At 49.7% G+C, this 53,466-nt stretch overlaps 1 protein-coding gene across 1 annotated transcript; it reads left to right on the forward strand.

Moving 5' to 3' along the window:
* Positions 1-11,746: 11,746 nt before the first annotated feature.
* OPRD1 (opioid receptor delta 1) lies at positions 11,747-43,323 on the forward strand. Its single transcript, XM_042952247.1, has 3 exons — positions 11,747-11,973; positions 39,965-40,314; positions 42,670-43,323. The coding sequence occupies exons 1-3, from the start codon at positions 11,747-11,749 to the stop codon at positions 43,209-43,211; spliced, it is 1,119 nt and encodes a 372-aa protein (XP_042808181.1). The 3' UTR covers positions 43,212-43,323.
* Positions 43,324-53,466: the final 10,143 nt, after the last annotated feature.

The raw sequence follows: 53,466 nt of genomic DNA on the forward strand, positions 1-53,466 counted from the left end.
TGCCAAGGTGTAGGGCAGAGCAGGCTTGATTTGTTAGAAGAACAGAGGAAAAAACTCCAAACAAACTGTACTGCATACATCTCCTGCATACATGTCAGACATGTGCTAGGTTTTGTGCACGTAAAGATGCATAGGGCACGGTCCTTTGTCCTAAAAAGTTCATTATTTTGGCGGGGAGGCAGAAATTATAGCTGACACCTTTTGCTGTATGTACCTGAACCATGAATCAGTGACCCTCCCCTCTACTTTCCCCGGGGACTCTTTTACCTTCCAGGGCTGCTGACCCCTGGCAGCCATGTTTGTGGTGTGTGAGCCCATCCTGCCGCCATGGCTGATTGGACCAAGGGGATCACTTGGCTTCAACAGGACCAATCAGGTTTCCCTCTCTCAGGACCGCTGAATGGGTCCTGGCACTAGAACATTCATTAACTCTGTAGAACTGCCCCCTGGCAGCTGTTGTTAGGCTGACCAACCGTGCCGATTTTTACACGACTGAGAGGTTTCTATGGTAAAACTAGGAGAGTCGCAGGCAAGCCCGGAAAGTTGGTCACCCTGTCTGCTCTGTACCAGGCTGAGTGTTAAACCTGAGAATTTAGGAGCTGGGGGAGGTGGTCAGAACTGTCACTGTGGCTGCAGCAGCAGAGGAGGGCCATGTGCAGACAGAGAATGGAGAAGCACAGAGTGCTGGATCACAGGGTCTTCCCAGAAGTAATCTACATCCCAGACACCCCTGTTGCCTTAAAATGAATCTCCTTTGGGGCGTCTGGGTGGCTCAGTCGGTTAAGCCCCGACTTCAGCTCAGGTCGTGATCTCATGGTGTGTGGGTTCCAACCCCCATAGGACTCTGTGCTGACAGTGCAGAACCTGCTTGGGATTCCTTCTCTCTCCTCTCTCTGACCCTCCCCTGCTCACGTGCACGCTCCCTGTCTCTCTCAAAAGAAATAAACATTAAAAGAATAAAGATTTAAAAAAACGAATCTCTGTTGGATTAAGTTACCTGCAGTGGGTTTCTGATGGTCTCTGTCAACTCCCAGCAACTTCCTCTGACCCTCTCTCGTAGCACTTACACCCCTCCCCTCTATCTCACATGCCACCTTCTAGGCTGTAAAAATTCAAGTATGATTCATCTTTGTACTTCTCCCCAAACATAGTATGTACCCTGTCTTTTGTATAGAAAGTGCTTGGTTCAATTATTATGTGCAAGTAAGGGGTTCTACACAGCCAGGGGAGTGCGGATATTCTTATTGGGTAATGATAATCTCTTGCATTTGTGTGGTGCTGCAGTTTACAGAGCATTTTCAAGTTCATTATCTGATGGGCATCCAACTCTTCAAAATTTGGATATTAGTAATAATGATAGCAGCTTCTATTGATTTTAAGTACATTCTATGTGCTAGGTGACCAAAAAAATACCTTGAGGCTCAGAGAGAGTAAGTGATTTGTCCAGGATCCCCAAATTTATATGTCACATATCTGACCACAGAGCCTTGTTTTCAGGCTGCAAACCCATGTTCTGTCTGCCCAGCCAGGATACCAGGGGCAGAGTGCAGACTGTTCATCCCTCTCCCAGACCCTCTGGGGTCTGATTCATGCCCTCTGGGCTGGTCCTGCTGACCCCCTTGGGCACCACAGGCTTCAGGTCACTCGGTTTACCAGTCTGGCCGAGTCAGGCAAATTTGGCTCTTAGGAGCCTCTGTGGTTGCCATGGCACCTTCCCCAGGCTCCTCTCAGTGTAAACCTGGGGGCGAGCTGTTTTGAAGCAAATGGGGAAAACAGAGAAATTTTCTCACTAATGTGGGCAACTGGCAGTCTGCCTCTCCTCAAAATTTCTTTCAGTGCCTCACAGGTGGGTCTTGGGCCCATCGAGTCCAATTGCTCCATTTCACAGGTGAGGAAACCAAGGCCAGTGTGCTTAGAGTTCCACAGAGAGATTTTGTACCTGGACCAGGAAGCTCTATGGACTGAGACCTGGGTTCCAATCCAGCCCCTGTATGACATTGAGTAAGCTCTTTAAAAAAAAAAAAAAAAAGTTTATTTTTGAGAGAAAGAGAGAGAGAATGGGGGAGGGGCAGAGAGAGAGGGAGACAGAATCTGAAGCAGACTCCTGGCTCTGAGCTGTAAGCACAGAGCCTGATGTGGGGCTCGAACTTGCAAACTTTGAGATCATGACCTGAGCCGAAGTCGGATGCCTAACTGAGCCATCCAGGCGCTCCCACGACGTTAAGCTTTTGAACTGCTCTGATCCCTGGATTCCTCATCTGTAAACTAGGGATCATGGCCATCTTCTCTTGAAAGAGTTATATGAATGATTAAGTCAAACCATGTACATAAAATTACAAAGTGCCTGGCATGTGAATGATGCAGTTGCCCAAGGTCACCTTGCCCAGTGTAGGAGAAGGGGCATTGTTACCAGATTCAGGAGACATACGTTCTGATCTTGACTCTGACTTGCTGTGTGTAAATCCCTTTACTGCTTTGGACCTCAGCATCTTTATCTATAAACCAAAGGAGGGTTGGACTAAACGATGCCTAAGCTTTTTTTCCAGTTCTACAATTCTGTGCATCTGGTGACAGAATGCTAATCCCAGGAACCCTAAGCTGTCGTCGCTTTACCACACCACCCTGTCTTGCTACCAGAATGGCCCTGGGGCCCAGCCAGAAGGCCAGCTCCCTGAGCCTGAGGGCCATTTTAGGAGAGAGAGATGCCTCTGAGGGTAAGAACTTACCGTGAGGACTGGGGCTGTGGGCACTCGTCTGGCTGCCCGGCACCCCTTTCTGGTTCAGGGTGTTGCCTAGGCTTTGTGGGGAGAGGCTGGGGAGGATGGGGATACTTTGGAAGAAAGAGACTGGGACTTCCCAGTAGTGAGTACCCATCTGACAAGGTCAGGTGAAAGCAGTTATTAATACCCTCAGCATCAGAACGTGCAGATGAGAGATGGGCAGCTTCCGTGCTCCAGAGGGCAATTATTGAGGATAAAGGAGGAGGAGGGAAGGCAGGGGGTGATTCCAGTGGAGGGAGTGAGAACTCCAAATGGAGGTAGGAGGGGGTTTGGGATAGGGAGAGAAGCTGAAGGGAAGGAGCAGAGAAGAAAAAGTAGAGAAAGGCAAGGTGAGAACTGATTTTTTGTCTAAGGAAAATGACAGCTTGATAGAAAAAATGGGAGACAGAGCATGTTCATTCTGCCATCATGCGCTTCCCTCAGGCAGCTCCCCCCCACTCCCCCCAGGAGGCAGGCAGCCGAGGCACTGTGCATGTTCTCCAAGCAGAAGTCTCCAGAAGGCCCTTCTCCCCACCGCGTCACACTCCATTGCCTGGGTTGCTGGAGCCCCATGCCTCAGAGGCCCATTGCCTCCCCTCTGTAACACCGAGGCCTCTCTTCATGCAGCTCTAGTTGGCACTGGCCTGGGGAATTCAGCCTGTCTCATACTCTCCTCCCAGCCAGGGTCCCTTCCCTGCTGCTCACTCAAGTCCCTTCTACCCCTCGCCTCAGCACCCCCCATTCTAAAGAAACAAATCCTGCAATTTGACGCTTGCAAGTTAAGTCCAGGCAGGACCCAGCACACGATTCAGTACGTGCACCCGACAATGGCCATATCCCAGGGAGGGATCCATCTCAGTGTGGGATCACTTTGCCTCACATTGAGAAAGGAAGGTTGATATAAACATGGTTATTGTAACACTACTACTAGCCAAGATAGGAAATTATCAAATGTTGCCAGTGTGTCAGGCATGGTAACCAGCTCCATATTTGCATTCCCCCGTTTATCTCCTTTATAATCCTATAAAATATGTGTTATGATCATTTCCTCTTTTTTTTATTTATTTATTTTGAGAGAGAGAGAATGAGTGGGGGAGGAACATAGAGAGAGGGAGAGAGAGAAAATCCCAAGCAGGTTCTGTCCACGCTGTCAGTGCAGAGCCCAAAGGAGGGCTCAAACCCATGAACTGTGAGATCATGATGTAAGCCAAAACCAAAAGTTCGATGCTTAACCCACAGAGCCACCCAGACACCTCTATCATTTCCTCTTAATAGAGGAGAAAATGGAGGCTTGGTAAAGTTGGTAACTTTACCCAAAGTCACATAACTAGCATGTGGCAGACCCAGTGTTCAAACCCAGAGTTCATACTCTTTTTTTTTTTTTTTTTTCAAGTAGGCTCCCCACTCAGCATGGAGCCCAACACAGGGCTTGAACTCATGACGCTGAGATCAAGACCTGAGCTGAGATCAAGAGTTGGACACTCAACTGACTGAGCCACCCCAACTGACTGAGCCACCCCAAAATCCATACTATTTTTTTTAATGTTTATTTATTTTTGAGAGACAGACAGACACAGCGTGAGTGTGGGACGAGCAGAGAGAGAGGGAGACACAGAATCTGAAGCAGACTCCAGGCTCTGAGCTGTCAGCACAGAGCCCGACGCAGGGCTCAAACTCACCGTGAGATCTCATGACCTGAGTTGAAGTTGGACGCCTAACTGACTGAGCCACCCAGGTGCCCCTACACAAGATTTCTTGATGCAGGCAGTCCAGAGCTGGTGTACTTAGAGCTCAACAACATCACAGAAAACCCAGGCTTGTCCTGTCTTCCCACTGCCAACCTTGCCATATTGGCTTTTCATTGTCATGTTTATTGCTTCATGATTGCAGGATGGCTGCTATAGCTCCAGGCATCATATCAGCATCCCAAGGGTTTGGACAAACAGTTTTCTTCTGACAGGACTTTGCTTTTTATCCTAGATACGGAAAGCCCATCAGCAGATTTGTTTTTACATTTCGTTGGTTACATATCCACCCCTAGGATGCAGGATGATACAGGAAAGTATGTATTATGGTGGCTCCTGCTTCACAAACCATCCCCAAATATAGTGGCTTGAAACCACAACCATTTATTACCCATCAGCTGTCTGCCAATAGCTAGCTAAGTAGTTCTGTGATCGGGGTCAGACCTGGCCGATCTTCGTTGGTCTTCCTTGTGTGCCTGTGGTCAGCTGTTGGGTGGGTTAGGGTTTGCCTGGTCTAGGATGGCCTTACGTACTCATATGCCTAGTGTTGGCTGGTTGTCAAATGGGGTGATGGATGGTGAGTCTCTCATCCAGCAAGCCGGCCCAAGCTTGTTTTCATGGTGGGGGTAGAGTTCCAGGAGGTTGGCTGGAAGACATACAAAGCCTCTGGACTTCAGATCCCAGACTCTGAACTGGTGTGCTGTCATTTGGGCATCTTTTGGGCAAAGCAAGTCACAAAGCTGGCCCAAGTACAGCGGTAGGAAATAGACTTCACTGCTTGACGGGAAGAATTGTAAAGTCACATTGCAAAGGGCCTAGACATGGAGAGGAATGAAGAATCACGACCATTTTGCAATCGACTACAGATTACTGCGATGTATTTGGACCGGTTCACCCCCTGAGGCAGGGAAGGAGCTCCCTTCCCCAAAATCAAGGGAACACACACCTACCCCTGGTCAGAGTTCAGTTGCACAGAATAAGGGGAAGACATGGTTGTTGGGCAGGTGGCTGATAGTGTCTAGACAGGGGGTTAATCCCAGGTGCGAGGAGGGGATGGGACATTTTGCAGCTTGGATGTCTCCCTATCACCTTCTTTCTTCTGAAGACAGTGATTTTCGTCTGTCTTTTTGTCCATGCGTGGTCAGGGCCTCATGATGGTTCCTCTAACAGGTATATACTTTTCCTCCTTGACATTCAGTGCTACAAAAACAATTTTTAAAATAAATAAATAGGGGTGTCGGGTGGCTCAGTCAGTTAAGTGTCCAACTCTTGGTTTTGGCTCAGGTCATGATTCATGTTTTGTGGGTTCGAGCCCCCCATCGGGCTCCACACTGACAGTGCAGAGCCTGCTTGAGATTCTCTCTCTCCCTCTCACTCTGCTCCTCCCCTGCTCCTGCTCTCTCGCTCTCTCTCTCAAAATAAATAAATAATCTTTAAACAAACAAACAAAACAAACTCCGCCCCTGTTCCCATCTAGCAGGGTTGTGGGAAAATCTTGTGTCAGACATTAGAGGGCGTGGCAGGGGTATGGATTAGGCATTCTCCTTCGTTGAGGTTTGCATGATCCAGGAAACATGAGGCCTTTGGCATTCTGTCCATCAAGGTCACCTCTAAGGTGCTTTTGTCTATGACCTAGGGGTCCACTTGAGAGCAGGAGCCTTTATCTCTCCTCCCCTGACCCTGAACTTGTTGCAGACATTTTCCAGGCTCTTACTTACTACCCATCAAAGCCCTCACTCAAGAAACCTACAACCTCCTCCATCGTCTCCTCAGGAAGTCACCCTCCCTCATCCACTCCACTCCCACTTCCTCTGGACAGACCTACACCTCCCTGGCAACATCTGGGTGGGATGGTCTTCTAGAAAACCAGGACCTGACTATGCTTCCAGGAGGGAGATGTGCCTCAAGGGAACAGACAGTGTGTGCCATAAACTAATCTGGGGGAGCAGGGACAGGAACGACATCTCAGCTGAGACGTGAAGGGGGTGTAGGAGTGGGTTAGGTGACAAGAGGCTGGGAGCCTGCAGTAGAGTGCTCCAGGTGGAGGAACCGTCACCACGGCAGTAGCTCACACACATTCAACACTGCCTGCATGCTGGGTGCTGTAAAGCAGGTGCTTCTGTTGTCCCCCTTTTATGAAGCTTATGGAAGAAGTCAAATGACTCACCCAAGGTCATACAACTTGTAAGTGGCTGAGCTGGGATTTCAACCAGTCTGACTCCAAACCACCCGCCGTCCCCTTAACTATTTGGATGAAACTGGAGGTGGGAGAAGCACGTTATTTGGAAAACCGCAAGCAGCTTATTTTGGCCGGAGCACAGCATGTGAAGGGGAAGGTGGGATAAGGGGCTAGCGAGGTAGGGAGAGTGAAGGGACGGAGCACCTGCAGCCATAGTTCTGCTCAAATGCAGCAAAGCCTGGGTACAGTGAGGCTGCTTCAGGGGCGATTTCAGTAGCTTCGGTGAGACGTGGTGGTACGTCCAACTGGGAAGGTGCTAGTAAGAATTAAGAACAGTGGCAGCATGGTTGCATGGGTTATCTAGGAAGAATGGTCAGGACTTGGTGATTGCTTAGAAGTGGGGGTTGGTGAGGGGGAAGAGAGAGAGGAGTCAAGAATGATTCACAGATTTCTGGCTTGGGCAGCCAGATGGATGGTGCCAACCCTATTTCCTTCACCAATCTGCTGTGTATCTTTGGGCATCTCACCCAGGCTCTCTAGATGTCTGTCTTCCTAGCTAGAAACCGAAGATAATGAAACCTGACCTCCCCATGTGAATGGATGGTGTCAAGATAAGATGAAGTAATCAATCTGGAAGTGCTTTGGAAAGTCAAAAGTGCTTTGCAAATGCAAGTGGTTATTATTTTATGGTGATGGTTAAGGTCATCGCCCTCCTGGGGCTTGCAGATAAAGCCAGACTGAAAGGCAGCCCAGGGGAGCTGCCCGCTCACTCACAGTATTTTCCATCAGGCAGATCTGTCTCTTTGGCAGGTGGGAGCCACATTCCCACACACTAAATTGTTAATAGCTTCCCCAGGGAGTTCCTTTCTGCTCTGACTCCTTCAATGATTTCTGTTTCTCTACTGCTGACGCCTGCCTGCTGATGCCTAGATTGGCCCCAGGATTTCCCATCCATTTTTGTTTTTGTTTTTGTTTTCCCTCGAAATCAAGAATGGGGAGGAGCCCCATGCAGAGCCAAACCCTTTGGTAACCTAGGGGTGGAGGGCTGTGTCTAATCTGCTCCAAGAGCAGAGTCAGACTCAAGAATCTCCTGAGCTCCAAGTGACTCATCATCCTCCATAGTGGGGAAATTCTGCTGAGCAGAGACAGAAGTGATGGGTTCTTATATTTTGGTGGGGGGACTTTCTAGTTTTCGCTCTGAGAGGCAGTGTTGAGTGGTAGTCAGGAGATTGGCTTTCGGAGTCACACAGACCTGGCTTGGCATCCCAGATCCGGCTTGGGCAGCTAACCTAGTCTCTGTAAAATGGAATAGTAATAGTAGTAACCTCACACCTATAGGGCTGTTAAGATTAAATGAGATAATCCACAAAGCACTTGGCCCAGTGCCTGGCACATAGCAAGCTCTCTATAAGTGGTAGACAATGGGATTATCTATGAGTTGTGACCACAGAAATGAGACTGCCTTTTAAAGATAAATAGACTAGAATGCTCACATTCAAGTAAGAGTTGATCTCTTCAAAGTACCCACTTGGGGAGGCCATGGGGGAAGCCCCTTTAGATGTCTTTCAAGTTTCCATGTGTTCTTCTGGTGTCCTCAATGGGGGCAATTCATACTCACTTGGCATATGTCTTAGTCCGTTTGGGCCGCTACAACAAAGTCCCATGGACAGAATGGCTTATAAACAACAGGAATTTATCTCTTACAGTTCTGGAGGCTGGCAGTCAGAGATCAGGGCGTCAGCATGGTTGGGTGCTGGTTAGAAATTTCTCCTGGGTTGCACACTGCTGACTTGTATTCTCACGCAAGACAGCAGAGACAGCAAGCAAACTCTTAAAAGGCGCAGTCCATAACAGCATGTATGTTTCCCTACAAATTATTTTGTTCATGTACTTGGCCAGTTACATATCTTTCCTGGCTTCTTGATTGTGAGCTCCTTTAAGACAGCAATGGTCTTATGCTCACATAGCCTTTCTTGGTTGGCAGAGCATCTGCTGTTTCACCAAATCCTCATCCCAATTCTGCACCTCTTTGCTTTATAGATGAGAAAACTAAGGCTCAGAGAAGTTAAGGGGATTATTTTTCTGTCTTGCCTCCACCATAGCCGTGGCACCATAGCATTTCTGTACCCAGGAGGAACTCAAAAAACATTGTGGAATGCAGTTTTTAAAAATTCCCTCCAGCCCAGTATAGGGAAGGAGTCAGAAGAGGGCAGCGATAAACCCTGGCTGGGATCAGATTTGGGAGGGCCCCAAACGCAATGCTAAGGAGTTAGATAGACTTGCTTGGTGCTAGCCAGCCCATGAGAGGAGGGATGGAACTGGAAACTAGTATTTCAGTTCCAAATAAGATGTAGTTGCAGAATTTATGCATCGGGTTTTAGTTGCTTAAAAGGATTCCTAAGTCCTATGTTATGCTATATCTTTCTTCCTCATCAAAATGGGAGTTCACCAAAGTTGGAATTGAATTTCCTATTTTAATTACTCATTGAGCACCAGGGACTGTACTAAGGCAGGGGTACAGAAGTTCACAAGACCTGTTGTAAAGGTGATGCACAAAAATCCAATGATTACACAAATAAATATGTGGGAAATTCTGTAAAGAAGAGGCACATGATGCCATGGGAACAAATAACAAGGGCACCTGCTCTAGTTGGGTGTAACAGTCAGTGAAGGTTTCATGGAAGAAGTAATATTTAAGGCGGCTCAGTCGGTTAAGCGTCCAACTTCGGCTCAGGTCATGATCTCACAGTCTGTGAGTCTGAGCCCCTCATCAGGCTCTGTGCTGACAGCTTAGAACCTAGAGTCTGCTTTGGATTCTGTGTCTCCCTCTCTCTCTCTGCTCCTCCCCCACTTACACCCTCTCTCTCTCTCTCTCAAAAATAAACATTATTAGAGTTCTGCCCCAGTCCCTATTTCTCCAACAAGCCACATTTTTTCCTACCTCAGGACCTTTACACACTCTATTTCTTCTACTTGGAAGGCTCAGCCAATTCTCCAGGCTAAATGCTATTCATCCTTCAAGTTTCAGTTTAAATATTACATTTTTTTTTTAAAGTAGCCCTCCTCCTTCTATCCCAGTTTCTCTCCCTTGCCACCAGAGTACCAGGCCCTTTGGGACAAGGGAGAGTTTTGGCAGCCCTTGTGACTACAGAGCAAAAATTGCCTATCTAGGGGTGCTTGCCTGGCTCACTTGGTAGAGTATGTGACTCTTGATCTTGGGGTCATAAGTTTAAGCCCCACGTTGGGTGTAGAGTTTACTTAAAAAAAAAATAAAGTAACCTTAAAATTTTTGCTTAGTTGATGAGTCCTTAGATAGTTGAGTGGGAAAACCTTGGATAGGAGTCTGCTGTAGCTGGTAGAGGGGGTTGGACAGCAGCTGGGAGAGGCAAAGAGAATGAAGAGGAGGGTGAACTTGGGAATTTCGGCTTTGTTCTTTCTGGGAAAAGGTAAGAGCCTTGCACATAAATGGATGACTCAGGTTGGAGAGTGGTATGAGTGAGGGGTCCTTGCCCAGCCACGTACAAAGCCAAGAGCATCTCCCTAGAGCCTAGAGCTTAGGAACCTCAAATTAGCCCATTCCATTCCCCCTTCAGACTCTTATTCATCCAACCAGCATTTCCTGAGCACCCACTGTGACCGCAGCCTTCTACTGGGTGTGGGAATTGATCAGGCCTGGTCTTCCCAAGGAGGAAACAAGCTCAGATAGAAATAATTGCCCTATGGGATAATTTAGTACCAAGCCTAGACTTCTCATCTGTAAAATGGGCACCCTAGTAATAGAATCTACTCCAAAGTGTTGATGCATAGATAAAGTGCTTATCACAGTGCCTGGAACACAGTAATGGTTGGTAGGGAGAATGTTCTGGGAAGGACAGGAGCCCCAATAAGGAGGATGCTCTGGGTCTGGGCTGGTCAGGTTAGGGCAAGGGTATAGGAAGTGCTCCCCCTTCCCTGTGCTCCTACAGCAGCCAGAGTGATCCTTAAGGTAGTCTTTGAGACCCTGCCTACTGCATCATCCCATTCTCCACACACTTGCTCTGTGCCTTCTCTTCTTCCTGGCCCCCTTTTAGTTCCTCTGACCACAGGGCCTTTGTACATGTGGTCCCTTTGTCTGGAATTCCCTTTACTTGTTTCTTCCCTAAGTTAGTTTCTTCCCAAACTTCACATCTCACTTGAGTTGTCATTTCCTCGGGGAAACTGTGCTTATCTGTGGGTTTTGCTGGTCCTGCCACAGGAATGTCTTGCTTTGCTTCACTTTGTCTTCAGTAGTATAATCTTAGGATTGATTCGCCAATGAGCTGTAAACCCTAGGAGGTAGGCTTCACGTCTATTTTTGTGCTCTAATGGATAGATCCCCAATAGCACCCGGTTCTTATATTCGGAACCCCCAAAATAACTGTTGAACAAATGAATGGGGTGCAAGAATATCATGGCTAATAATGTTTATGAAACACTTACTCTGTGCCTGGCACTCATTACTCCAGTCCTCTCAATCTCCACAACAACCCTCTGAGAGAGGTGGTCCGATGATCCTCATTTTACAGACGAGGAAAATGAGGTTGAGAGAGCTTAAGTGACTAGCTCAAGGTCACTTTTCGCTAGTGTACGGAGGTGGGATTCACATCCAGGTCCTTCTGACTCCAAAGCGGCAAAGGGTGAGGAGGTGACCCCGTCCAGGGTAGGGGTGCACCCGAACCCGCGGAGCATCCCTAGGGAGCAGTGGGAAGCTTCCCCGGCCCAGCTCTAAACCGGTGGTGCAGCGCCCGCCCCCGGTCGCGGGCGCAGTCTGGCGGCCGCCTCCGGGCCACGTGGTGCGCGCGGCGGGCGCGTCCAAGGAGCCCGCAGTGGCTCCCGCTCAGAGCGCTCCGGGCGAGGAGAGCGGGCGGGCGCCGGGGGCAGGCGGGCGGGAAGCCAGGTGCACGGGGGGAGGCGCGGGGCCAGCCCGGCGGCCCGGGCGCTGCAGCCCGCGGCGTCGGGGCCCCGGCCTTGGCCCTCGGCGCGTCCCTCGCACCGGGGTTCTGCGCCCAGGGCGCACGGCGGGGAGGGACGCGGCACCTGCCGCCATGGAGCCGTCCCCCTCTGCGGACGCCGAGCTGCAGCCCCCGCTCCTAGCCAACTCTTCAGACGCCTTCCCCAGCGCCTTCCCCAGCGCCGGCGCCAATGCGTCGGGGCCGCCGGGCGCCCGGAGCGCCTCGTCCCTCGCCCTGGCTATCGCCATCACCGCGCTCTACTCGGCCGTGTGTGCCGTGGGGCTGCTGGGCAACGTTCTTGTCATGTTTGGCATCGTCCGGTGAGTCCACTGCGGGCTGGCACCGCGGGGTGACGGTGGGGACCGGGGACCGGCCCCCTGACCTCGGGCCCGGGGCTCCCCGGCGCCCCCCCCCCCCCCGCACTTCCTGCAGGGGGAGCCCGGGGGCCAGTTAGGAGACTGCTTCCATTGAGAGACGGACACCGAGAGTGAGTGTGTGTGTGTGTGTGTGTGTGTGTGTGTGTGTGTGTGTGTGTGACTAAATAACATTTGATCATTTGTTCGCGCCCCCGCCCCCCTTGCTTCTGCATTAGGCTATGTGGGATAGTTTGGCGACAGTTAGTGGTCTGTCAGTATATGAGTGGGTGATTCTGTGTTTGTGACGGTACAAATGTATTGAATGTTTGGACCTCTAAAAACGTCCTGGGGGCGGGCTTCTGGGGAGACAGCTGTCTGTGCTGGTCGGGGGACAGGGGAGTGCTTGTGTATCTGCACCATTCAGTGGGGGCACTTACCAAATCCCATTGATGCCCGTCTCTTGGGGTTCCTGTGTTGGTGTGTGTTTGTCCCACACTGTCAGTTGGTGATTCTCTCTATATGAGCCTGTGACTGTGTTGTTTCTTGTCAAATCTTTGAAACCCAAGGGGGAGGAGAGCATCCGGAGTGGCTTCGGATCTTTGTGTTTGTCCCCCTGTGTGTGCATTTGCTGATGGAGGGCCTGTGGCTCCTGGGTGCAGGGGGCAGCAGCTGTGGGCCAGCCAGGCAGTAATCTGCTTCCCTCCTCAGTGGCCATCTGGTCTCCAGGTCTGGATGCGATTCAGCGAGGCTTCAGCTCCTCACAAATGCCCTGTTTCATTCTCTCCTCTTCTCTAACAGGCTTTTCTTTCTGCTAGAGGCAACGGTGTTTTATTTGGGTGGGAGTGGAGCTGAGCTTTTGCCTCCAGAAGAGAAGTTCTCTTCTTGGTGTCTATGTAGCGTGCTGGGACTTTCTCAGAGAATCTAAAACATCATCGGCTTGCCTGGAAGCAGCAGCCTCCTGACCCAGTTCTGCTAGTTCAGACGTGGGCAAAAAAGGATAGAAAGGAACCTCCTATCCTTATAACAACAAAGATGCCCTTGTATTTACTGTTAGGTGGAAATGGGTCATCCATCCCTGCTGGTTGACCAAGGGCACAGCCCTAAACCTCTCTGGGCTGTGGTGCCACCAAGCAGGGCAGAGGGCAGATTGTGGACTCAGAGGTTGGGAACGTGAACTGTGGTCTCAGTCCAGTCACTGATGCCCATCACAGAGGGCACCCCAGTCCCCTTGTCCCACACCATCTGCCCCATCTGTCTCATTTTCCCTGTCTGAAGAATGGAGACCCGATCTCTGGAGTCTGAATTGCAGAGTATGGGGTCTCTGCAGGGGAGGGACGCGTGCGTTGGAGCATCGGATGGGTGTGTGGGTGTTGAAGGAGCTTTGGCATCAATTATCTCTGGGGGAGTCTTTGCTCCCCCAGGAAGAGTGGAGGGCACAAGAATCTCCTGTGCTTTCAATGACTCATTACCAGCTACTCTGGGAAAATTCCCCCAAGCACAGCAGGATTGATCTTTGCTGTGCATTTTTGTTCATCATTCTCCTCACCTTGTCTTTGGAGGTAGTACAGGCTTTAGAGTGGGGCCAACCTGAGTATTAATCCCAGCTCTGCCACGAAATGGCTCTGTGACTTGGGGAAATTACTTAACCGCTCTGAGCCTCAGTTTCTTCATTTTTGAATGGGGTAATAATAGAACCTTCTTCAACAGAGTTTTTGTGAAGTGTCAGTGAGCAAACATATAAAATGCAGCTGGCCTGGTGCCTGGATCCGATAAATGGAAGCTGTCTGTGTGATGAAGAGTAGGAATTTTCCAGATGCCTCGGAATCTAGTGCCTTTTAAAGAAGGAGGTACTTGTCCTAAGTGGGCCTGAGGGCAGCTAAAATTCTGAGTTCCAGGTTCCTGGCACGTATGCTCTCTGGGGAACTCTAGGTGCTGGAGTCTGGGAAGAGCCCTGTCAATGTGCTCAGTGCCATTCCCGGCCTCTTCTCCAGGGGCTCTGGATGTTGGGCCGATGAGCACATCTCCCCCACTACCTGTGAGCCAGGGGAAGTCCTCTCACTTCTGAGGGTCCCCTCAGCGTATGCTCTGGGCTCAGCTTGCTAGGGCTGCTCCAACCAACCTTCCCCAAATCCCATCATCGAATGCCTCTTGCAAGCCATATAGCTGGCCCCCATAGGTCCCCATGTTGCTAAGACATTTCCTGGGCCAATCATCTATGTGATAGCTATCTCTGGGTCTGAATGATTTAATCCTCACCTATAAGCCTGTGGGATAAGCATCAGATCCTCAATATGATGCCTCCATTTTACAGATGTGGAATCTGTGGTTCAGGGAGACACAGGATGACTTAAGGTCCTACAGCTAGCTCCAGACCTGGAGCGAAAACCCTGGTCTTGTGACTCCAAGTCTAGAACTTTTTCCAGAGATGTCTGGGGTAGAGGACAGTCAAAGAATTTCATGGAAGAAGGGGGCAGAATTCTGTTCCTCCTCTTTCCTAGAATCATCAGAGAACAATGGAGACAAAAAGATTGTGATCCTACACATTCTTTGGCCTGTGTAGTTTAGGGTGCTGTCCTGGGAGGGAGGGGTGATGATGGGGCTGGCACTTAATTCTTCCCCCACTGATGGAGAGACTAACGGTAGGGCAGCTGCCTGGGGCTCTGCTTCTGCTGGCAAAGTCCTGAGAGCAGTGGAGAGAAGGGAGCCCAGGCTGAAGAGAGACCCCTGATCTGTCTGGTTTCCTGGCACCCCATGCAGGGCTTGACACAACCAAAAAGTGAGTTGGCTGATTGGTTGAATGAATGAATGGTTGAAGGAATGGATTCTGCGTGCCAGTCCTGAGCTCCAGCAGTTGAGGGCAGGGGTAGGTTTCCAAAGGGAAACCCTTAGGGTGGGAGAGCGGGTTGGTACAGTGGCAGAGGTGGGGTTCTGAAGCCAGACATATCTAAGTTGGAATCCTGAGTTCAAAGCCATTTACCTGCTGTGTATTTGGGCTACTGACTTTACCTTTCTGGAGCTCATTTCTTCCCTTGTAAAGTGGGAAGAAGAACAATGTGTCCGGGGCTGTGGTGAGGATTAACATGTTGTAGCTGAGCCATTTACTGCTTTTGAGAAAGGAATCGTCTGTATGCAAAGGAATGAAAAGAATTAACTCATTCAAGAAAATTCTATGGTACACTGTGCTAGATGCTGAGATACAATGGTGAGGAAAGTACACCATCCCTGCCCTCACGGTGGGAGAAATGACAATCATCCGCTAGTCATCTAACAGACTTGTAATTGTAGCAGGCGATGAGACAGTGCGGGGGGGTGCGGGGGGGGGGGCTTTGGGAGCCCCTGATGTGTGTCTCTGAGGAGCTGAAGGATGAGGAGGGGGTAATAAGAAACAGAGGGGGGTTCCTGGGTGGCTCAGTCGGCTGAGCGTCCAACTTTGGCTCAGGTCATGGTCTCACGCTTTGTGAGTTGGAGCCCCGAGATGGGCTCTCTTCTGTCAGCCTGTCAGCACAGAGCCTGCTTCGGATCCTCTGTCCCCCTTTCTCTCTGCCCCTCCCCCAGTCGTGCACTCCACTCGCTCTCTCTCTCTCTCAAAAAATAAAACATTAAAAAAAAAAAAAAAAAGAAACAAAGAGAGGAGCCCCCGATGAGAAGCTTGACACGGATGAGGGGCTGAGAAAAAAGACTCTTGGAATCCCACATCACGAAGCACCCTCCAGTCCTGCCTCCCCCACACTCTGGCCCTCTCCCTACATCATGCATCCGTTTGAGAAACCCACTCATCCTTCCAGAGGCATGAGAGGGGTGTCTAGGAATTGTGCTCTTAACAAATGGCCTGTGGCTTCCGAGGCTTCTGTGAATACGAGCAGGATTTGGGGGGACATCTAGTCCCCAGGCAGAGCACCACCCCTTAGTCCTGCAGTGTGAGTTCAGCCAGTATGGTGGCCCTGTGGGTCCTCAGAGCAGTCTCCCAACAGCCCCTCTTTCTGGGTGGTCAGTGTCCTGAGCAGGGCTGGAATCCAGGAGTTCCCCCTGGTGGCTCACTGGGCAGGGCAGAGTGTGAAGGGCTTAGCAGGTCCCCATCTCTGACAGGTGACCCTGTCTATCCTCCCTCTGCATGACCCAGGACTTCCTGGTTCATCGGCCCCAGAATCCAGGCAGGAGAATGGAGTTGATGCTTTTCCACATGGCCTCCTGTCTGTTCCACAGCCTGCCCTGATTCTCTGCCTGCACCTCTCCCAGATCCTGGTTTCAGGGGGTTTGGACCCTGCTGTGTGTCTTTGACCATCCCTACCTCTCCCACCCTGCCCGCTGCGTGTAACTAGCCCAGCCTGCCTCTTCGTGACTGTTTTAGGCCATGTGCTTTTCTGCCACTTGGTCTCGCCCTCGGCCCCTGTCTCTTCTGACGACTCCTGTATCAAGTGCGGGCTCTGCCACCTACTAAGATCTTTAATGAATTGGATTGCCACACTGCACCTCAGTTTCTTCATTTGCAAAATGTGGATCATAGTATCTGACTCATAAACACCTTTTTCCTAAAGATGACAAGCTGATATTGGTGAAGCATCATGTTTTCCCTCCCATCCTAACTGCAGTGCAGAGCAGGGAAAGGAGGGTGGGCCAGACAGCATGGACTGGGGCAGGGTTGTGACAGGTGAATGGGTTCTGGCTGTCCCCTCTTTCTACTACTAAGGTGCCAGGGGTTGCTGGGATAGGTGCTAAAGTGTCAACTTTGCAGGATTGGGAGCTCTGAGTCACCATCTTGTTTTTGGAGGCCCTTAACTTCTTGTCTCCCTCCCCTCTCTTGCCTGGGTTGGGGTCTGTGGACCCAGGGTCCCTAGGCCAGGAGAGATCCCACTGAGGTGACATGGTGCAGTGGTAGAGGTCACATCTGGGGATCAGGTATTGCCAGGTCTCCATCCCAGCCCGACCATGTCCTAGTGGTGTGGCTTTGGGCAAACAGCTTACCCTCTCTGAGCCTCATTTCTGCATTTGTGAAACTAGGGTGATCAGGAGAGGTTTGGGGATGATTAGATGAGCTCATGCATGTAAAGGCCACAGCACAGCACCTGGCACATAGTAGGCCCTCAGTGCGTGTCAGGTGCTATGATTAACCAGCACCCCTGCAGCTGCTCCAGGCGGGCAGAGCATGACTGTGGGACCTGATTATTTACATTTTCCATATTGGGCTCTTTCCTGCTTCCTGAGTCGTCTGCCCATTTACTCATACAGCAAGCATCACCTGATGCTGACCCCTTCTGGGCCTATCCAGCCTTAGGTCCCATGGCCCAGACCCTCAGCTTAAGCTTCAGCCTGGCCTCTGGCTTCTAACACAGCCATGTTCTCCAGCATCCCCCACCCCCCACCCCTTAGTTACAGCTCCAGGGACAATTGAATCTTCTGGGAGCTGTGGGGAGTCCAGGGCAAGCCCCTGACCTGGCCAGAGGAGGTACTGCGGGTGCTGAGTGGTGCTGAGTCGTGAAGCAACAATGGTAGTTGGCTACTTGGAGAGGTGGGGGTGGAGCATTCCAGGCAGAGGGAACAGCAAGAGCAAAGAGAGGTTTGCAGGATGACGGAGAGCTGCTGAGGACAGGGAATGTCACAGTGGTTGAGCTGAGTATCAGGGGCTCAGGGGGCTGTGAAAGCAGAGAGGCTTCGGGGACAAAAGCAACATATGCCCTGCAAGTAGATGTCCTCAGCATGGCTAGGCCCTGGAGCCAGTGATGCATCCACCCAGTCTGGTCTCTGCCTTCCACAATTCTCAGTGTTAGAGGAATGTTCAAAGAGCAACATGGCCCAGCCCCAGGTAATTGGAGGGAGTTGCTCTGGTGGGGAGGATGAGGTGCGTCTGAGGAGAGGCCTGGAGACAGGCCGGCATGATTGTGTTAGGGGCCAGAGGCTGCAGGTCTGGACAGTGGGAGCTGAGGCTGGATGGGTTCTCAGGTTCCACGGGAAGGGGACCATAGTGGGAAATGTGGGAGCTTTGAGTCACAGGTCATGGTGAAGAGGACTTCAGAGTGATCTGTGTGGAATGGTGTTCAAGAGGATGATGAACTGGGTGTGGATGGGCACGGGGCAGGATGGAGGTGGAGGGCCTCAGTGCAGGGAAACCCGAGAGGCTGGCTCAGGGTGACAGGAGAGAGCTGTGGGACCTTGAATGGGTCATCAAACCCTGGCCTCAGTTGTCCCCTTTCTAAAATGGAATGCTGTCAGACTATCAAGAAGGCCGGAGGCTGGGCCAGGTGAGCCCTGGTGAGACCTCGGGGAAGGCAAGGGGCTGCCCTGGCCCGTGTTCCACTGCTTCTCCTGGCCTTGCCCCCAGCCTGACACTTTTCCAGCTCTCGGGTTCGTTCCCTGGGGAGCATGTAACTCACAGATCCACTGGGGTGGGCCCAGAGTCACCAAGGACACCAAGAAGCCTCTCCTGAGCCCTGCTATGTGCCAGAGGTTTCTGCAGCCCTGCAATGGGGGCTGTAGATTCTTATTTACACATGAGGACCAGGAGACTCAGAGGGAGCAGGTGGCTCTCACAGCCCGAAAGGTGCAAACCCAGGCCTTTCTGACTCCAAACGCACTCCATGTCCACTCTGCCACCACTGTCCATGAGACACATGGAGCGAGAGCTGGCAACGTCTAGTTAGAGCAAGGGAGGAACTGGCAGATTGCTGTCTGCAAATCTCCGAGGCCTCTGTGTGGGCTGACAGCAGTCGACAGCCCTGACATCAGAGCAAGACTGACCTGGGATCATGGCCCAGCTGTGCCGTTTCCTAAGCGAGTGAGTGTAGGCAATACATGCACAACCTCTCTGAGCCTCAGTTTTCTCATCTGTGAAATGGGAGTAGCATTAGACCTTCATAGGGTGGTTTTGAGAAGTTTATGAGGCATGACGTGAAGGACTTCAGTACAGAACCAGGCATTTGGCAAGTTTTCAGTGAACATTTTCTATCGTGTCTATTTCAAAGGCTCGCTTCTCATTCATTCGACCAACATTTATTGAGCCCCAGAGGAACTAGAATTATTGGGTAGATCTTACAGGGAAGTTTTATTAGCTCAATATTAAAAATTTTCTTTTGCTGTAGAGGTAACACAGTAGTTATTGCAGAAAATATGGAGAAGTTTAAGTAGAGACAGTCATTACCCCTAATCTCACTAAAGGAGAAAAGCTTTGTTAATTTGGTGTATTTCCTTCCCATCTCTCCCTCTCTCTTCCTCTCTCTCTCTCCCTCTCCCTCCCTCCCTCCCTCTCTCTCTCTCTCTCTCTCTGATTCTGTGTCTGTGTGTTTTAATAACATCAGGATCACAGTATTGGAATAGTGATCATGTTATATACAGTAGTTTGTAAGCTGTATTTTCACTTGACATTATATCATAAGCATGTTGTCAAGTTACCAACACTATTTGAAAACATAATTTTTTGATGGCTGCATTGTATAAATGTGTTCTATTTGGGGGGGACTTCTGTTATTCCCAATATTATGTCAATCTAAACAATGCATCTGTGAACATTCTTGAACACTTACATTTGTGCACACCTGTTATTATTTTTACAAGGAATTTTCTAACGGTCAAAGCTCTCCAAGAAGGTACGGGCTGCTGTGTAATGTAGGGAGCTTCCCATCTCTGAAGGTATGCAAGAGGACACTGGAAAACTACTGGGTGGAGGCATGGCACTGGGGATTTGGGTGGAGAAAAGATAAACATAATTTTAGGCTCCTCTTCCCAAATCTGAGATTCAGAGATGCTGTGATCTCAGATTTCCCTTCTCCCCTTCCTGGCAGATGATGCCTGGAAGCTGTGCAAGGGCAAGGCATGATTTCATTAACCTCCGAGTCCTGGGACCTTTAAATCCAATTGGCTACCCAGAACATCATAACATGCACAGGAAGAGGGATAATCGTGGGCTTGAGCAGAAAGCCTGGCTTAAATTCGCAATTTACCATCATGCAGGCTGCAGCAGCCCTGTTACCAGCTGGGGGATATGGGGTGGGATGGGGTGTCTGGGTTGGGCTCTATTGATTTATAGCTCCCAGTGCAGCTGCAGAAATCAACAGCTTTGTCTCTGGCCAGGGCGGGTGTGTACAGAAAGAGTCTTGTCTTCTGTAGCTTTCTGAGTCTTGATAAATTGAAAGAACTCAAACTTCAAAGTCCTGTGAGGTCAGAAAGCCCCATCTAATAAACACAACACAGGGAGAGGTGGAGATGGCACCCCCTTCTCCCCTGCAGAGGTAACCTTTTCACCAAGGCTTAGAGCTTTGAATCATGGATGATGATTCTCTTTACTTATTTTGTTCCAGGCAGTCTGCTTAGAGATGTATATACAGTATCCCAATTTAATCTCCCAGACTCATATGAGGTGAGTTTGTTGCCCACATTTATAAATGAGGAAACTTGAGGCACAGAGAAATTCTATAACCTGCTCAAAGGCCCAGAGTCAGATTGAAATTGGGTCATTCTGATCTCAGAGCCCATACTCTTAACCATTACCCTATCTTCTGCCACCTGTATGTCAAGTTCAGCCCCTCTGATTTAAAAATGAGGGAACCAGGGTGCCGAGGTGGCTCAGTCAGTTAAGCAACTGACTCTTGATTTTGGCTCAGGTCATGATCTCATGGTTGGTGAGATCAAGCCCCACATTGGGCTCTGCGCTGATAGTGCAAAGACTGCTTGGGATTCTCTTTCCGCCTTTCTCTGTCCCTCCCCGTTTCATATTCTGTTCTGTTCTCTTCTCTCTCTCTCTCTCTCTCCCCCAAAATAAACATTTGAAAAATACTTAAAAAAATAAAAACAAAAATGAAGGAACAGAGGCTTGAGAGGTTCAGTGTCTCTTGAGTTAGTGGTCAAGGCAGGACTGGAACTTGCCTTTCCTAACCCCTTATCCCTTATTGCATCTCTTTCCACACCTGGGATTAACTGGGCTAAGGGTGAGCCAAAGGGTATCTAGAAATAGCTGTACCCAGGAGCAAGGGCAGTGGGTTCCTGCTCAGGGCAGCCTGGCCTGGGGGCCACTGACAACATCTCACAGGCCCAGAGAAGTCCAAGATTCTTGGGGCAGAGCTAGCACCTGGCAAGGTGGCCACATCCGTCAGGGGCAGACAGACTGAGGTTCAAACCTAGGTCTGCTTCTTGCTGGCCATCCACCCTTGGGCTCACCTCACTGAGCCTGTTTTCTCATCTGTAAAATGGGGATGATAGACCATCACATGCATCGTGGGGTTGTGGCAGGCATACATTCAGCAGCCCCTCCTCCTACTGGGCATGGTTCTAGGGACTGGGCATGTAACAGTGATCAAGACACAGTCCCTGCCTTCATGAAGCTGACGTTCTAGTGGGGGAAAAGATAGACAATACATAAGTTGGTGTAAGGCCAAGGCTATAGGCAATGAAGCCAACTAAGACAGTACTGGGGAGGGAGAATGGCGGGGCTGCAGTTGTGTCTAGTGAGGTTGGGGAGGAGGAGACAACTAAGCAGAGGCCTGTCCCTGGGTGGAAGTGTTTTAGGCAGAGGGAACAGTGAAGGTTAAGGGAGATGATGTATGGCCCTAGCTCAGGGCCTGGCCCGGAACAGGAAGTTGTTGGTAATAATGATGTCTTCTGGCTGGTTTCCCAGCTCTTGGGAACCTGGGACAGGGATTAAGCTGAGGGAGAAAACCTGCTTCGCCTGGCCCAGATGCCCCTGCAGTACAGATGGAGATGATCTGTTTCCCTTGGTTACAAAAACTCATCCTCCTGGAGTGCTGGGAAAGCCCCACATCTAGTGATTTTCCATTCCTCCTTGGGAGAGGCAGGGCAGGAAGTGGAGGCCAGCACATGGCCACAGGGCTATGCTGCCGGGAGGGGCAAGTAGTCCTAAGACACTCTCCTCACCTGCTCAGTCCTGTCATCCCAGATAAGAGAGGGTTCAATGGCAAAGCATGGCATATTGACTCCACAGGGCTTCACACCAGAAATAGCACTGCTGACCTTTCTTGAATGCTGACAAGGTGGCCACCTCTGTGCTGAGTGCCTCGTGTATATTATCTCATTTAATCCTCCCGACTCTATGAGGTTGGTACCATGTTTCTCTCCATTTGACAGATGAGGGCACTGAGGCTCAGAGATGATAATTCACTTGCCCAGGGCCACAGTTAATAAATGGCAGTCAGCCTTTGAACTGAAGCCCCCATAACTCCCAGAGCCTGCGTGTGCAAAGAGACCGTGAAGCAATGGCTGAGAAGAAGGTCAAATTCATGACACCCTCTGATTCCAACTGTGGAAAATGACTTTTGTATATTGCTGGCGTTTAGGAGAGGCCACGGAGCAGGGTAGACTGAGTTGTAGAGTCATTAAAATGATAAATTGTTGATAAATAAAATACAGGTGAAATTCCATGTGTCAGGTAGAGGGATATGTCCTAAGTAATGTACAGCATGGTCTGAGGCCTAGAGGTGGAAAACCTGGGCTTTTTGGAATATCTGACTTTGGATCCTGGTTCTGTCCACTCTGAACTCCTAGATAAGCACCTTTCCTCTGTGGGTCAGTTTCTTTCCGTGAACAAAGTGGGAATATATGTGTGGGTCAAAGGAGAGAATGGATGTGAAGTCCTCTGCACAGGGCCTGCCTTGCCCCTTGTCCTCAAAGCACATCCCTTGGGGGCCGGGAACAGGTTAGGCAAACTGAAGCATCCCTGTATCACCCACAGAGTGGTCACTAAGAATGACAAACTGGTGTGCAATATTTTTACATGGAATTGTGGGACATGTACTTAGCAATGGAAGGACTCAGAATAATTCAAGGATCCATCACATACAACTATGGCAAAAATGAGCATGTGCTTTGGTAATGATATAAGGCTGCATACAGGGGACCTTGTGAAATCTCAACCTCTACTACGCTTGCATGGTGGCTGGTGTCATTTCCCTTTTCTCGTGAGGAGAGTGTGTGGCTCCCAGCATCAACCTTAGCCTAGAGTTTGGGCTTTCAGGTCTGCATCAGACATGGTCCTGCCAGAAAAAAGAACCAGTAGCATCTATCTCAAGCAATTGGCTTATGCAGTGTGGGGTCTGGCAAGGCAAGTCTGAAATTTGTAGGATAAGGTGGCCGGCTGGAAACTCTCTGGCAACAGCTGATGCTGCAATCAACAGGCAGAATTTCTTCTTCCCCTGGGAAAGCTCAGTTTTGCTCTTAAGGTTGACCTCGTTACCAAGGATAATTTCCTTATAGTCAGCTGATTGCAGATATTAACCACATCTACAAAATACCTTCACAGCAGCACCTAAATTCGTTTCGATTAAATAATTGGGTACTATAGTCCAGCCAAGTTGACACATAAAACTAATCATCGTAGAATCAGACAGACCCTGGCTTAAGTCCTGGTACTACAACCTAAAGGCGGTGTGACCTTGGGCAAATTTCTCTGCCTTTCTGAGCCTCAGTCCACTAGTCTGCCAAATGCAACGATAGTGCTCACCACAGTCATTTGTTGTGAGGGTGAAATGCAATGATGTAAATCAAATGCCTTTGTCCGTGCCTGTTGCATAGAATGAGGGGAGACACACATGGTCATGACACAGTGTTTTCTAGTTGTAATGTGGTGTTTGCTTTCCATTTTACACTGGTGGCTCCTGGAGGGTGGGAACTGTGCCCCGTTCATCTTCTATCCTATTTCCTAGTTCAATCCCTGGTCCTAAGGAGACATCTCTGTTTCCTAAATATCTAGTTGACACTTTGTTAATGAGCTTCTCTCTATGGAGTAGTTGGGATCTATAATAAAAATCCTCCAACTACAAGACAAGAGGGAAGATGTGTGGGAGCCTCAGACCTCTTTTCTCTCTAGATTAACACTTTGCCTCTCAGCTTAGTAAATCTCTCCTCCAGGGAGCCTTCTCTGCTGCCCCCAGGCCAACAGACCCCCCCTCCTCTGTGTTCCCACCAGTGTCCTGTGTCCCCCGTCCGCACATATTTTTCCAAACACTTGACTGCTCATCTCTCCCTCTTCAGATGAGCAGGTGTGGGGCAGGGGGAGTAGCCTTTGTTCAGAGCTGGAGCCCCAACCTAGGGTCTGACCCTCAGGCAGCATGTCCGTAGGTGTTTGTGGGAGGGATGTGTCCTATTTCCAGAGACCCATGGGCTGACATGCCACACTTGAGGAACTCTGCTTTCTTGGGGCCTCTGTTGTGTCTGGCTGCCCCATTCCTTGGTCCAGCCATCGTTAAGCCAGAAGCAGAGCTGGGCTGATGGAGAGGAGCTTCTCTTCCCTGGCTTCCATGAGCATGAACTGCACAAGGTGTCTGCTCTGTTTATTGCTGAGCTTGACCTGACCTCCCTGCCCCCCAACTCCTGTTCAACTCAGGGCCCTTTATTTCCACGTTCCAGCCTTTAATCATCTCCTGTGACATGCCTTGTTATAATTAACCACTTTCCTTCCTTAGGCTTTGCCAAAACTGAGACAGCTAATTAATTTCTGGCGACTTGCCACTCCTGTTAAATGGTGGGCAGGGACACAGCTTGCAGCCCTTGCTGCCCAGCCTGGCTTGTTTTGTCAGCGGGAAGAGCACCCGCCCTTTGTCTACAAACACAGGGAGCCCCAACTGGACCCAGGCTGGCTGGCAGATGCTTTATTTAAGCTATTTATTCCCCACAGTGGGCCGAGCCTTTGTGATCACTGCTGTGCCTGTGCCTCGGTTTTCTCATTTGTAAAGCAGAGGGATTGACCTTGACAAACTGGGAGAAGAAGATGAGGTAGAGGTTAAGCTAGTGGGTTCTGGAGTCAGTGGGAGCCAAGGCCGAATCCCGCCACTCCTAGCTGTGAGACTTCTGGTGGGTTTCTTCACCCCTCTGAGCCTCAACATTCCTCACCTGTGGAATGGGGATAATGCTCACCTCCTGTGGAGATTCAGTGGGATAGGAACACACTTGTGGCACTTACTTAGCAGCACGACCAGCACATAGTAAGTGCTCAGTAAATACTCTCACCAGCCACCTTTCCTTTCATTGCTAACATTCTATATTCCCGATGGGAGGGAAAAAAAAGTCCCTTTGTTGGGAGAACTGGGGAGTGGAGCCATTTTAACAGACATTGATTGCTTCTGTGTTTGAGGCCACGGCTGGCAAGACGATTAACCCCTCTGTATTCATTTCTTAGGGGTGCCGTAACAAATGACCATAAACTGGGTGGCTTAAAACAATAGAAATGTATCCTTCACAGTTCAGGAGGCCAGAAGTGTGAAATCAGGCATGGCATGCTCCCTCCAAAGGCTCTCGGGAAGGATTCCTCCTTACCTAGCTTCGGGTGGTTGCTGGCAATCTTTGGCATCCCTTAGGCTTGTGCTGCATCTCTGCAGTGGTTGCATCTGTTTTCATATGGCTATGTTCCTTCCGTGTATGTCTCTGTGCTTCCTCTTATAGGGACACCAGTCACATTGGATTTAGGGCCCATGCTGATCTAGTATGACTTCCTTTTAATGATATTTGCAAAGACCCTATTTCCAGATAACGTCACATCTGAAGTTCCAGGTGGACATGAATTTGGGGGGGGGGGACCTATTCAACCCAGTACACTCCCCGAGTCTCATTCTCCTCCTGTGTGTAAGGATGATAATGGTGGAAATTGCATAGGGTCGTTGGAGCAATGGAACAAGGTAATCTATGTAAATGTCACGGTAGAATTCTATAGACTACGTCAAGCCCGTGTAAGCACTGAGTCAGCGTAGCTGCTGCTGAAAATGATGATGGGGAGGGGGATGGTTCCATCCACGGACCTCCCTGACATTGGCTAATCACTGGACACAGGGACCTAGAATGTGGGCCTCTAGTAAGAGCCCAGGCCTTCATCAGGAATGCTGAAGCCTTGGACGGGAGCCCCCCTTTCCCTTCGGCCTCAGCCACCTGAACCCTTCATCTGAGAGTTAGCTGCTAGGAGGACAGCTTGGTAGAGAAGAAAGAACTTGGCCTCTCGGGAGTCAGGAGAATTGGCACTCTGCGTAACCTCGTGTAACTGTCTTTGCCTCTCCTGGCCTCAGTTTCCCAATTTGTAAAGTGGGAGAGGAGGTTAGAACTCAGTGTTATAGATCAGAGCCTCTTCCAGTGCTGAAGTTCCAGCACAGGGCTCTGTGTCTCACCAAAATGGTGACAGGTTACCAAAGGCCAGCACAGGAGCCAGGAGGGAGCCCAGGACCCCCAGGGCAGGTCAGCAGGTATCATTCTGGGCCCTTTTCCCCTGTCTGGACAAGAGAAGCCACTATGATATGAGTGTGCCAAGCAGTGTGCTAGGGACATCATAAGCATGAACTCATTTGGTACTCACCACACCCTCCTGAGGAAGGATCATTATTCCCAGTTCGCAGAAGAGCAGACTGAGGCTCGGGACAAGTTAGAACTTGCTCAAGGTTGTACAGTTAGTTAGAGACAGGGCTGAGGCTTAAATCTAGGTGTACCTGGTGCCAAAGGCCATGCTTCTCTCTGGGCTGCACCTTTACTCCCTTAGTTTTCTAGGGCTGCCCTAACAAATTAACATGGACTTAAAACAACAGAAATGTATTCTGTCACAGTTCTAGAGGCCAAGAGTCCACAAGGTGTCTGCAGGGCGGTGCTTCCTCTGAAGGCGCTTGGGAAGAGTCCTTGCTTGCCTCCTCCTCCAGCTTCTGGTGGCTCCAGGCCTGCCTTGTGGCTGCATCACCCCAGCCTCTGCTTCTGTCTGCACCTGTACAAGGACACCTGTCACTGGCGTTATAGCCCACCCAGAGAATCCAGGATGGTCTCATCTCCAGATCCTTAATTATGTCTGCAAAGACTCCTTTTCCAAGTAAATTCAGTACATTCACAGGCCCTAAGGGTTGGGACATGGAATTGTCTTTCTCGGGGCCACCATTCCACCCACCACAGTTATTAAAGGCTTGGTGGTGACAGTATCTCTGCTGAGCCCCTGGCCCACGGTGCGGATGTGCAGGGGGCAGGGAATTTCTGGAGCAGTTCAGAAGGAGAAGGAGATGAACAGAGTTGTGAGCTGAGGAGACCCACCTGGGGGCCTGTGTGAAAGGGGGTGCAGCCTAAGCTGATGCCCCACCAGCAGTGATGAGTGAGGTAGGAAACACTGGAAACCTCATCTGGGTATGGGCAGAATGCAGCCAGTCATGAGGCAGAAACCTGGACACCTGTCCGCAGAGGCCAGCCCTGCTTGCTGGGGCATATGTCCACATTAATGGATTTGAGGTTTTAGATCCCACCGAAAATGGATTTGGCCTCACTTACTTGCTTAGAGAGATGGGAGGAGGCCAGGCCTGAGCACCATCTGTGTGCCTGCCATGTGGCTTACCTGCATCATCTCTGGCCCTCCGTTAACCCAAGAGGAGGGTATCCTATTTACTCAGATAGTCAGGAGCGTACCTGAGGGCTCCAGGTACGGCCCTGTGATGCTGAGAAGGCAGCTAACCAACCGGCCATAACAGCTCACATGGAGTGAGCACTTACTTGTATTAACTCTGATCTCACCAGAGCTGGATGAGGTGTGTACTGGTTTTTCTTTTTAATTTTTTTAATGTTTATTTATTTTTGAGAGAGACAGGAGAGAGCACGAGCAGGGGAGGGGCAGAGAGAGGGAGAGAATCTCTGAGAGGGGGCAGAATCTGAAGCAGGCCCCAGGGGGGCCCAACATGGGGCTCAAACTCACGAACTGTGAGATCATGACCTGAGCCGAAGTCAGATGCTTAACTGACGGAGCCACAATTGAGATGTGTACTGTTAATACCTCCTATTTTCCAACAGTCAGAAGGGAGAAGGGTTAGTTTTAGATGCTGTGATTCCATGAGCAGAATGGGGAAAAATAGTACTGGGTGAAAAAGAGGCAGCCCTTAGTTCCAACAAAGAGAGAGAGAACTTGCTTACCCTGTGAGTCGTCCCAACAGTGGGCTGGACTGTGCCTGCAGGCGGTGAGTTCCCCCTCTCTGGGCACACTCAAGCAGAAACTGCAAGGCCATTTGTCTGGAGTGCCTTAGAAGGAATGCCCGTGTCACTGTAAAGGTTCCTTCCAGCTCTGAGATTCTAGGAATCTTTTTCCCAAGGAGACCAACAGATATCTGAGTGCACAAAGGTGTTTATCATAACATTATTTATAATAACAAAAAAGTGGAAACAACGTCCATATCTTTCAATAGGGAATTTATTAAATTATTTCATGCAGGAGCTTCAGTGTCCATAAGTGAGACTAGACCCAGCCTGCAGTCTGTTTTTCTGTGGTCCTTGAGCTAAAAACAGTTTTTATGCTTTGAAAGGGTTGTAAAAGAACAAAACAAGAATATGCAACAGAGATCTTATGTGGCCTGAAAGCCTAAAATATTTACCCTCTGGCCCTTTACAGAAAAAGTCTGTTGACCTCTGGGTTAGAATAACAGTCCGTCATCAAAAATTATATTAATTTGTATCTATGGATATAGAGAGATGGTCACAGCATACTTTTGAGAGAAAGAAACAGGTTATGTAACAGTATTAGAGCAAGATCCCATTTATATAAAACAGGGTATGAGTGTTTGCAAGTTACCTGTAACAATGGTCTGTAATGTTAATAGTGGTTTTAATTTTTCTTTATTAAATGATTTCTGTATTATTTGAACATTTTATAGTGAGCAGCTATTATTTTTGAGATCTCAAAAAGCATTTGGAACAAAATTGATTCTAAATACTCCAGCAAACCATGCTGTTTGGAACCAAATGTGTTTTGATCTAGGCTGAAGCCATTTTGTTTGATTTGTCCCTCAGGTGCCACAAGGTTGGATCGGACTGAGGGTGGTGCTCCTACCTTGTTGCTGTTATTGTTTTTCTTTTCAGGTCTCTTGCCCCCACTTTGATCCCCATGGGCTGTGGTGTCTTAAGTGGAGAAAATACCCCTCCGTTTAGTTAGAAACAAATTAGCTGCTTTGGATAAATGATCTGACATTTCCCTTCGCCACGGCAGATCTGAGTCACTTCAGATTCAGGGCAAACAGGGTCAGGCTCAGGTGTCCTTCAGGGAACCTGGCTTGGTCTGGGTTGAGGATAGAAGTGAGGAGGAGGTGGGGAGGAAGAATTGGCTCAGTGTGAGCTCTTCAGTCTGTGGCTGGTTCCTTTCAAGGATTAGGCACCTGGACTCCTCCGTCCCACTGGGCCTCCTCCAGTAAACCCTGTGTCTCCTCTGACCTGGCCCTGTGCTGAGACCTGGGATACCGCATGGAGGGGACACAGTTCCTGCCTGAAGGATGCCCCAGTCTAGTGTGGAAGACACACAATGACATTTATTTCATTGACAAATGGGTTTTGAGCACATTATTATTTGTACTAGGAACTGCTGTAGGTTCTAGGTACATAGTGGTGAGCATGAGAAACACCATGCCTTTAGAGAGCTTATATTTTAATTGTCAACAAGAGTATGTGAGGGGGGCACAGAGTATTTTGGGTCCATGGGAGAGAAGCTGAAACCAAAGTTAAAATGAAGGTGCCGGGTTTTCAGGGAAAAGCACTCCATTTGAATCTCCACTCAGTCTCTTTCTGACTCTGCAACCTTGCTCCTTTACTGCCCTCTGTTAATTGAGAATAATAAATACTTTCTACCCTGTGGGGGTGTTGGGAGGACTAAATGATGGAAAATGTTTTCCCCATGCCTGGAACATCTTCTGTGTCCAATAAATGTTTATTATCTAGTAAAAAAAAAAAAAGAGGGGGGGCACCTGGGTGGCTCAGTTGGTTAAGTGCCCAACTTTGGCTCAGGTCATAAACTCAAGGTTCGTGAGTTTGAGCCCTGCGTCGGGCTCAGTGCTGACAGCTGGGAGCCTGGAGCTTGCTTCACATTCTGGGTCTCTCTCTCTGTCCCTCCCCTGCTCTCAATCTGTCTGTCTCTCAAAAATAAAGATTAAAAAAAAAAAAAGAAACAAAACTCAGGTGTACAGAGTATGTAAAATCATGCCCGGCACATTGTGCTTGTCTGTAAATGCTGGTTGCCACCCCCTTGTGACCAGAGGTGTACGTTTAGTTCTGAATTGACCTCTCTTCCTCATGTGTCGCCATCGTGCCTATGACATTGTTCTGAGGTTTGTGGGTTTGTCTCTCCCAACCCGACCCGGACTGTGAGCAGATTGTCTCCACACCCCCAGACCATAGCAGGGTGCAGGAATGTGTGAAAAACAGGACGCTGTGGAGCTAGCCCACGTCCAGATGTTTACTCCACTTGGTCTTGGCCTCCAGGCTGGGCCCCTCTCCCTGGCTACTGTTTGATGAGCTAGTGCAGGTGGCAGGGAGGCTGGGGGACAGTGAACAGCAAAGTGCAGAGACCAGATCAAAGGCTGCATCCCATTGCTGGCACTTTTGAGCTGCGTGACTTTGGGCGAGCCGTCCATCTTAGCTCACCTGTGGAGTGAGGACGGAATTAGCACTCAGGGCTGCAGTGAGAAGGAAATGAAGTCATGCAGTCACTGGTTTGGCATGGTGCCTGGCCCATGAAGGAAAAGACACACAGAGAATATTGCTTAAAGAACACAAACAACCGACCCAAAGCTGTCAGACCCGTCCCATGCAGGCCTTGCACGAAGGAGGGAGTGTTTTAACCTTCTGAGCACCAGGCACTAAGATAGCAGCCACTCTAACCAAGTGCGTGGCTTTCCCCGGGGGTGAAAATTCTTACTAGGGGTTTGTCAGCTGAGAAGTGCAGCTCTCCAGAGGTGCAGGACCATGTATGGACAATGTGCTTCAGGCATAGAGCACACCCGGTCTCCATCAGGTTGAGGTGGTGATGATCTTCCCTGCCGATGGGGCTTGTCCGACAAATGATGGAATGGGTTTAAGGCTGTGGAATGAACGTGGCCGGCCACTCCGTGCTTCGTAGAAAGGGGGCTTCACTGAGGACTGAGAAACTAGATCATTATCCTTCTTTGTAGAGAGCAAACTCCCCTAGCAGCTGTGTAATTCAAGATGACCTAATGGAGGGTTTTGACTTAGAAGAAAAGCAAAGGATTTCCCAGGGCATCTTACAGTCAGTAGAGGTTTGCCAGGCTTACTATCCTCACCCCCAGAGGTGGACCCAATGGGAACCTTATGAGAAAAAAGCAGAATAGTATCAGGGGAAAAAGAACCCCAAGGGCTGTCAGTTCTTGTCTACACGCCGGCCAGTAAGCTAGATACTTTCACATATGTTGCTCCTAAAAAGCCAGTTACTCTGAAATTGCCAACAAGGACACAGGTTCAGAGAGGTGAAGTAATAAACCAAGATCTAAAGGATTCCCACACCACACTCTTAAACTTAGAAAACAGACACAATAACAGCACTCTATGATTCACTTTTTTAAAATTATGGTAAAATACAAGTAACATAAAATTCACCATTTTAACGAATTGTAAGTACGTTAAGTACATTCACATTGTTGTGCAGCCATTTCCACCATCCGTCTCCAGAACTTTTTCATCTTCCCAAACTGAAACTCCCTCCCCATTAAATAAGACCCCCCCCCCTCCTCCAGCTCCTGATAACCACTTTCCGCCTCTATGAATCTGACTACTCTAAGTGCCTCATTATGACTGGAGTCACAGAGGTTTTTGCCCTTTTGTCACTGGCTTATTTCACTCGGTACAGTGTCCTCAGGGTTCATGCATGTTGTAGCATGTGTCAGAATTTTCTTCCTTAAAAAGGAATGTTCTGTTGGATGTATAGACCACATCTTGTTTATCCATTCATTTGTCAATAGATACTTGGGTTGTTTCCACCTTTTGGCTATTATGAATGTGCTACTTTGAATGTATATAGATACCTCTTGGAGACCCTGTTTTAATGCTTTGGGTATGTACCCAGAAGTGGAATTGCTGGACCATATGGCAATTCTGTTTTCAGGTTTTTTAAGGAATCGCTATTGCTGTTTTCCCACAGTGGCTACACCATTTTATATTCCCACGAACAGTACCAATTTCTCCACATCCTTGTCAACACTTGACATTTTTTTTAATGTTTATTTTTGAGGAGGGGCAGAGAGAGAGGGCCAGAGGATCTGAAGCGGTCTCTGTGCTGACAGCAGAGAGCCCACCTCAGGGCTCGAACTCACAAACTGTGAGATCCTGACCTGAGCCAAAGTCGGACTCTTAACTGACTGACCCACCCAGACATCCCTCTGTTTTTGTTTTTGTTTGTTTGTTTTTTTTAATAGTCATCCTAATAGGTATCAAGTGGTATCTTATTGTGGTTTTGATTTGCATTTTCCTGGTGATTAATGATGTTGGGCATCTTTTCATGTGCTTATTGGTCATTTTGATATCTTTAGAGAAATGTCTATTTTTGCCCAAGTTTTTAATCCAGTTGTTTTTTTGCAAGTTTTTGCATTTTTTGCAAGTTTTTTGCCCAATTTTTAAACCAGTTGTTTGTTTGTTTGTTTTTTTTTGAAGGATTGAGTTGTAGAAGTTCTTTATATATGTTGCATATTAAGCCCTTATCAGGTATGTGATTTACAAATATTTTCTCTCAGTCTGTGTGGGACCTTTTCATTCTATTGATAGCATACTTTGATGCATCAAGTTGTTTAATTTGAATGCAGTCCAGTTTACCTGTTTTTCTTTTATTGCCTGTGATTTTGGTGTCATATCCAAGAAATCATTGCCAAATCCAGCATCATGTAGCTTTTCCTCCTATATTTTCTTCTAAGAGCTTTATAGTTTTAGCTCTTACATTTAAGTCTTTCATCCATTTTTTTAGTTAGTTAGTTAATTAATTAATTTATTTATTTACTTATTTATTTAGAGAGGGAGAGAGAGAATGCATGCATGAGCAGGGAAGCGGCACAGAGAGAGAGAGAGAGAGAGAGAGAGAGAGAGAGAGAGAGAGAGAGAGAGAAAGGGAGAATACCAAGCAGGCTCTGCACTATCAGAGCAGAGCCTGATGCGGGGCCCCAATTCATGAACCATGCAATCATGACCGGAGCTGAAATCAACAGTTGGATGCTTAACCAACTGAGCCACCCAGGTGCCCAGTCTTTCATCCATTGAGTTAATTTTTTATATGGCATAAGGTAAGGATCTAATGTCATATCTACAGCTTTTTGAAATAGGAAAAAAAATTAGACACCAACAGTAGGGTTTTGAGGGGTGGGGCAGTAAATGATTTATCTTTCTAGAAAGTTCAGTCTCTCACCCAGTCTTGCTCTTCCCTTCATCTAGCCTCCACACAGTAGTCGAAGTGATCTTTTAAGAAACACGCACAAATCAAACCACATCACTGTCTTGCTTAAAATCTCCAATGGCTTCCTGTTGCACTCAGAATAAAATCCAAACTTCCTGCTGTGCATGACTTGACCCCTGCTGACTTCCTGCTACATCTTCTGTTGCTTCCTCTTGGGCTTACTGCCATTTAGTCACACTTAATTTCTGATCTTTCCTGCAGCTCACTGAGCTTTTTGCTGCCACAGGGCCTTTACACATGCTGTTCTTTCTGCCTAAAACAACCTACCTCCTTATCTTCACATGGCTGACTCCTTGTTCTTTCCAACCTGGTAGAAATGTCACCTTGTCTTAATCAGCTCAAACTGCCATAACAAAATACCATAGACTGGTCGGCCTAAACAACAGAAATTTATTTTCTCACAGTTCAGGAAGCTGAAAATGGGAGATGAAGGTGCCAGCATGGTCAGTTTCTGATGAGAGCTCTTTTTCTGGCTTCTAGGTGGCCACTTTCTTGCTGTGTCCTCATTTGGCAAGAAGAGAGGGCAGGGGAAGGAGAGGGAGAGAGGAGCAAGCTCTCAAGTGTCTCTTATAATTCAGTTCATAGCACACATTCTCAGAGAAGCCACTGTTGACCTTCCACTCGAAGCCAGATTCCTTCCACAAACCCCCCTCACACTCCCTCTGGGTAGTGTCCATGACCATACCCTGTTCTTATTCTTCATGGTAGAGCCATAATAGTGAGTAACTGTACATTAATCAGTGCAGCAATTTGTTTAATGTCTGTCTCCTCCCTGAGACCATAAATTTCAAGAAACTAGACTGTCATCCTCACTCCTGTATTCCTTATTCAGTGCCTGGAACATACCAGATGCTTGATTATTAATCAATAATCTACCTGTTGGAAGAGTGAACAAACCTGAACCTGTAGTGAGTTCACATTCCTTGACTTTTTCACTAACTCTGGGCAGGGGAGGGGGGCAGGAAGGAAGGTAAAATGCACTAAAGGGCAGTATAGAAAAGTCATTACCACATGTTGGCACTAGACTGCATGAATTAAATACCAGCTCTACTCCTTACTGGTCATGTGACTGTGGGCAAGTCACTTCATCTCTTGTGCCTCAGTTTATGTTCCTGAAGAGATGTCAACACCTATTTGGATGATGCAGAGCAATTCGAAGGGTAGTGCCAGGCTGAGCAGGGGTGAGGTATATGACTGAAAACAGGCGCAGGGGATGGATTATCTATAGAGGGAGCATTGAGACCCTTAGGCCCCCCACTCTTGTACCCTGCACACTCAGGTGACTAATGCTCCACTCTGCAGGAGGTTAAGGGTTTTTGCCTCAAGTTAAGCTGGAGGAACTCTGAACTTGGGCCCAGCAGACACAGAAAGGATCAGAGTGAGGTACCAAATGGAAAGTGGGGGATCCACAGACTTCCTCTCCAGCTCTGCTACCATAATCCTGACAGCCAGAAGTATGCTCCCCAGGCAGGAGGTTAGAAGACTTTTTCTCAAGGTCCCAGAGAAGAGACATGCTGACATTGATATTTAGATGTTTCCCAATATAAAAGCTTGGTTTCTGCTTAGTCCCCCTACAGTGAGGCGCAGCAGTTGACAGGAGCCCCACACTGATGCACACATGCACACATGTGCGCATGTGCACACACACACACACACACACACACACACACACAGCTGCCAATTAGTTATTTAGTGCTTTACTCAAAGATCAACCTTAGTCACATATCACTAGATATTTGAAGGAAGTCTCCAGGATAAAAGAGGGAGGCCAAAGTAGACAAATAAATAGAAATGTTTGAAGCAAATAGTGCAGTGAGCAGAAGAAAATACAAAACAGAAATTATTAGTATCCTCAGAGAGATAAGAGAAGATATTGTATCCATGAAATAGGATGCTATAAATGCTATATAAAAAAGAAATAATAAAAGAAAGAGAAATGACACTGGGAAAATAAAACATGAGAGCCAAAATAAAATAAAAAAGTCAATAGAAAGGTTGAGAGGTAATGAAAAGTAAATTTCCCAGAGGATGTACCAAAAAGACAAAGAGATGGAAAATAGGAAAGATAAGAAAATTAAAGGATCAATCAAGAGGCCCAATATCTGACTGACAATTTTCTAGGGATTCCAGGGAAAGCAGAAGGGAGTTAATTATCAAAGATATGAAGTGAGGATATTTCATATTGAAGGACATGAATCTTCAGAATGAGAGGGACCAATGCAAATGAAAAACAACCACCCTAAGGCATCTCATTACAAAATATCAGAATACCAGGGATAAAGAGAAGACCCTAAATGTTTTGAAGGTGGAGAGAACAGATTATATACACATCACCAAGAATCAGAATGGTTTCAGATACCTCAGTGGCAACACTTGAAGCTAGAAGATGAGGGAGCCATGCCTTCAAAATTCTGGTGGAAAACTATTTCCAACTTACTGTTCCATATACAGTCAAATCAGAAGTGAGGATAGAATAAAGACATTCTCAGACATGTGTAAATGGGTATAAAAAGGGTATAAAATTTTACTTCCTATGTGTCCTTTCTTAGGAAGTGACTAGAAGAGGTGTTTCACTAAAATGAGGGCATAATCCAAGATAGAAAAGACTTGCAAACCAGGAATCAGGCTCTTCAGCACAGGAGGACAGCTATGCAGCTGGCCTAGAAAGCAACTAGTCCCAAATTAAAAGGGAGGAGGAAGATTCCAGGAGGTGAGTCACTAGCAAAACAAAAGGAACTGATAGATTATGTGACTGTGTAGAAAAAGCATTTTACAAGTCTGCTGGAATGTTTGAGGAGATTTCACAATATGTACATAGAACTAAGCAAATGAGGAAAAAATAGGCAATTGTCAACTCCAGGAAAACCCAAAATATGTACAGAGAAATAAACTTAATTATAGTATACCATTTGGTTCAGCAATGGGCAATATCTATAAAGTAGTAAGAATGTAAACCCCAAAAAAGAGATATTATACCCCAGATTTTAAATTAACTAAAAATTTAGAAGTTGTGATAAAACTATATTGAACAGATGGAGACAGGAAATGGAGCTGGGTAGTGTAAGAGAATTAATACTCATCTAGTGTATTAGGGGTTGTGAAAGACATTACTAGTATTCACTAATATCTGGTTTTCCTTGCTTCTGGGCACATAGAAGACTGTACTTCTCAACCCCTTGTCATTGGGTGGGGCCACGTGGCTAGTTCTGGTCAGTCACCTGCAGCTGTTTCTTTTCCCTCTGTGTTAATCAAGGAGGACTTGGGTTAAGATGGCAGAGCCACAAGTCTGAAACGAACTGGCATTGCCTTATGGAATATGGAAACGAACTGGCATTGCCTGGAGACACTGCATGGACTCTGAAAGGATAAGAAATAAACTTATTATTGTGTGAAGCCACTGAAATATTTGTTACTGCTGTGTAGCCTGGCTTCACTGATACAAACTTCAACACATACTGTCTAAAACTGATAAATTAAGAAATAGCCAACTATGCATATTACTTAGAATTATGGAGATAATCACTAGAAGAATAATTAAACATATTAAAAATGTTGCCTCTGGGGAGCAGGAAAGAGGAGTTAGGAACCTGTTTTCATTTATAGTACTATATGACTTTTTTACACAAAGTAATTTGTAATTGCATTACATTGGCAAAGATAAAATTTTATAAAAATCTGTGTGTGTGTGTGTGTGTGTGTGTGTGTGTGTGTGTGTGTTGGAAGGATTCCCACCAAACCATTGCAGTGGCTTTCCTTAGCAGGAAGGACATGCTAGACTGAGCATCTGAGGAACTACAGATCTGGTGGGACATGGAAGGCACTATGGGGAAGGAGTCTACCCCATTGGAATGCCAGTCTGAGGGGTCTGATTTTCATCCAGATGGCAATGGAGAGTCGTGGAAGAGTAATAAGCCGTAGAGTATTCTGAGCAAATCTACTTTTGTAGTGAGCACCCTGACTTACCTGGACGATGAATTGTGGGGGAGGGAGGAGGCTGCATGGTCTCCGTGAAAGCCTGGACTAAGACCTGCACACAAACAAATGTCTATCAAGGGCCTGCTGTTTGCCAGGTGCTATTGGTATGCCCAGCCATGCAGCAGGGAACAAAATGGACCAAGTCCCCTGCCTTTCGGGGAGATTACATGGGTGAGAGAGGCAAACGGAGAGAAAAGAAGTATAAGTCAGGTGGTGGCTCATGCTACAAAGAAAAATGAAGCAGTTTAAGGAGACGGAGAGATGGTGGGGAGAGGGGTATTTAGACAGGGCGGCCAGGCGTGGCCTCTCTGTGGAGGTGACATTCGAATAGAGTCCTGAATTAAGGGAAGGAGCAAGTCATGCAAAATGTGGGGTTCCAGGCCGAAGGAAGAGCAGTCCAGAGGACCTGAGGTGGGAATGGGCTTGCTGTGCCCCAAGGAACCGCAGAGAGGCCAATGGGGTGGGGGCGGGGCACATCTGGCAAGGGGAAAGTTCTGGGAGCTGAGGCCCTGAGAGGTGGTAGGAACCAGTTCATGGAATATGGAGAGAACCCTAGGGAGCTCTTGGGGGGCGTTGAGAGCAGGAGAACGGCATGATTTGTCCCAGGAGGCCAGTAGGGCCAGGCTTGGCAGTCGGTTAGTTGAGGAGGATGTGGGGGCACTGGTTAGGACGGGAGCCTCTGGGGCTCTGCCCAGCAGTCAGTGCGGTGCCACTCAGCCCTGCCTGGACCAGCTACAGCAGCTTCATCACCCACTTCCCAGCATCCCAGCCCCCTCTGGGAATTGAAGGATCCTCACAAATCAAAATAGCAGGCAAAGAACAGCTGCTAATTGTTCTGCGTAAAAGAAGCGAAATTAGACGAGTCAGCTGTGGGGTTGAGACCGCCTCCCACACAGCTGTGATCCCGCACCCCGCTGAAGACAGGCTTCCCGAGACTTGCAATTCTGCTGTCTCTGAGCAAAACTTTCTGCCTCTCCAGCCCTGGGGCAAATGACAGCTATTCGGGGAGGGAGTGAGACAGATGCTGGCCCTGGAGGACAATGAGAGAGTCCATTTTTTTTTTTTTTTTAACTGAAAAAAATCAGTCCCTTCATGAAGGAAGAGATTTCGCTGATACGAATTAATTCAGTCATTTAAAACACATTGGGGGCACTCAGTGTGCATTCATTGCACGTTCTCACAGTTGCCACAACGGTGTCCTGGGTACCCAGGGCCAGCGTGGTAGCAGGGGGTTTCTAGAGGGGTGGACGCAGGCAGTGTGGTTCCACCTTTGGGGCAGAGTGGAAAGAGAGCACCGGTTTGGGAGTCAGGCGGTCTAAGTTCTCGCCTTGGCTCTGCCACTGTGGCTGTGTGATCTTGGGTGAGCCATGACCCCTCCCTGGGCTTCAGTTTCCCTGTCTTTTCTCAAGATGGGCTTTAGGCCACGTGGTGTTTCTCAAACTTCAGAGCCCATAAGAATCACTTGCGGGTGGTGCTTGTTAAAGATTTCTGGGACACCTGGCTGGCTCACATGGTAGAACATGTGATGTGACTTTTGATATCGGGGTTGTGAGTTCAAGCCCCACGTTGGGCCTAGAGCTTACTTTAAAAAAAAACAAAAACAAAAAAACAGATGAAGATTGCTAGGCCTGGGTGCCATAGATTCAGATTTTAGTAGGTCTGAGGTGGGGTCCAAGTCTGTACTTCTAGGAATTCTGAACGGAGTCCTTGGACCATACTTGCATAAAATCACTTTCCCTCAATCTCTCAAGGGCTCTTCCTGCTCTGAAATTTGAGGAGTCATTTGTACAACTCTTCTCTGGGTTTCTCAGATCACTCTAGGGGCATGAAAGAAGTCCTATTCCCTGCCTCGGTGTACCTGTGTGTTTCTGCGCCGATCACATTGCACTGGGACAGTATTTCAGTGTATGCAGCCCCCGCTCCCCCCTCCCCAGGATGTCCTGTGCCCACCACAGGCCCTGGTGCAGAGAGGGCCATGACGGAAATGTAGGCCAAACAAGTGGGCAGCTGTGGTGCAGGCAGCTGCATGGCAGCATAGATCATGGAGGGATGTTTCAGGTGCAGGAAGGCTTAGTTGCAGACATCTGGCTTGGACACCGGGGCTCATGCCTTGGGTTGGATGTATGGGTGAGTCCAGCTGCATGGGGATAAGAAGGTCTGGAAGGAACCACAGGAAGGACTGGGAGCCCTGGTCGACCATACAGGGCATCCCAGGAGGTCCAAGGCCCCAGCCAGTCTGCTAGGCAGAGCTGGCCAGTCATATTTCCAAAAGGTCAGTGGAAGAAGCCAGAGGGTCAGGTCACTCTGGTATAGTCCCCAGCTTCATTGTTCACATATGAAGAATAATAACTATCATATAGTGAGCCCTTGCATGCTTTGGGCTCAGGGATACGTGCTGTATGATCTATGAACTCTATGAGGTTGGTAAAAGCATCACCCCCTTTTTACAATTTACAGACTCTGAGGCTTAGAGAGTTCAAATTACCAGCCCAGAGTCCCTCTGTTAATAACTAGTAGAAGCAGGGTTAGAACCTAGACCTGTTTTCCTCTGGAGCCCAGTTTTGTGTTTAACCATGTTGCTTAGTACCCCTCAGATGACAAAGGATTTTTTCCTAAAATACTTTCTGCCAAAGTCACCCACAGCCAGAGAAATCCTTTTGCATCTGTTATAGTGAGAAGGAGTGATGCTGAGTCAGAGTGTTTAGGGTTCTAGTCCCACCTCTGCCACTGACCTTCTGTGTGTGACTTTGGGCAAATCATTTCCTCTGAGTCTCATGTGAAACTGAAATCTGTGAAATGGGGACAATTACACACGCACTTCCTTTTAAGGTACACTAAGATGAAGACAGCCACCAACATCTATATCTTCAACCTGGCCCTGGCAGATGCACTGGCCACCAGCACACTGCCCTTCCAGAGTGCCAAGTACCTGATGGAGACATGGCCCTTTGGAGAACTGCTCTGCAAGGTTGTGCTCTCCATTGACTACTACAACATGTTCACCAGCATCTTCACACTCACCATGATGAGTGTCGACCGCTATATTGCTGTCTGCCACCCTGTCAAGGCCCTGGACTTCCGCACACCTGCCAAGGCCAAGCTGATCAACATCTGCATCTGGGTCCTGGCCTCAGGTGTTGGTGTACCCATCATGGTCATGGCCGTGACCCGCCCCCGGGGTGAGTGAGTGAAGAAGCTTTGGTACAGCCACTGATCACAGAAGGCAGCATGGGGGCTCCTGTGGGTATGCAGGCCACTTACTAGAGTGGATGTAGTTGGCTCCATACCAGTAGAGGTGTGCACTGCTGATCAAAGTGTGGGTGGCTGGCTAGTGAGAGGGTGCGTAGTCAACCAATTGGACGTGAATGGTTGACTATTGTGACAATGGATGACCGGTCAGTGGTCAGATGGGTTGCTGGCCAACGGAAATTTATGAATGGGATGGTGGAGGGTTGATCTATGGGGATGTAGCAGCTGGCCAGGAGCATATGGATGACTGGCTTAAAGGGATATGGGTGGCCAATTGGGTGAGGGTGTCACTGACCAGGGAGCAGTGGAGGCCATAAGATCTACAGTCTCATCCCAAATGCCCTTCCACCCCAGTTTGAAAACCACTGGCCCAGATGACCAAAGCAAGCCCTAGAGAATGGCCGTTAGAGAATAACAGGTACATTTCCTCAGAGTAAAAATGGTAACTAGTTTAGTAACTACTTGTATCAGTCAGGGTGGCAGCTGTAACAAGCAATCCCCAAAGCTCAGTGCTTAACAGTATAGTTTATTTCTCACTCATATCACAGTCTAATGTGAATCAGAGGAGGAGGAGCTCTTATTCCACAGTTCTTCAGGAACCCAGGCTCCTAAAGATGGTTTTGGAATCCTCCACTGCTGGCATTTGGCCGGCAGATGAATATGGAGAAGGAGTGATAGAGTATGGCCAACATTTAGACGTTATGGCCCATCTCCTCCTAGTGATAGCTGGTTATGTGGCTCCTGCTTGACATAAGGAAGTGGGACAGAAAGTAGTTTTAACCATGTTAAAGACCTTGGTCACTAACCTATCTGAGCCACACTGTATCATGGGGTGTTGTGAGGATTAAATGAGGCTCTATGTGTAAAATACTCAGGACAAGGCAGGGATGCATCCAGAATCAGAGAGGTCAGGTGGCTTACTTAGGGTCACGTGGCTAGGCATTTGATGGAACTTGGCCTAGCACCCAAGGCTCCTGCCCTTATATCTGTTACTCCTATTGCCCCCTGAGTTGGAGGTTTGCAGAGGGTCGTGCTGTGGGTGGAAGGGGAATAGGTTTGGTGGGAGGCCTTTTGACCACCTTAACCATCACATACAGCTTCCCTGTAATTGGTCTTGACTCAGCAGCTGGGCCCCATTGCTCACTGCCAGCCTTCAGTTTATGGGCCATTAGCTGTAGCCCTGCTAGGGGCCAGACCAGATGGGCCTCCTCTCTCCGCACTCCATCCCCTGCACATCCTCCCCACTCAGCACTTGGTTCTGTATGCAGCTTGCTGTGTGACCTTGGACAAGTGCTGTTCCTCTCTGAGCCTTGTTCTGCCATCTGCACAATGAAGTCCTTGGACTCAGTCATCCCTGGGGGTCCTGCCATCCTGTTGTCCGGTGGACCCCCTCTGTGGATCTCCAGCACCCTTTCTACAACTCTCAGGATCCAAGTCCACAGCATGGCTCCTCAAATCCCAGAGTTCCAAGAGATCTTGGGAGCTCCCCAGGACAGTCTCAGGCCTGTTTCTGAATCCCAAAACATCCACTAAGGTGCTCATCCAGCCCACACCCACACTCCAGGAACAGGGAGCTCATTCCACCCTGGGTACACCTCTGGACAAACCTAGCAGTCAGCTCTTCTTGCCATTAAGCTGAGATCTGCCTCCCTGACCTAGCCCTGACTTCTGGACTCATATGTATCTGCCCCTCTGCCCTGTGACTACACCAAGAGCTTGAACCACCTTGTACTAATGTTTCACATGCCGTAGCTTATTGAATCCTTGCAACAACCCTGTGAGGTTTAAGTACTGTTATCAGTCCTACTTTGTGGAAGCTCTCCTAGAGGCTGAATAATTTGCCCAGGTTCACACCACAGGTTTAGTAAGGCCTGGGTTCTCTTAACTCATGCTCTCTAGGTCAGTCTTAGCAGTATTGTCCCCATTGCAGCTAGTCTGGAAATGGGTAGGGTGTTTTGAGTTCTCACAACAACTGGCATTTGGGGGCTTTGGGCTAAACTATATGATTACTGCTGGCCGTGGATGTAGAGGCTTTGGAAGGGACTGGAAGAAAATATAGAAAAGAGACCTCCTAGATTAGGGCCAATCCCGCTGGGGTCTTTAAGGATGAGTAGGAATTCATCAAGTACAGAAGTGTAAGAGGACATTCCAGACAGAAGAATTACCTTGAGCAAAGGCCAGGAGGAGGTGTGGGACCTGACCAAACCAAGAAGGGTAGCAAGCAGGCAGGGTATGCTCAGGCCCACACAACCCTCACCTCCTGTCTCTCCTTGTTTCCCCGGCAGACGGGGCAGTGGTATGCACGCTCCAGTTCCCCAGCCCCAGCTGGTACTGGGATACGGTGACCAAGATCTGCGTGTTCCTCTTCGCCTTCGTCGTGCCCATCCTCATCATCACCGTGTGCTACGGCCTGATGCTGCTGCGCCTGCGCAGCGTGCGCCTACTCTCGGGCTCCAAGGAGAAGGACCGAAGCTTGCGGCGCATCACGCGCATGGTGCTCGTGGTGGTGGGCGCCTTCGTGGTGTGCTGGGCGCCCATCCACATCTTCGTCATCGTCTGGACGCTGGTGGACATCGACCGCCGCGACCCGCTCGTGGTGGCCGCGCTGCACCTGTGCATCGCTCTCGGCTACGCCAACAGCAGCCTCAACCCCGTGCTCTACGCCTTCCTGGACGAGAACTTCAAGCGCTGCTTCCGCCAGCTCTGCCGCATGCCCTGCGGCCGCCCGGAGCGGAGCAGCTTTAGCCGCGCCCGCGAAACCACGGCCCGCGAACGGGTCACCGCCTGCACCCCGTCCGACGGTCCCGGCGGGGGGGCGGCCGCGTGACCGCGCCGGCCCGCCCCGCCGCCGTCCTCCCACTCCCCGGGGTGACCTGGCCGACTCCCCGGGCTCGCAGGGGGCGGGGCCGCGACGCGGAGTGGGGCCGAACAGGGCCCCTGTTTTGGAGAAGGGGGCCGTGCTGGAGCGGAGGCAGGGGCCGAGAGACTGGAGCCCCCGCGAGGGGAGTGGGGGGGCGGGGTGGACCTCGGTGTGGGGCGGGGCACGGGGCACGCAGCAAGGCGGTGGGGCGGTGCCTCCGGGCTGGCTGGGGGCGCGGTCGGCTTGGTGTTGGGTGCGAAGAGCTGGCGACCCTGGTGGAGCAGGGCCTGTGGCTCTGGAACTCGGCGGCTTAAACGGGGCCTCTGCGGTGAGCCAGCTTCCGGTTCTGGCCAGAGCAGGCTTGCTGGCCTGGGACCTGAAGAACTGGGCCCGGGACCCAGGGAGCAGTGGTAGAGTTGGAGGCTTGACAAAGGGGCTGCAAGAGTGGGTCTCTGTGTGGTGGGGCCGGGCCTCTTCTGGGGGCGAGGGGGACCGACAGGACAGTGAGGCGGCCTGCGGCTCCAGACTGGGTCATGAGATAGGATAGGGCCTGTGTGCAGGGGATGGGCGCCTCAACCTTGGGGTAGAGTCCCAAGCCCTGAGTTCTAGCAAGAGGCGGGGCTTGCCGAGCCCTAGGTCCAACTGGACTTTATAAATAAAGAGAAAATAAAACAGAGAGGAAGAGAGAATATACCTTTTCTGTCCTTGACAGCTATTTTCTTGGAATGGCTTCAGCAGCGACGTAGTGTCCCCAGCACTTTGTGCCAGTGGGCCCTGGGACATGACAGTGGAGCAGGGCTAGCGGCTTCAGGCAGGGCCACAGTTGGGGTAGGGTCTCCAGCCCTGAGCTCTGTGGGGCTAAGAAGGAGGTCCTGCAGCTCCAACACCAGAGCTACAAGTCAGCCTCTGCGCCAAGGGCGGTGGGCGGGCAGAGGCGAGGCTGGGGAACTTCCGCAGTGACATCGGGTCCTCAAACCGGAGGACAGACGCTTTTGGGGGAGGGGGGTCCCAGGGACCTGACTTCTCTGCCCAGGTACCGGAGGACAGAGGACCACGCTAGTTAGAGCTCCATGGACCCTGGGACTGGATAGGGGCATCTGAAGCACCAATGTGGATTTTTCTCCTCCCAGTCTTGGGTGTCTGGTAAGAACCTCCAGGAGAAATCCTCTCCCTTCTCCCAACCCCTGGCTGCGCCCAGTGTGTCCAGTGTTTCCAATGCTGTGTGCTCCCCAGCCGCCCCCCCCCCCCCCCCCCTTATCCCAGCTTCCCCCTTCAAGCTGCTGAGGGCGAGTCCACCCCGAGCAAGGCATAGAGGTTTTTCTCTTCATGTGTTTGGCATTTTATTCAGGCATTCCCAGATCTTTGCTTTCCTGAATATGGTGGTCTGTCCTTGTTCCCTGAGCCTCCCCCGTGCTTCCATCGCCTCTCCCCGCCCCCTCCCCCCACAGGCGCACACACCCCTGACTCCCTATTGAAGCAGTGAGCTGACATCCTTGTAGAAACAAATTAACTTTCTTCCCTTTTTGGGACAGATGGAGAGAAATTGACGTCTTTGTCTCAAACCACAAAAAAAAAAAAAAAAAAAAAAAAGGAAACAAGATACCTCTTTTCTCTTTCTCTTTGACAGTCATTTCCTAGGAACAAAAGCCTTTCCCTTGTCTGGCTGACTGTCACTCCAGCAGGGGCTGAACTGACATTCAGGAGGTTGCGGGCTTAGGCACCAACTTGAGCTTTGCACATTAGGGATAGGGATGCCCTTAGTTGACAAAGCACAGCCCCCTTCTCAGGGTGAGGCCCCAGAAGCTCCAGACCTGGGAATTTTCTTCCTCCAGCAAATGGCTCCAGTAGCACTTGGGAAGATGTAGGACGGTGCCCAGTGACCATAGAGACTTCTGTGTCTGAATGCGGGTTGGGGGTGTATCAGCAAGGTGGGGCGCTCCTCATCACATGGGACTCCTCTTACCAATGCCTTTGAGAGATGTCACAGAGAGGGGACAATTTAGGAACTGGGGAACACTTCTGAAGAAGGTGACATTGGAGTCAGGGCTGTTGATTCTCTCTGCAAGGACTGTGTCCCCTTCCGCTCGCTCTCAAGGCTGCTCTGGGTCTGCTCACTGCCATTTCCTATGGCTGTAACAGATCTGGCTGCTCTTTACTACTTCTCATACATAAATTTGTCCTGGGGTCAGCAGAGGCTGCGTCCAGGCCAGGTGCCTCTAGGGTAAAGCAAACATACTGAAATCGACATCACGCCAGGGGCTGTGCACACTGGGCACTGGGACTTGGAAATAAGTCAGATACAGCCCTGCCCTCAGAAAGTTCAAGCCCATGCTGGGAGACAAGGCATGAACAGATCATTGCATCTCATTGTGATGCATGCAGTGACCGCAAGCCCCAGGGAGAGTGTTGTAGGGAAGTGCCTTTCCTAGCTTTATACTAAAACACATTCATAACAATTCTAGAAGAGAAAAGAGTCAGTCAAAGGATCTTAAAGAAAGAGTAGGAGTTGGCTACCAAGAAGAGGGAACAGCATGTGCAAAAGCATGGAAATGTTCCGGTGCTTGGTAAACCTGAGAAAAGCTGTGTGCATTTGAAGCATGGGGCTTAACCGAGCCCTTCCGAGTGCCAGGCTCTGTCTGAGCCAAGCACTTTATGAACATTATCCCATCCGATCCTCGTGAGAGCCCAGTTTACACAAGAGGCTCAGAGAGGTCAATCCACTCGCCCCTCCGTCACAGACCCTGTTAGTGGTGGCAGAACTCAGGTCAGTAGGACTCCAGGGTCCAAGGTTCTGGTGAAGCCCAGGCATCATTGAAATAGAAGAGCCTTAATTGCTGGAACCCTGGGATGAGGATTTTCGAAGACTTCAAACCAAATGGAAAAATCTGAAGGAAAAGGGCAATTTTCCATGAACTTTTTTGTTCCTCCTGAAGCTCTCCAAATCTTCACATTTCAAAATGTACCGTGCATGATGCATTTTAAAGCTCCAAACTGACAGTGTAATTCTAGATCATCACAGGGCTCTCAAAAGTGAAGTAGGTCTGATTTCCCCCAAGGTTTCCATTCCTCTCTCTTCAGGAGGTAGAAGCAAGTTTTTGCTTCTGGTTTCAAAATGCCCTACAATTTCGTATCTTTTCTTGTAATAGAAGTAGTGGTGAAAGCTGGAGTCAGATTTTGGCTTTCCCTCTCTGTGCCTCAGTTTCCTGCTCTGCAGAATGGACTTCCTTTACAGGGTCGTTGTGAGGATTTAATGAGTTAACGTATAGATGGGGTCCAGAGCACAGGTAAGCTCTTAGCACATGGTAAGTAGCTCTTATTACCTAGAAGTGGAGCTGCAGCACAAGGTCAGAGCTGGAGACCTAGAGGGAAAAGTTGATGAGCTTTCAGGGACAGCAATGAAGAGAAAAGAGATGGGGGACCCACCCTGGGGATCCCCCTGCTTTCTAGGCTCAGGAACCACAGTGGAGAGTGAGAAGCTGCCTGAGAAGCAGGAGGAGGATGGGGAGAATGTGTTGCCATGGAAACTGGAGGAGGAGGGCGTTCCCGGGGGGGAGGGAATGATGGATAATGTCAGGTGTCATAGAAGAGAGATTGGAGGTGGGGAGGGCAGGAGGGTGATGGGAATAAACCAGAGCCTCAGGTTGAGTTTCCTGCGTGGCTTGGGAAGGCCTAAATCTGGATTCAAAGCTCTGAAGCTAACTGGCTGTGTGACCTAGGCAAGGGATTTGCCCTCTCTGAGTTTATGTTTTCTCTTAGCTCTAAGACGAGGGAATGGATGAGTCTCTAGTATGATGTTCAGTCTCTAATAAGAGTCCTGGTTTTGCTGGATTCTTGGCCGCTTGCCAGCCGTATGATCTTAGGCAGGTAACTTCACTTCCACGAGCCCCATCTGAAGACTAGGGATGTGGTGAGGGAGGTGCCTGCCAAAGTGCCTGGCACATAGTAGGCCCCCAATACAGAATTATTCTGTGACAATAGTGGGGAGCCAGAGGCAGCTGTCTAAGGAGGTTTGCTTAGCTTGGAATTTGAAATGCTCCTCAAGGTGGAGGAAGCCCCCAGGGCCCCGAGAGGACTTGGAGGAGCGCAGTCCAGACTGAGCCCCCACCAGGCCTCTGCCCAAAGGCCAGCCTCTCTGTTTTCAGCAGTGGATCCTTAGCCTGGCCTCTGGCCACCTTCTCTGCCTGGACCTACTGCAGATCCAGGCTGGGAACCAGCTCAGAGGCTCCAAACCCCTAGGGAGTGACCCCACTCCCACCCCCACCTCCAGAACATGGTCCCAGCACTCACACACAGCACTACGCACAACTTTCTCTTGTCATTTATTTATTCATTATTATTTTTTCATTCCTGGGCACTGAGCACATAGTGCTGGCAGCTCCGGGGAGTGAGGGGAGAGAGGGCCTGGGCCCGACCCCAACTCCGAGCTTACAGATGTTGGGGGACCGGAGGAGACTGGGGACTAGCACAGCCTGCTGTGGGGTTCGGGCGGCAGGCAGCTTGGCAGTTGAAAATGGGGCCCAGAGGGGCTGGTGAGAGCCTTCGTTTATCCTGACGTGGTAGAGTGCTGGGCTGGGTGCTGCGCGGGTTCTGGCCCCATCAGCAGTGCCGGCCATGAGCCCCCCACCTGGTGCAGAGTGCTCTCTCACCCACCTCAGTGAGAGGCCAGTATAGCAAGAATAGTGTGTGATACACAGCCCCCGTCTCTGTTCCAAGCACTTTACATGGGTAATTTATTTCATCTTCACAGCATGACTATGAGGAAGGCACTATTACAATGATTACCCCTACATTACAGATGAGGAAACTGAGGCTCAGCGAGGGGAGTGGCCTGCCCAAGGCCACATGGCTTGCCCATGGCTGCGCCAGCTAGGATCCCATCTTAGATCGGTCAAGTTCACTTCCTCTGCTTTTCCCCGCCTTCCTCCCACGAGGAAACTGATTACGCAGAGGGCACTGGACGGGTGTCCAGCTCATAGTCACAGACTGAGCCTTCCCGGTGCTGGGTTCTGTGTCTCATCACCTGGGCAGGTGATGAGGTCATAGTTTCCCAGTTTCCCAAGAAACTGCCTTGACCTTGGCAGGTCCCTCTGTCCATGCATTCCCTCTCTGCCTTGGAAGGCTTGCTCGTTCTATGATTTTTCAGCTGCCTGCTATGACTTTGCTGTATGACCTTGGGCAAGCCACTTCACCCTTGGAGCCCCTTTCCTCAGTCGTGGATGACAACACAAGAAGTTGTGAAGATTTACAAAAAGGCCTGTCTGTTTCAGTCACACGAATGTTGCCTGTAACCGGCACATAGCATTCTCCTGAGTGGATGAATGAAGCATCTGATGCAGAGTAAATGCTCAAACAGTGGAGCTTTTAATGTGATCTAACATTTTAGGTTATACCTGCTCTGACCCACATTTCTTAATGCTGTAGGTGGGTCAGGAGCAAAGGACTTTCTCTTTTAACCGTCTCCTCGAGTTTTAGGAGATGGGACAGCATGCATTGGAGAGACAGTTTTCAAGAGGACGTCTTCTCCCCAAGTGCTTTATACATAGCTGTCCCCTTTTGTCTTCAGCAAGACTGCCCTCTCCGGCACCTAAGAGGGAGGCACAGTCTGGGAGGAATGAAAGATCCCTAGGTGGCACCGGCCTGGGCCTTCTGGCCAGAACATTTGAGTCATGGGGATGGAGCCCCTTGGCAGGTATCCATGCAGGTGACATCCACATGATGGGGCTCATCTTCCAGGATCTCCTCTTGGAATAAGTCCCAAGCCAGGAGACAGGGAACGTGGGTTTGACTCTGCCCACTTCCTGCTATGTATATTTGGGCAGGCCTCTGTCCCTCTCTGGGCCTACAATGGAGGGACAGAGGTAGGACTTGATGGGTTCTGAGGGCTCTGACATGCTGGGAGAGAACAGAGACCTTTCCCTTCTGTTCCTTGATGCCAGAAACAGACATCTGCTGGCAAAAACCACTGGGCGTTTGTCCAAGGCAGAGGAAAGGATGCCTGGGGGTCTGGTGTTTGTAGTTGGAGCTGCCCTGCTTTGGGGATGAGGGAGGCAGGCATGTCAAAATGAAGCTTGACTCATACACCTGGCTTTTTGCCTATCCCAGGTCCTATCATGGTACCAAGGACCAACCTTCTGTTTTCCCAATAAAGAAAAGCACTATTCTCGGTGTCCACATCTCTGGCTGTTTCTTTGCTGACCTCTGACCTTCTGTGGTCCCCTCACGGGGGGGGGGGGGGGGGCGGCTAGCCTGGGGAGGTGGTGTGTGTGTGTGTGTGTGTGTGTGTGTGTGTGACACAGACCTGGTTGCTCACAATGAGTGAGTAGTCCTATGCTCAGGACTATCTCAGAGGGAGCTGCAATACTGTCCCTAAGAACCCCATCTGGGGGCCTGGCTGGCTGTTGGTAGAGCATGCAACTCTTGTTCTCAGGCTGTAAGTTCAAGCCTCGCGTTGGGTATAGAGGTTGCTTAAAAATAAAATCTAAAAAACAAAACAAAACAAAACCATCTGATGGGAGAGAGACATACACAAGGTAGCTGTAGCTACTTCCTAGAGCATGCCCCAAACCAAAGCAGGCTTCCAGGAGCCCCCTCTCCCCCAACCCTCCAGATTGGCTCCTCCTTCTTCTCTGTGGCCCACCCCCTAATCTAAGTCCCTTGTCCTCCAGAGTCCTGCCCACCTCACGTGCCTCTTGGGGTTCCCACTGGCTCCCCCTCCTTTTCTCTCCACCCTACTCCCACCTCCGTTCCATTCTCTTGTCCTGTTGGCCCTCCTTTTGGCCATAGAAGCCCCAAACCTCCTCTGGGTGCATTCAGGGCAGCCCTGGGCATGGGGCTTGATGTCCCAGGAGACCTCTACCTCCTCAATGTTCCTCACCTCAAATGGTTGCTGATGGTTAATAAGTAATTCTCTGGAAGGGAAATTCCTGCTCCAAGATCCGTCTCCCCACCAGGTGTGATCAGGTCCTCAAGAGGGCGCCAGAGCCCGAACTCCCCCCTTCCCCTGCTGAGGCAACCTCCCTTCAGAGAACCATAGCCTCAGAGCCGGGGCTGCCCACCCTGGAGCCTGCTGTGTCAAGGTGATGAGCACCAATGCAGGTGGGCGGCCTTGACCCAGACTGGGATCTCACCCCCGCACAGCTGCAGGCCGTTTGGGCAGGGGCACGGGCAGGGCTGCGGACTGCCCAGCATGGGGAAGGGGCTCACAGAGAGGGACTCAGGTGAGGAAGACTTCACAGAGGTCTGGCACCTCTGCCCAGAGCTAACTCCCACTGAGGCCAGGAAGAACTGCTCTGAAGGGTGTGTGTGTGTGTGAGAGAGAGAGAGAGAGAGGGAGATTGCACAGCATGTGTGAGAGCACCTTAGTGTTTAAGTGCACGGTGGAGATTTTTTAAAAAACTGTTTATTTTTGAGAGAGACAGAGTGCAAGCAGGGGAGGGGCAGAGAGGGAGACACAGAATCCAAAGCAGGCTCCAGGCTCCGAGCTGTCAGCACAGAGCCCAATGCGGGGCTCGAACTCATGAACCTCTAGCTCATGACCTGAGCCGAAGTCAGACACTTAACCGACTGAGCCACCCAGGTGCCCCAGTACGTGGTGTGGAGGTTTTTATACACCTTTGTGTATGGCCTGAGGAGAAGCACATCTGCATGACCACTCTGAGCATCACTTTCTCTTTTGTAAAATAGCATAATTATTATAGCTAACGTACCAGGACTCTCCGGAAGACCCAGTGACCCAACAGCTGTACATGGTAAGTGGGGCACAGAATTATTGATGGGGGGGGGGGGCACAGTCTGCCTTTAACCTTCAATAGCTCCCAGTTGCCTGAAAAACCCAGATGACCTCTCATGCCCCTTCCCAATGGGGGATTCTAGGAATCTAACTTCAGTCTTGCCTGCCTGCAACCTCAAACTCCCTCAGAGGGAGATGAGGACGCACTTCAGGAAGAGAACGGCCGAGGCCCAGCCCAAGGGCAGGCAGTTCTGAGAAAGTGCAGCAGGCAGGGCAGACTACTGTCATGTGCCAGCTTCGTCACCCTTCCAGATCCGCTCCACTTCCCTCTGCTTCCAGGAAGCCTTCTCTGATTGCTCTGTACCGATCCTTTGCCCTGGTTAGATCCCCCACAGCTGCTATCAGGGCCCCCTCGTGCAAGCCGCTGGCCTGCATTGCCAGACATATGCGAACCCTGCCACCCCCTAAGGGGAAAGGAAAGACCCATGAAAAGGTACACAGGTGGGTTTTCTCCCCCCAGTGTTTATGGTTATTACAGGATGCTCGTTAGAAAAACTGAGAAACCTGATAAGAAAAAGAAGAGGTAAAAAACATCACTCATGGTTCCCCATCCTATTAATTAACATATGAGTGTTCTTCCTTCCCCAGGGGAAACCCCAGCGGCTCCCAGGTGATCCCAGAGCCCTCTGCAAGGGGGTGTGCGGTGTGAGCCAAACAGCTGGTCTTCGAAGAAATTGAGGAAAGGAGGCAGGACAAGCTCATTTCACAGACGCTGCTGCCACCTACTGGCCATGTCTGGCATCAGCACCCTTATTTAGTTTACCCCTTTCTTTGCTTTCTTTCCTTTTCCTTTCTCTATTTTTTAATGTTTATTTATTTTTGAGGAAAAGAGACACAGAGCGTGAGCGAGGGGGAGGGGCAGAGAGAGAGACACACACACGGAATCCGAAACAGGCTCCAGGCTCTGAGCTGTCAGCACAGTGCCGGACGTGGGGCTCAAACCCACGAACCACGAGATCATGAATGACCTGAGCTGAAGTCAGACGCTTAACGACTGAGCCACCCAGGCGCCCCAATGTAAGTTTTTTTTTAAATGTTTTACTTATTTTTGAGCGAGAAAGTGTGAGAGTGGGGGAGGGGCAGAGAGAGACAGGGGACAGAGGATTTGAAGCAGGCTCTGCACTGACAGCAGTGAGCCCGATGAGGGGCTTGAACTCACAAACTGTGAGATCATGACCTGAGCCGACGTCAGACGCTCAACCGACTGAGCCACCCAGGTGCCCCTAATGCAGGGTATTTTTAACAAATGAGGAGATGGGGGTTCAGACAGGGCAAATGCCCAAAGTCACACAACAGCTCCCTCTGACAGTCAAGGTGTTGCTCTGAAGAGAAAGAAAAGGAAGATGCAGCAAAGCTGAAAATCTTTACTAAGCTGTGGAGACCCAGCTCAGATCCCACCCGCAGAGGAGAAGTGCCCAGAGGTGGATGAGGCACTGGCGGGATAGTTTCTCCTCCCAGCAATGTTCCCCTGCCCTGAGTTATGGCTTCAAATTCATTCATTCAAGTAATATTTATGTACAGTGTAGCAGGCTCTGTGCTCAGACTGAGGATGAGCAGTGAACAAGCAGAGGGAAGTCTAGTCTCTGCCCTCATTCCAGCACAGCAGCTCCCCTCTGTTTCCCTCTGTTTCCCACGTTGGGCTTCTGTGGCTAAATGAGTTAGACAATCACTTGGGTTAGTTGATCTCTAAGTTATTCTCAGGTCTAAAAGTTTTAAGACTCAGTCCATGCCTTACTTGGTCACCAGACTATGAGCTGGAGGAGGGCTGGCACTGGGTCTGAGTCCTCTCTCTGTCTCTCAACCCCAATCCTGTAGGCGTGGCTACAAGAGGAGGGGCTCAGGATGTGTCCATGCAGACTGCCCACATGTGGGTGACATTAGACTGATAGCCCTGCAGGGACTCAGCCAACAGCTCTGTACTGACCACAGACCTCCATGCCACACACGGTGCTGGCCCTACCAGAGGAGGCAAGGGCGGGCAGAGAAGGCTTCCCGGGGCTTATGCGGTTGGACCTCCATGCCTAGAAAGCAAAGGAGGGTTCAACCGGATGGAACAGAGGATCCCTGAGCAGTCCTGGCTGGAGAAATCCGACTGTTAGGATGTGGCCACACAGAAGGTGGGGTGAGAGTGGACTTACTTCCAGGTAAAAGCTCTGGAAAATCTAGGTGAAAGCCTGCCTGGAGGGGGTAGGAGGTGGGAGACATGAATCTGGATCCTGCTCTGGCTTCAGAATCCCCAAATCTCCCATGGGGGACCTCATGCTTGGCTCACTGTGAGGCTTATGTATCAGTCAAGACTTCATACTAGCATCGGCCCTAAAGGAACCCTGGTCTTGTGTTCACAAAGTCATATATTTCTGTAAAATTTGCAAAAGTAAAATATATTAATTTGAATTGGCTAAGGTCTTTCCACTCTGACTTCCCTTCTCTCCA

The sequence above is a fragment of the Panthera leo genome, chromosome C1, assembly GCF_018350215.1.
Source record: "Panthera leo isolate Ple1 chromosome C1, P.leo_Ple1_pat1.1, whole genome shotgun sequence".
Taxonomy (NCBI): Eukaryota; Metazoa; Chordata; class Mammalia; order Carnivora; family Felidae; genus Panthera; species Panthera leo.

What these genes read in the sequence shown, in the direction of transcription:
- OPRD1 (XM_042952247.1), top strand. Translation starts at nt 11,747, where the DNA reads ATGGAGCCGTCCCCCTCTGCGGACGCCGAGCTGCAGCCCCCGCTCCTA. An exon ending in GTCATGTTTGGCATCGTCCG is followed by an intron (nt 11,974 to 39,964) that starts GTGAGTCCACTG and finishes CTTCCTTTTAAG; the next exon opens with GTACACTAAGATGAAGACAG. An exon ending in GGCCGTGACCCGCCCCCGGG is followed by an intron (nt 40,315 to 42,669) that starts GTGAGTGAGTGA and finishes TTTCCCCGGCAG; the next exon opens with ACGGGGCAGTGGTATGCACG.